Raw genomic sequence first — 72,089 nt, forward strand, 5'->3', positions numbered from 1 at the left:
CACTTGGACTAGTAAGCATGGCCAAGGGTGTTTCATCTCGCTGACTGGGCACTGGGTGACTCTGGTGGCTGTAGGGACAGTCACTGCTCCACAAGTCTTTGAATCCCCAAGGCTTGCAGGACAAACCTCTACATTTAACACTTCCTCCACTGCTTCTGTCTCTTCTATCTCCTCTAGGGCCTCCACCTGTACCCTCAACCTCTGCCTTAATGAGACACGCATTCCAACAGTGCAGAACGAACCCCCACCACCTCCGTACTGCCCAGCCAGGGCTCACTACAATCAGACAGTCTTAAAATTGATATGCCTTGGAGATCGCAGTCATACAGCTGAAGAGTTGTGGACAGCTCTCCAGGCTGAGTTTGATCAATGGCTGTCTCCGCTGTACCTGCATCCAGGAAAGGCTGTGTCCGATAAAGGTGCGAACCTGGTGGTGGCCATACAGTGAGGAAAGCTCACACACGTGCCTTGCATGGCTCACGTCCTCAACCTGGTGTACAGTGTTTTCTCTGCCACTATTCTGGCCTGGGTGAGCAGCTCCAGAAAGCATGTAAGCTGTGTGCTCGTTATTGCTGTTTGCACCCCTTTGCTCATCGACTTGCATCGATACAGAGGTCTTTGTCAATGCCAGTTAACAGGTTGATATGCTATGTGCCGACATGGTGGAATTCCACTCTGCACATGTTGCAGTGACTGTAGCAGCAGCAACGAGCCCTAATGCAGTATGTCATGCCATATAGCCTGGGACAATGCAGTACGGATATGGCGCATATCACATTTACAGAGTGGGCTCAGATTAAGGACCTCTGCACCCTTCTGCACAGTTTCGAAATGGCTACTAAGATGGTTAGCGCTGACGCCGCTGTCATCAGCATCACTATTCTGGTCATCTCTATGCTTGAGCAGACTTTGAATAGCCTGCGGGTGGAGGTGGTAATCCCAGAAGAAGAGGAGGAAGCAGAGGAGGATGCGGAAGGGATGACATTGTCTCAAAGTTCCAGACTGTCGTCACACAGGTCAGTGCCAAGGGAGGGTGGATTATTGTGATCAAGGGGGACTGGTGATAACAGACAACCTGCTATCAAAGGTGCAAGATCCGAGGAACAAATGGAGGAGGAAGAGGTGATGGGTGAGCAACTGTCAGATGAAGAGCATAATCTGCCCCAATCTGTTGTTCATGGTTGATGGGAGGGGATAGAGGAAATGTGCCTCATTGTTACCCAGCCACCAACACAGCATGGGTTTGGACCTCATGGTAGAGCCTGACATATGAGTGCCTTCTTGCTGCACTATCTGCAACATGATCCCTGTATAGTTATGATTAGGAATAAGGCTGACTACTGGTTTGCCACTTTATTTGATCCACGTTATAAAACCAAATTTTTCCATATGATTCCCACCCTAGAAAGGGGCCCGTGAATGCTGGAGTATCGAAACACGCTTTTACACAACCTTAAGAGAGCTTTTCACCAAGACAGCAGTAAAGCACCCAGTTCACATTGCAGCTGTAGACTTCCAACCGACTTCCAACCTCCAGCACGTCAGTTCATCAATGCCAAAACATTAGCAGCAGCATCAGCAGTGGTGGAAGTGGAAGAAGCTATTTCTGTGAGTCCTTTGACACTTTTTTAGACCAACTCGTGCACCAGCACAGCAGAGTCCAAGTCTTACATGTGGTGAACAAATGGAGAGGATGGTGCAGGAGTATCTAGAACTAAATATCAATACCATGAGGGAGGGTTTGGACCCTTTCACATTTTGGTCTTCCAAAATTGATGAGTGGCCTGAGCCTTGGGGGTTTTATTGTGCCCGACAGCCAGCATCTCATAACATGTCTTCAGCACAAGAAGCAATTTGAGCGGGCACCATCCACTAATATAGGAAAGGGGATCACCGGATGCATTAAATTTGAACAGACCAAAGGAGAAAAGTATATGTATCAAAAATTGGGATCACCACACTAATAGCTTTGGTGCAAATATAACAATTTTTATTGTAAACACCACACAAAAAACGTATTAAAAACATTTTAAAAACAAAGAAATACTCAAACAAAGCACTTCACAGTCAAATCTATTAATTCATATATAATGTGAACAAGACGTTAGAATAATACTAAATAGTCAGTATATGCATACTGTTATCCAATTCAAATAGAGATACAAATACACAGCAAACCTCATTGGAATAAGTAATATGTACACCTCGCACACTTCATTATCCTACATCTACACCAATGTAAGCAGCACTTGCGCAGTCTACTATGTGTCTGATCTAGGGGTGATTTACCTAGTAATATTTGGGGTAAGAAACAAAGACCTTTGGTATGGCTTCTTGAGAATCTCTATTTTCTATTTTCTGAGCATTTGGCTTTTTTTGTGCCCTGTCAATAGATTCCAGCTATTTTTTACTTGCTTACATTGGTGTAGGATATTCAAGTGTGCGAGGTGTACATATTACTTATCATTCCAATGAGGTTGCTGTGTATTTGTATCTCTATTTGAATTGGATAACAGCATGCATATACTGGCTATTTAGTATTAATCTAACATCTTGTTCACATGATATATGTATTAATAGATTTGACTGTGAAGTGCTTTTTTAAGTATTTACAGTAACTCATGTTTATTTGGACCTGAATCCTCCGCCCTGTTTGGGGTTTTTAAATGTTTTTAATATGTTTTTTTGTGTGGTGTTTACAATAAAAATTGTTATATTTGTACGAAAGCTATTAGTGTGGTGATCCCAATTTTTGATCCATATACTTTTCTCCTTTGGTCTGTTCATAACATGCCTTCAGCGCTGCTGGTGGTGTCCTGAAGGATAAGCGCAGCCGGCTGTCCCCTGAAAGTGTAGACTGCCTAATTTTCATCAAAATGGACAAGTCATGGATCTTCAAGAACTTTTGCACCCTAATCGCAGACTGTACAGACTAGGTGATATTGCATTTTTTAGTGTGATGCATTAACATCACGTAATTGCACTCTGTGATATCTTTAGTGTGGCTTCTGTGCCTGCTGCTGCTGATGTTAACACAAATTTGTGGAAATGTGAATAGTCATGGTTGGTCTACATATGCTGGGTTAGCTGTATTGGAAGATGTGTCGGTCCCAATTATACTATTTCTGTTCTCGTGACAGATATTCCACTTCAGTGGTGTGAGGCCCTCAATTCTTTAAATGTGAACACTCCTTGTTGGGTGTCCATCTGCTGGATTGGCTGTAGTTAAAGACCTGTCGGTCCCTATTATACTATTTCTACTATGGTGAAATTGACGCCACTTTGATGGTGTCTGCCAATAATTTTTGGAAATGTGAACACCCCTGGGTGGGTGTCCATCTGCTGGATTGGGTGTAGTGAAAGACTTGTCCGTCCCTATTACACTATTTCTACTGTAGTGAAATTGATGCCACTTTTGTGGTGTCTGCCAGTTATTTTTGGAAATGTGAACACTCCTTGTTGGGTGTCCATCTGCTGTATTGGGTGTAGTGGAAGAACTGTCGGTCCCTATTATACTATTTCTACTTTGGTGAAATTGATGCCACTTTGGTGGTGAAAGGCCCTCATTTATCTAAATGTGAACACTCCTTGTTGGGTGTCCATCTGCTGGATTGAGTGTAGTGGAAGAACTGTCAGTCCCTATTATACTATTTCTACTGTGGTGAAATTGATGCCACTTTGGTGGTGTCTGCCAATAATATTTGGAAATGTGAACACTCCTGGTTGGATGTCCATCTGCTGGATTGGGTGTAGTGGAGAACTGTCAGTCCCTATTATACTATTTCTACTGTGGTGAAATTGATGCCACTTCTGTGGTATAAGACCCTCATTTCTTTAAATGTGAACACTCCTTGTAGGGTGTTCATCTGCTGGATTGAGTATAGTGGAAGAACTGTCGGTCCCTTCTACACTATTTCTACTGTAGTGAAATTGATGCTACTTTGGTGGTGTCTGCCAATAATTTTTGGAAATGTAAACACCCATGGTTAGGTCTCCTTCATGCGTGTTGCCTGTAGCAATAGGCTTCCAAGACCGTCAGGTCTCGACTTCCAAGGACTCAACTACCGGTGTTACTATCCTTAAATTTTTCTGACAATGGTAGTCTTTAAAAATGATATTTGTGCCACCTGAGTGTGGCTCAGCATGAAAGCAGGTAGAGGTGTTGCATGTGGTATCAGGGCTCCCAGCAAAGGCGCCCTACACTGATCCTTCACCCACCTCGTCTTACCATGACATTCAATTGAAAGATGTAAATGCTGTCCCAGACCCTGATACCTCATGCATGGCTGATTTCTACAACGCCATGCTAAAATCTGTACGGTGGATGAATTGAGGCCACTTTCCTGGTGTCTGCCCCTCATTTGATTTGTTTTGGCAGCATTTGGGGCCGTTATAAGGTGTTGTGCATGCGTTTGATTTTGCCTCCCATTGACGTGAATGGCATTAGGTAATGTTCGGCAAATATTCGACAAATTAACCGAACCGAACATTGAAATATTCGCTCATCTCTAGTACAAACTCAGCTTTAATTTGAGGATATTTAAATCCTAATTGGAGTGAGGGTTTAGGAATTACAGCTCTTAAAGAGGCAGTTACATATTGAAGTGATCAAAAGCAAATTGAACATTTATCTCAAAAGATCCTAAAAGGGCTATTCCCTCATTAATCCATCATCATTTAAGCAGGTTAAAGGTCAGTAGCTGATTCCAGTTGTGGAATTTGCATTTGAAAGCTGTTGCTGTGAACCCACAACATGTGGTCAAAAGAGCACTCAATGGAAGAGAAACAGACCATCAAAAGGATGAAAAAAAGAAGAAATCCATCAGAGAAATAGCAGAAATGTTAGGGGTGGCCAAATTAACAGTTTGGGACATTCTAGAAAAAACATTGCACCAGTGAGCTTGGGAACTCAAAAAGGCCTAGATGTCCATGGAAGACAACAGTAGAGATGAGTGAACCTTTCAAGGTTCGGCGAACATCTCGATGTTCGCCAAATGGTTCGTTGAACATGCCCAAACAAAACTGAATTAAATGGGAGGAAAACCAAATGCATAGACAACACCTTAAGAGGGGCAAAAAAAAGAAAAGTGACATCAATTAACCAAGAGTAAAAATAGTATAATTACACAGCATGGATGCATGGGACAGTGCTTGGACCAGCATTTCTAGCTAAAACATTGATCAGTAGCAGGTAGATGAGAGACAGATGTAGGCCTGGTGCTCTGAGAGCAATGCGAAATTCAGGCAACACACATGAAGGAGACCCAACTTGGAGTCCACTCCCCCTGGTGGCCGGAGTGTGAAGTGTAATGTGTGTCTGTGATACCTGGTCAGGTGAACTTCTTTAGTGCCATCAGACATACCATCACTCCCCTTAGCGGCGGAGCGACAGTACTGCAATGACCAGGACTCTGGGGCGCTGCACTCCCCCCCGGTTAAATCCAGTACTCCCGGACTGGGAAAAGAAAAACAACAATACATGTTAACAACAAACATACCAAATTTTGGAAATGCAATAAACAAGTAATAATAACAGTGCTTCCCTTTATGGGAGGTGAGGACTCTTGAACATTGCGAAAGTTTGGTCATGCACAGTTTATGACTCTCAGTCCAGTGGTTGTAACTTTAAAACAGCGGGGACCCCGGGTAAACAAAGGGGTCCCTTTTGAAAGTTTTGGAGCAATTCACTGTCCATTGCACTGTTGTCCATTTTTTAAACTTGTAACAAAGATATTTACATAAACACAATTAGCAACTTTTGTTAATACCTCCAAGTTTTGTAGCGAAGGGGAGTTTGATTCTTGGTGCTACGTGTAGACCTCCGTAGTGCAGGGGTTGCTAATGGCCCAGCAGGGCTCGCTATGCTTGCTACCACTGGCGTAGTGCACTGCCTTCAAGCTACGCTTCTAGTGAGTCTGGGTAGCACTGGCAGGCTGGATCTCTCAGAGCTGCTGCTAGCAACAGTGGGTCAGGCAGATTCGCCGATAACAGAGGGAGGCTCCGCAGGTCCGACGGTGGGCATGGCATCGTCCGGCGGGGTCTGTGGTGATGGCGGGTCCGGGGAATCTGGCACCACATTCAGTTCAGGCGGGTTCGGTTGACGAAACGTTAATACACGTACCACGATGGCCTGATTTATCTGAGTCCACGACTGGGGGAAATCGCCAAGAACAGTGTGTATCATCTTCTCCTCTTCTACAGGTGGAGAGGTTCTTGGATCTGTTTCCTTCTCTCTCAACTTGTCAGGGCATACCTTAAGGTGGTCTCTGGATATTGCCGTCGAGGTTTCCCCCCCATCTTTGCTGATGAGACAGACTTTAGTATTGTCGAAATCGGACAGCAGGATGGTATACGGTTCCGCTTTCCATTGATCGTCAAGCTTGTGTAGCCTTCTCTTCTGCTTGAGTACTTGCTCACCAGGTGGCAAGGGAATCGCAGGAGCATGCTGGTTGTAGTCCCTTTCCTGTTTTTGCCTGGCCTGAGCGAGGCTTCTTTCCACGCACTCCTGTACTTTGCGGTACCTTTGCTGCCTCTCTGTATCCCAATCGGCATCCGGCGAGGTATCTTCGGGGGTTAGGACCCCCATGTCCAGATCAATGGGTAACTTGCTAGACCTTCTGTTATGACCCCAATGGCGAGGGTCTCAGAGGAACGTGGAAGTCTGCAGAATACAAAAATCCAGCTCATAGGGCAGTGGTAACTGGGTTGACCATATATCTACTCCTAACGCCAACACTAGAAGTAGCCGGGGATCATTCCTACGTTGATTCTAGATGACACGCGCCAGCCGGAGAATCTAGCTACCCCTAGTAGAGGAAAACAAAGACCTCCCTTGCCTCCAGAGAAGGGGACCCCAAAGCTGGATAGAAGCCCCCCACAAATAATGACGGTGAGGTAAGAGGAAATGACAAACACAGAAATGAACCAGGTTTAGCACAGAGAGGCCCGCTTACTGATAGCAGAATAAAGAAAGGTAACTTATATGGTCAACAAAAACCCTATCAAAATCCACACTGGAAATTCAAGAACCCCCGAACCGTCTAACGGTCCGGGGGGAGAACACCAGCCCCCCTAGAGCTTCCAGCAAAGGTCAGGATATAGATTTGGAACAAGCTGGACAAAAATACAAAACCAAAACAAATAGCAAAAAGCAAAAGGCAGACTTAGCTGATATAACTGGAACCAGGATCAGTAGACAAGAGCACAGCAGACTAGCTCTGATAACTACGTTGCCAGGCATAGAACTGAAGGTCCAGGGAGCTTATATAGCAACACCCCTAACTAACGACCCAGGTGCGGATAAAAGGAATGACAGAAAAACCAGAGTCAAAAAACTAGTAACCACTAGAGGGAGCAAAAAGCAAATTCACAACAGTACCCCCCCCTTAGTGAGGGGTCACCGAACCCTCACCACGACCACCAGGGCGATCAGGATGAGCAGCATGAAAGGCACGAACTAAATCGGCCGCATGAACATCAGAGGCGACCACCCAGGAATTATCCTCCTGACCATAGCCCTTCCACTTGACCAGGTACTGAAGCCTCCGCCTGGAGAGGCGAGAATCCAAGATCTTCTCCACCACGTACTCCAACTCGCCCTCAACCAACACCGGAGCAGGAGGCTCAGCAGAAGGAACTACAGGCACAATGTACCGCCGCAACAAGGACCTATGAAATACATTGTGAATAGCAAACGACACAGGAAGATCCAGACGAAAAGATACAGGATTAAGGATTTCCAATATCTTGTAAGGTCCAATAAAACGAGGTTTAAATTTGGGAGAGGAGACCTTCATAGGAACAAAGCGGGAAGAAAGCCATACCAAATCCCCAACGCGTAGTCGGGGACCCACACAGCGGCGGCGGTTGGCAAAGCGCTGAGCCTTCTCCTGTGACAACTTCAAGTTGTCCACCACTCGATGCTTAGCACCCTCGAGCCAATGACGCCACTCCTCAAATGCCCATTTCATGGCCAACAACTCCCGATTGCCCACATCATAATTTCGCTCGGCAGGCGAAAACTTCCTAGAGAAAAAGGCACAAGGTTTCATAACAGAGCAACCAGGGCCTCTCTGCGACAAAACGGCCCCGGCCCCAATCTCCGAAGCATCCACCTCAACCTGAAAGGGAAGTGAGACGTCAGGCTGGCACAAAACAGGCGCCGAAGTAAACCGGCGTTTCAACTCCTGGAAAGCCTCCACGGCAGCAGGAGCCCAGTTAGCTACATCGGAGCCCTTCTTGGTCATATCCGTCAAAGGTTTCACAATGCTAGAAAAATTAGCGATAAAACGACGGTAGAAGTTAGCGAAGCCCAAGAACTTCTGAAGACTCTTAACTGACGAGGGCTGAGTCCAATCAAGAATAGCTCGGACCTTGACTGGGTCCATCTCCACAGCAGAAGGGGAAAAAATGAACCCCAAAAAGGGAACCTTCTGTACACCAAAGAGACACTTTGAGCCCTTGACAAACAAAGAATTTTCACGCAAAATTTTAAAGACCAACCTGACCTGCTCCACATGCGAATCCCAATTATCAGAAAAAACCAAAATATCATCCAGATAAACAATCAAAAATTTATCCAGATACTTCCGGAAAATGTCATGCATAAAGGACTGAAAAACTGAAGGCGCATTGGAGAGCCCAAAAGGCATCACCAAGTACTCAAAATGACCTTCGGGCGTATTGAATGCGGTTTTCCATTCATCACCTTGCTTAATGCGCACAAGGTTGTACGCACCACGAAGGTCTATCTTGGTGAACCACTTGGCACCCTTAATCCGGGCAAACAAGTCAGACAACAGCGGTAAAGGATACTGAAATTTGACAGTGATCTTATTTAAAAGCCGATAATCAATACAAGGTCTCAAAGATCCGTCCTTTTTTGCCACAAAAAAGAATCCTGCACCAAGAGGGGAAGAAGACGGACGAATATGTCCTTTCTCCAAAGACTCCTTGATATATGAACGCATAGCGGTATGTTCAGGTACCGACAGATTAAACAGTCTTCCCTTAGGAAATTTACTGCCTGGGATCAAATCTATAGCACAGTCACAGTCCCTATGAGGAGGCAGTGCACTGGACTCAGACTCACTGAAGGCATCCTGATAATCAGACAAATACTCCGGAACTTCCGAAGGCGTAGAAGAAGCAATAGACACAGGCAGGGAATCCCCATGAATACCACGACAGCCCCAACTTGAGACTGACATAGCCTTCCAGTCCAGGACTGGATTATGGGTCTGTAACCATGGCAGCCCTAAAACAACCAAATCATGCATTTTATGTAAAACCAGGAAACGTATCACCTCGCGGTGTTCAGGAGTCATGCACATGGTAACCTGTGTCCAATACTGCGGTTTATTTGCTGCCAATGGTGTAGCATCAATACCCCTAAGAGGAATAGGATTTTCTAATGGTTCAAGAATAAAACCACAGCTCTTAGCAAAAGAGAGATCCATGAGACTCAGGGCAGCACCTGAATCTACAAACGCCATGACAGGATAAGATGACAGTGAGCAAATCAAAGTTACAGACAGAATAAATTTAGGTTGCAAATTACCAACGGTGACAGGACTAACAACCTTAGCTATACGTTTAGAGCATGCTGAGATAACATGTGTAGAATCACCACAGTAGTAGCACAAGCCATTCCGGCGTCTATGAATTTTCCGCTCATTTCTAGTCAGGATTCTATCACATTGCATTAAATCAGGTGTCTGTTCAGACAACACCATGAGGGAATTTGCGGTTTTTCTATCACATTGCACCGAATTAGGTGTCTGTTCAGACAACACCATGAGGGAATTTGCGGTTTTGCGCTCCCGCAACCGCCGGTCAATTTGAATAGCCAGTGCCATAGTATCATTCAGACCTGTGGGAATGGGAAAACCCACCATAACATTCTTAATGGCTTCAGAAAGGCCATTTCTAAAATTAGCGGCCAGTGCACACTCGTTCCAATGTGTCAGCACGGACCATTTCCGAAATTTTTGGCAATACACTTCAGCCTCGTCCTGCCCCTGAGACATAGCCAGCAAGGCCTTTTCTGCCTGAATCTCAAGATTGGGTTCCTCATAAAGTAAACCGAGCGCCAGAAAAAACGCATCAAGATCAGCCAATGCCGGATCTCCTGGCGCCAGCGAAAAAGCCCAATCCTGAGGGTCGCCCCGTAAGAACGAAATAACAATTTTTACTTGCTGAGCAGAATCTCCAGATGAACAGGGTCTCAGGGACAAAAACAATTTACAATTATTCACGAAATTCCTAAACTTAAACCTGTCTCCGGAAAACAGTTCAGGAATCGGTATTTTAGGTTCTGACCTAGGATTTCTGATAACATAGTCTTGTATGCCCTGCACACGAGTAGCCAGCTGGTCCACACTTGTAATCAAGGTCTGGACATTCATGTCTGCAGCAAGCATAGCCACTCTGAGGTAAAGGGGAAGAAGAAAAAAAAAAAAAAACTCAGAATCTTCTTTCTTATAATCCCTCTTCTGCAATGCATTAAACATTTAATACGGGCCTGGCAAACTGTTATGACCCCAATGGCGAGGGTCTCAGAGGAACGTGGAAGTCTGCAGAATACAAAAATCCAGCTCATAGGGCAGTGGTAACTGGGTTGACCATATATCTACTCCTAACGCCAACACTAGAAGTAGCCGGGGATCATTCCTACGTTGATTCTAGATGACACGCGCCAGCCGGAGAATCTAGCTACCCCTAGTAGAGGAAAACAAAGACCTCCCTTGCCTCCAGAGAAGGGGACCCCAAAGCTGGATAGAAGCCCCCCACAAATAATGACGGTGAGGTAAGAGGAAATGACAAACACAGAAATGAACCAGGTTTAGCACAGAGAGGCCCGCTTACTGATAGCAGAATAAAGAAAGGTAACTTATATGGTCAACAAAAACCCTATCAAAATCCACACTGGAAATTCAAGAACCCCCGAACCGTCTAACGGTCCGGGGGGAGAACACCAGCCCCCCTAGAGCTTCCAGCAAAGGTCAGGATATAGATTTGGAACAAGCTGGACAAAAATACAAAACCAAAACAAATAGCAAAAAGCAAAAGGCAGACTTAGCTGATATAACTGGAACCAGGATCAGTAGACAAGAGCACAGCAGACTAGCTCTGATAACTACGTTGCCAGGCATAGAACTGAAGGTCCAGGGAGCTTATATAGCAACACCCCTAACTAACGACCCAGGTGCGGATAAAAGGAATGACAGAAAAACCAGAGTCAAAAAACTAGTAACCACTAGAGGGAGCAAAAAGCAAATTCACAACAACCTTCCTCGCATCAGGTACACTGGAGTGCAGTTGGTGGAATTTACTGGGATGTGATTGTATATGTCCACCAAGTCAGGCAACTTTGTTGGCCACAGGTTCCGTTCCTCTATGGGCAAGGTCTTCAGTAAGTCGATCACCACTTGGTTCATCTTTTCACACATCCCGTTGGTTTGGGGATGGTATGGTGTGGTTCTGGTCTTCTTACACCCGTACAGATGGCAGAACTCTTGGAACACTTCGGCTTTGAATGCTGGTCCCTGATCGGTCAGTACCTTTTCCGGGTACCCATGGGGCCTACAAAAGTACTGCTGGAAGGCCTTGGCGGCCGTCCTGGCCATTAGATCCTTGACAGGTACAACCACCAAAAATCTGGAGTAGTGATCTACGATGGTAAGAGCGTAGATATACCCTGACCGGCTAGGTGTCAGCTTCACATGATCCAGCGCGACCAGTTCGAGCGGCCGTTTGGTGATGATGGACTGCAAGGGAGCCCGTTGGCTGTCACGGTCCTTCCTGCATAGGCTACATGGACCGCACTCCCGACACCACTTCTCAATGGCTCTCTTCGTGCCAATCCAATAGAACCTCCCTCGGAGCAGCCTCTCCAGCTTCCTCCATCCGAAGTGTCCGGCTCCATCGTGGTAGGCTCTCAGAACCATGGGCGCATCTCGCCTTGGCACCACTATCTGCCATACCAATTCATGAGTACGTGGGTCGATGCTCCTCTGGCACAGCTTGCCATCGTGAATAAACAGTTTGCTTCTCCCCTTCCACAGCTGTCGTGTCTCCTGTGGATCATCTGGGCCGGGGTGCAACCCTGCCTGCGTCAAGAGCTCTTTCACCCGACGGACCACGGGGTCACCATCCTGGGTCTCCGCCCATCCGTGATGGGGCAGGGGATTCCGTGTGGCATCCTGTTGGTTCTTGTGCCTGTTCTTCACATGATGGGAGTACTGAGCGGCTTTGGGGCGATGGAATGCGGGCAGCTCTACCTCTTCAAGTGCATCCGGGTCCTCCCCCGTTTCTGGCAAATTGGGCATCCTGGACAAGGCATCGGCATTCGCATTCTTGCGTCCTGCCCGGTACTTGATGGTGAAGTCGTAGTTGGACAGCCGGGCCATCCACCGCTGTTCCAAGGCCCCGAGTTTGGCTGTATCCAAGTGTGTCAGCGGATGGCAAGGAATTCCAGCTTAAAAGAACTGTAGTTGTCAGGGTTCCTTTCCGTGGGACGAAGCTTCCTGCTGGCGTAAGCGATTACCCACTCCTTGCCTTTCTGGACCTGGGACAGCACGGCCCCCAATCCTACATTGCTGGCATCCGTATACAGCACAAACAGTTGGTCGTATTCAGGGTAGGCCAGTACCTCTTCTCCCTTCAGTGCCGACTTCAAGCAAGTGAAGGATCCTTCCAGCCCCTCGTTCCAATCAAATGGGGCGTTCTTCCCCTTGGTCTTCTTTGATTGGCCCACCAAAAGGTCTTGCAAGGGCGCGGCCTTCTTGGTGAAGTCCTTAATGAACCTCCGGTAATAGCCTTCCAGCCCGAGGAACTGCCGGACTTCGTGGAGGTTGCTGGGCTTCAGCCAGTCCTGGATCACCGTGACCTTGTCGGGGTCTGGGGCCACTCCTTCAGCACTCACCACATGGCCCAGGTACTGCACTTTGGGTTTCAGCAGATGGCATTTGGACCGTTTCACCTTTAAGCCAAAGTTGGACAGGGATTCAAACACCTCAGCCAGGTGCTTCAGATGGTCTTCGTAGGTCTTAGAGAAGACAATGACATCATCCAAATACAGTAGTACGGTTTCAAAGTTCTTGTGCCCCAGACAGCACTCCATCATCCTCTGGAACGTCCCCGGGGCATTGCACAATCCGAAGGGCATGTAGTTGAATTCGCAGAGACCCATCGGTGTCGTGAAGGCCGTCTTCTCTTTGTCCGCCTCCGCCATGGGAACCTGCCAGTACCCACTGGTGAGATCTAAGGTAGAGAAGTAGTTAGCAGATTTTAAGGCAGCCAGAGACTCCTCTATCCTGGGCAGTGGGTATGCATCCTTATGTGTAATGCGATTCAACTGCCTGTAATCAACACACATCCTCATTGTGCCATCTTTCTTTTTAACAAGGACTAATGGAGCTGCCCAGGGGCTACAACTGTCTCTCACCACCCCAGCCTCCTTCATTTCTTGCAACATGTCCTTGGCACACTGGTAATGAGCTGGGGGTACAGGGCGGTATCTCTCTTTTATGGGCCGATGATCTCCTGTGGCGATATGATGCTGGATCCCTTTCACCTTTCCAAAATCGAAGGGGTGTTTGCTAAATACCTGCTCGTACTCGTGAACCACCCTGTAGGCCCCCTGTTTCTGGTGGGATGGGGTAGAGTCAGTGCCCACATGTAATTCCCGACACCAATCTTTCGAGTGCCCTGCAGAACCGTTGTCCTCCGCCAGGTTAGACGGGACCAAGGGTCCAGGTGTCTGTATCACACTATTATTGACAGCAAACAGTTTGGCAAGCGTGGCATACTTGGTGAGGTGGACCTCTTCCTCTTCCTCCCCACAATTAAGGACACGTACTGGCACCCTCCCCTGGTGGACGTCGACCACTCCCCTGGCTGTTAGGAGAGTAGGCCTATTGTCTGAATATACGGGTTCTACCAGGGCCTGGTAGTCCTTACCCCTGAGGCCTATGGCTGCCCGACACCATATTAACATCTCACTCCTGGGGGGTATCGCGATAGGGTTTGAATCACTCACAGTGACACGACCAATTTCACCACCAGTCAGCTCTACCTGCTGTCTCTGCATCAGAGCTCTGATTTCTTTTTGCAGGGCGCGTTGTTCACTGTAGCCAGCGGTTTCTGCTACCTGTTGTAACAAGACAATAACTTCTGCAAGACAATTTTCTATAACATTGGTACCGATAGTCATCATGGGATTACATTCACGGCGGTCAATATCAACAATTACAATCCCTTGGGCCTTCAATTCCACCCGCCCCACCTTGATGGTGACCTCTTTATACCCCACTTGTGGCAGTGGCTGACCATTACTGGCTATTATGGTGAAATCGTCATCGGGGCCACGAGTAATATCGGTGTCCTCCCAATACCATTTATAAAGCACGTAAGGCATAGTCGTCACCTGAGAACTGGTGTCCAGCAGAGCGTTCATGGGGATACCGTTGATCACAACAGGAAGAACTGGTCGCCCTCCAACATATTTGGCTCTCAAATGCTGCGGGCCTGATCGTCCTACTCCTGGGGGTTGGCCCTTTGCCCCAGGGGTTGCTCGTTTAAAGGACAGTACCTTGCAAGGTGGCCCACCTGGTGACAGCGGCGGCAGATAGGTCGTCCGTCCCGATGGAAGCGATCGTCGTCATGGCCTCTGGTTGGCGGAGTCCTCCTCTGTCACATCCAGGGGACATCCTCTGGTCTGGAGGCCAGCTGGATCTTCTCCTTGGGGGCCTCCTGTAGGGACTGCACAGTCTGGGCTAGGGCAGCAACGCTCTTGGTCAGCTCCTGCATCTGGAGGCGGAGTCCTGCGGGGGAGTCGTCCTCTAAGCTCTGGGCATCGGCCTCGGCGGCGACTGGAGCATCTGGCGCCACCTCCTGGTGGTACGTGAGGGCTTGACGCCTGGGGGGTACCGCACGGCTGGACTGTCGCTCCTGCAGCGCCTGGATGGCTTTATCCTTGAATTGCGCAAAAGTCAGGTCCGGATTTTGCATGGCCAGGAAGTGCAATTGGCCCCTTTGGTGACTGCACAGGAGCCCCTCAATGAACCGCTCTTTCAGGAGTTTATCCTCATCTTGCATGCTGCTGGGGTCACTCTGCTTAATGGCCCGCAGCGCCTCCTGGAGATTAAGGGCATAGTCCCGTAAGCTATCCTGCAGTCTCTGTTTACATCCATAGAAAGTCAATTTAATTTCTGTAGCAGTACGGGTATCGAAGGTGGCTTTAAGCTTTGCAAAAACCTGCTGTGCAGTTCCCTTATCCGCGGCGGGCCAGGACTTCACTTCTCTCAGAGCCGCCCCAAAGAGTTGGCCGGTTATCATATGAACTTTCTGAGGCTCTGTCAGGGGATAGAACTCAAGCAGGCTGCAGATCCCCTCTTTAAAGTCAGTTAATTTATGCGACTCCCCGGAGTATCGCGGGAGCCAGGTCGCTCCGGGCAGGTACGGCATAGAGAAGGGCATTATGGCCGTTGTGGTGGTGGCAGTCTCCGACTGGCTGATGGGGGCAGCGGGCTCTGCGGCAACCGGTGGTGGTATTAGGGCCGCGGCTACGTCCGCTGCGGGGACCGGAGCTGCCCCTGTGTCCACGGCTGCGACCGCCGCCTCCGCTCCTCCCGGCTCAGACATGGCCGTCCTTTCCTCCTACTAACCTGCTGGAGGTCGGAGTTCCTCTTCCGGGGTTGGCACTTTACCGCGCTTTCTCGTTCCGCGCTCCTTTTGACCGGTTCCGCCCACGAAGCTAAGGCTCCTTCCTCCATGCGCGGTGATGGCGAATTGTGGCGGGAACTCTTGGTGGCAATAGCAATGCACAGTCTTTGCAATAAGTCACAGTCCAAGCACAATAAATCACAGTTCCAAGGCACACATGACCTGATCCTTCAGGCTTAAGTAGATCCTGTTCGTGACGCCAAGTTGGAGCGCCCCCACAGTCGCAGGGCCGAGGGGTACCCGGTACCAGGCCTCTCTGTCTCGGTTCTGGGATTGTCACGGTGGCTAGACCCGGTCCGTGACCCTGCTAAGGGGCGTCCAGTAAAAGTTGTGAGTGATGATGTGTGGTGCAGGGTGCGATGAATAACGAGGACACAGGGTTGCAGTCTCTTTACCTCTTTACTGAAGGCTTCAGGATCCTCAGTCCAGAGTACGGCTAACAGGGCTGTCTGAGACCGGCCAGTCCAAAGGCACATCCGGAGTTCCATTAGCAGGTGGGAATCAGTGTCTACCTTCTAGCGCCTGTGTGTTGTAGTCCTTCCCTGCTGAGCACCCCGGGATAGTCCTCACAACTGTTGTGTCTGCCTCTGATGTTCGTTCTCTCCGTCCCCCAGATGATATGGTTAGGACACACCCGTATGACGGGGTAGGCCTGGAGTTCTTCCGGGACCCTAGAGTCACCCCTCTCCCACAGCTGCCTCCGTTGTCTGCTTAGGTGTTTAAGTGAGACAGCCAACCTATAATTGGCTGTCCTGCCGTGGTTTGAAGTAATGCTTAGAGTCTCTTACTTTCTCTGCGTTCCGGCCACCGACTTTGTGCCTCAGAAGGATGTTGCCTCGATTTTACAGCACGACTCCTTCTGGTCCTATCACCTCTGCGCTGTATTCCCGTTTCTCACTCCTTCACAATACACCTCGCTTCTTGTCCTTTCTTAGGAGTCTGCCGCTGTAAGGCACAGGCACAACTCCGTAACGATCTTGTCTCTTTTCAGGACACTGCCAGGTTCCCCCCCCCTGACAGGTCCTCTCTCTAGCTCTTCCCAGCTCCTTTTTCTCTAACTTCCTGTCCAACCCCCAGTTTTACCAAAGTGTGAGGAGTGGCCTACTAGATAGAACCACTCCCCCTGGTGGCTGGAGTGTGAAGTGTAATGTGTGTCTGTGATACCTGGTCAGGTGAACTCCTTTAGTGCCATCAGACATACCATCACTCCCCTTAGCGGCGAAGCGACAGTACTGCAACGACCAGGACTCTGGGGCGCTGCAGAATAGTATAATGGGCCTCTGACACCCCTTCCAATACAGGCAGCTTACCAGTTGGAGACCCAAGTCTGAGACTCCAGATTTCCAAAAATTATTGTCACACACCACTAAAGTGGCATCATTCCCACAGTGTAGAAATAGTATAATAGGCCTCTGACACGCCTTCCATTACAGGAAAACCATCAGACGGAGACCCATCTTTGAGTTTCCTCATTTCCAAAATTTGTGTGTAACATTAGCAGCAATAACAACAGCAGGCACAGAAGCCAGGACAACTGTGTCAAAGACTGCAATAACGCAAGATTAATGCAGAACACACAAAATGACACCATCGCCTAGTCTGCCTAGTCTGCGACTGGGGTGCAAAAGTCATTGGAAATCCATGATTTGTTCATCTTGATGAAAGTTAGCGGGTCTACACTTTTCAAGGGACAGCTGGATGCATTTATCAGTCAGGACTCTGCCAGCAGTGCTGAAGACACCTTCTGAGAGTTCGCTGGCTGCTGGGCATGACAAAACTTCCAAGGCGTAACAGGTGAGCTCAGTTCACGCTTCCATTTTTGAAGACCAAAATGCAAAAAAGTCCAAATTCCCCTGATGGCATTGATGTTGAGCTTGAGATACTCCTGCATCAACCTCTCCAGTCATTCACAACGTGTCAGACTTGTACTCTGTGCTGTTGGTACACGGGCTGGTGTAAAAAAAAAAGTGTGAAATAACTCACAGAAATTGCTTATGCCACTTACTGCTGCTGCTAAAGTTTTTGCATTGACGACTCAACATTCCCAGGGTTGTAAGTCTATAACTGCGAAGCACACTGTATGCCTCATTGTTGACTTGGGGAAACCCACACTTAAGGTTGTCTACAAGTGTGCTTCGATACTCCAGCATGCACGCATCCCTTTCCAAGGGGGAAGCATCCGGAAAAATGTACTCTTGTACCGTGGATCTAACAAAGGGGAAACCAAGTAGTCAGCACTATTTCTAATCCTATCAATACGAGTATCATGTTGCAGATAGTGCAGAAAGAAGGTGCTCATGTGTTGCCTGCTTCCATGAGGTCCAAGTCCATGCTGTGTTGGTGGCGGGGTAACACTCAAGCTTGCTTCCTCTCTCCCCTCCTGCCAACCATGGACAACAGAGAGGTAATCATTATCCACTTTATCTGCTGAACATTGTGCGCCCATCACCTCTTCCTCGTTGTCCTCCTCCATTTGTTCTTCGTCTCCTGCACCTTTACTAAAAGTTTGTCTGATACCATGAACCTCCATTGAGGTTGCTGTAATCCACCTTCCCATGGCACCCACCTATGCAACGATAGTCCGAAACTAAAAGATATTGGTATCCCTTCTGCATCCTCCTCTGCTTCTATCTCTTCCTCTGGGAACATCACCTCCTCCCGTAGACTATTCAAAGTGTGCTCCAACATGTAGATGATCGTAATAGTGATGCTATTGACAGCATCATCAGTGCTAACCATCTTAGTAGCCATTTTGAAACTGTGCAGAAGGATGCAGAAGGCTTTCATCTGTGCCCACTCTGCAAGTGTGATTTGCACCACGCCCGTACTGCGTTGGCCCAGGTTATGCAAAAGGACATACTGTACCAGAACTCATTACTGCTGCCACAGTTGTGCAACATGGGCAGAGTGGAAATCCATCGTGTCAGCACATCACATATCAAACGTTTAACCAGTAGGTCGAAAGACCTCTGTATCTATGCACGTCGATGACCTGCAGGACGCATATGGCGGAAGTGAGCATACAGCAACCGTGCTTTCTGCAGCAATGCATCCAGGCTGGGATATTGGTGGAAAAATTGATGTACCACCAGGTTGAGGACATGAGCCATCAAGGCACTTGTATGAGGCTCGCCGGCATAGGGCCGCCACCAGGCTCACACCATTATCGCACACGGCCTTCGCTGGCTCCAGGTTCAATGGAGACAGCCATTACTCAAACTCGACCTGGATAGTTATCCTCAACTCTTGAGCTGTGTGACTGCAATCTCAAAGGCACTGTTGGAATGCATGTCTCATCGAGGGAAAGGTTGAGGGCACAGGTGGAGGCCCTAGAAGAGGTGGAGGAGACAGAAGCAGTGGAACTATTAGATACAGAGGTTTGTCCTGCAAGCCTTGGGGATTCCAAGACTTGTGGAGCAGCCCCTCGCCTGCCTTCCCGCAAAGCTAAACTGAACCACAAAAGAACACAACCCTAAAATATCTTTATTTATAAATATTTAAAAAGACCAAATGATCAACACTAAGCAAATGAATAAATTACCATCAAGGAACTGAAGCTGGGTATTGGTACAGGGGTACTGATCTGGAAGATACCAGATCAAAAAAATGGTACACAAACCTAATGTGGCCCTAATAGAGTCCTACAAAAGCTGTACCTTCCTGACAGTGGAGGTTGGCACCCTAAGTTCGACCCGGCGCCCCCACTCCGCGACGGCTGTCCCTTCTACCCCTGAAGGCCCTGTCAGCTACTCACACCCAACACCCACCACCATGCACACAAATAGCTTGTTTCCTTGGCTATAGAGATATCCAGATTGGCCTAACCTGATATAGGGGTAAAGTCCTGTAGTGATTAGTGTTGAGCATTCCGATACTGCAAATATCGGGTATCGGCCGATATTCGCTGTATCGGAATTCCGATACCGAGTTCCGATATTTTTGCGATATCGGGAATCGGGATCCATATTCATGTAAAAAATAAAGAATAAAAAAAAAAAATATGGATATACTCACCCACCGACAGCCCCTGGCTCTCACCGGTGCAAGCGTCTGCCTCCGTTCCTAAGAATGCAGTGAGTGTAGAACCTGCAATTACGTCGCGGTCTTGTGATTGGTCACGTGACCGCTCATGTGACCGGTCACGTGACTGCGACGTCATCGAAGGTCCTTCACTTTCTGCATTCTTAGGAACGGAGGCAGACGCTTGCAGCGGTGACAGCCAGGGCTCGTCCGAGGGTGAGTATATCCATATTTTTTATTTTATTCTTTTTTTTTTACATGAATATGGATCCCAGGGCCTGAAGGAGAGTTTCCTCTCCTTCAGACCCTGGGAACGATCCAGGATCACTTCCGATATTTGTGTCCCAATTTGTATTGGTATCGGGTATCGGTATCGGCGATATCCGATATTTTTTGGATATCGGCCGATCCAATCCGATACCGATACTTTCAAATATTGGAAGGTATCGCTCAACACTAGTAGTGATGACTAGAATTTATAAAGAGTTGCGAGATGTTGTCCACTCAGAACATAGGGGACTTCAAATTGCCCTCATATTTCTAACTCATTCTGTATTCATGTATTGCCATGAATGTTTGTGGCCAGCAAGCTAACGAAACAAGAACAAGTTACTTATCTGAGTCACGTAAATTGTTTCATAGTCCACGTCCCTACGCGTTTCTCCCCCTCCTGATATAGGGGCTCGTCAGGGGACCATCAATAGAGGCAAAGCTATCAGAGTCACCCAGTGCCCAGTGAGTAAGATGTCACCCCTGCCCATGTTTGCTCATCTAGGTTTCAGTGGTGAAATGCACCCTGGTAGACACAGATTATTTCAGGGAGCGGATGATGCTATTTGCGACATGCTTGTGCAGCGCAGGCTCAGCTTTCTTAGAGAATTTATGGCGACTGGGCAATTGGTATATGGGGACTGCGTTAGCCATCAGCTTTTGGAAACCGTCTGTATCCACCAGGCAGAAAGGCAGCATTTCAGTGGCCAACAAAATGCTCGGGAATCAGAACATGAATCCGAAAGAGCTATGTTCTTGCCAAATTTTATATTGGCAAACGTTTTCCGAACAAGTTCGCTCATCTTTAGACAACAGTGGTAAATTATTGCAGAATCTTTTCCATTTTGAAGAAAAACCGCTCCATAACATCCACCCAAGTGAAGAGCACTCTCCTAAAAGTCGGTGTTTTTGTATACCTACAGTAAATCTGCTATAAAGAGACTTCATGAAAGCAAATATAAAGGCTTCATTTTGAAATTCAGCCCTGGCATTTGAAGTCACACAGGCCCATGTTGTCCCTGTCCCCATTAACCAGATGGGATATATTACTAATATTACCCTGGATGGAGGAAAGGAAGATTTACTAAAAGGCCAATATTTCTAATGATATCTGTGGCCTTCTAGGGTAAGTGACGGAGTCAGCGACTTTGTGCTCCGTCACAATTCTTAACAGTATGTCTTGAGAGTGCAAACTTTTCTAACAACGTAGCAGACAAGGCAGTCCACAACCAGACAGGCCCTTCTGGCACTTGCCAGAATAGCCAAATGGCCAGTCCGGCCCTGAAAGTGAATGCCATTAATCAGCCTTAAAAATAGAAAGGCCATATTAGACTTGGCCAAAAAACATCTAAAAGAAGCCAGCCCAGTTCATTCGGGTCCTGCAGGGAAGGTGGTTTCCCAGTGCCTGCAGAGAGCAGGACCTGAGAAGCCTCCTTCCCTGCCTGTCAAATGCCACTCCAATGTTCTGCAGTGCAGATGCATTGCAGAACATCAGATCAGCTATCTGATGTTATACAGTAATGTCCCATACTGGGACAATGTAAAAAAAAGTAAAAAAATATATATATTAGAAAGTGTAAAAATATTTTTTTTAAAAATCCCCAAGTAAAGAAAAAAAAATCTAATATTTTTCCAATAAATATATTTATTTATGTAAATAAATAAATAAAAATATACATATTTGGTATCACTGCGTCCTTAACGACCCGCTCTATAAAACTGTCCCACTAGTTAACCCCTTCAGTGAACATCGTAAAAAAAAAACAAAAAACGAGGCAGCAAACAATGCTTTATCATCTTACCGCCGAACAAACAGAGCAATAAAATGTGATCAAAATAACAAATGTAAATAAAAATGGTACCACTGAAAATCTCATCTTGTCCCGCACAAAACAAGCTACCATACAGCTCTATCACTAAAAAATAAAATAGTTATAGCTCTCAGAATAAAGCGACGCAAAAAACATATTTTTTCTATAAAATAGTTTTTATTGTGTAAAAGCGCCAAAACATAAAAAAAATATAAATTATGTATCACTGAAATCGTACTGACCCAAAGCATAAAGCTGCCTTACCGATTTTACCACACGCAGAACAGTATAATAAAAACAAAAACAAAAAGCAATTCCTGAATTGCTGGTTTTTGTTCAATCTGTCTCCAAAAAAATCGGAATAGAAAGCAATCAAAAAATATAATGTGCTCGAAAACGGTACCAATAAAAATGTCAGTTTGTCCTGCAAACAACAAGCCATAACATGACTGTTGGCCGAAATATGGAAAAATTATAGCTTTTAAAATATGGTGACACAAAAACTAGTTTTCACAATAAAAAGCGTTTTTTAGTGTGTGACAGCAGTCAAACATGAAAACCCAATATAAATCTGATATCACTGTAATCGCACCGACCCGAAGAAAAAAGTCGCCTTAAAGCTTATACTGCAAGAGGAACAGCATAAAAAATAAATAAAGCTAATTCTTCACATGCTGTTGATTTTTTCATTCTGCCTCCCAAAGATCGCAGTAAGGCTTGGCGCACATTTATCCTGCGCTGAGCGCTTACATTGAAGTTTCTGTGTTTTTCATTCTACCTCCCAAAGATCGCAGTAAGACTTGGCGCACATTTATCCTGCGCTGAACGCTTACATTGAAGTTTCTGTGTAAATCTATGGAAATAGGTGATAGAGACAGAACCCCCGGCAGAAGATTCCCTATAATAAGGCACATGGAGGCACTGTGGGCGCCATAGGATCTGTGATCTGGTGGTGTCCGTCTTTTTAGGATTGCATAAAAGAGTCGTCAGCCACAGTTTTGTGCACTTCTGTAAAGGACACCGCTGAACAGAGGCAGACGGAGTCCAGAGTAACTCTGCTGCCTCATTATAGTGAATGGATCCATCTGGGGTTTCATCTGTCACGTCACTCGGAGATTTAGATGGAAACCACAATGTAAGTGCTCAGCATAGAGCGCCGGATAAATGTGATCATAAATGTTATGTAATATGTTCTCAATAAAATCTTCAACTCAATCCACAAAAAAACAAACCCCCACTCAGGTCTGCCATCTGTTAACGGAAATATAGGGGTTCCACGTTACTGGTAGCACAAAGGCTCTGGAAAAGCGAAATGGCTCCTCACAACCCAAAAGAAATTCAGCAAATTCTCTGCTCCCAAATCCAAATGTCCACCCCACCTTCTGAGCCCCAGTGTGTCTAAACAACATTTAGCGCCCACATGTTTGGCATTTCTGTAGTGATGAGATCTCGCCTAATTTACAGGTGCCTGTCTCCAGAAGTATGACCTGGGCATAATGTACTGGTCACTAGAGTTGAGCGACTTTTACTTTTTTAGGATCGAGTCGGGTTTCGCGAAACCTGACTTTCTCAAAAGTCGGGTTGGGTGAAATCGTCCGATTATTGCGAAAAGTCTGGGGCCGACCGAAACACGAAACCCAATGCAAGTCAATGGGGAATCAAAGTCGGCAGTGAGTGGAGGATAGGAAAACACCTACGGTGCCCATTTTAATGCCAAAAACATCAATTCTTGTTACTTAAGCTTGTCAATCTTAATTTACCTTATAATAATAGTTAGGCATTGAAAATTGGGGGTCATTTGGCTAAAGTTGTGGGGGGGTAGGGCTGGTTCAAGTTTTTTGTGGGCCCAGGAAATGTGGACTACGTCACGGCAGTGGAGCAGGGAGAGGTAAGTATTTCAACTTTACAAGTGCTGTGATCCTGAGAAAGCAGGTGGGGCCCACTCGTTCGCATTGGCACTTGCACAGGGCCCCTCAAAGTACGGCGGTGTGTTTGATGGCGGTGGCGCCTCCCACCGGCAGAGACACTTTTGCATACTATGAGGGGCCCTGTGCCAGTGACGTCGCCAGCGAGTATGCCCCCCCACCTGATAAAGGAACCTGCACTTTCATCTGCACCTTCCTCTTTGTCCCCATGTAAGGTGGTATAGTATGCGGGAAGGGGAACCTGACTTTCAGCAGGGTCAGACTCTGGCTGTGTAGAGTGCAAGGGGAATGTAGTGGTCTGGGTCAATGTACCAGCAGACTCATCTAGCAGTGGCTGGGCAATGGGCAGGATGAAGAGGAAACACAGATATAGGCCCAAATAATAAAGTGGGCTAAATGCAGTTCAAATGTGGTAACAGGACTAAACTGGCGGCGTTGCTTTGTTCAGGGGAGGAAAACTGTAATGAGTTGCAGACACAGTTAGTAGGCCCAAGTAATAAAGTGGGCCAAATGCAGTTCAAAATTGGTAACAGGAGTAAACAGGCGGCATTGCTTTGTTCAGTGGAGGAGAACAACAAACAGCGGCAGACACCGTTAGTAGGCCCAACCAAACAAGTAGGCCAAATGCAGTTTAATATTCGACACAGGATGAAAATTGAGTCTCAGCTTTGTTCAGTGGAGGAGAAAAGCAAGGAGCGGCAGACACCGTTAGTAGGCCCAACCAAACAAGTAGGCCAAATGCAGTTTAATATTCAAAACAGGATAAAAATTGAGGCTCAGCTTTGTTCAGTGGAGGAGAAAAGCAAGGAGCGGCAGACACCATTAGTAGGCCCAAGTAATAAAGTGGGCCAAATGCAGTTTAATATTCGACACAGGATGAAAATTGAGGCTCTGCTTTGTTCAGTGGAGGAGAAAAGCAAGGAGCGGCAGACACCGTTAGTAGGCCCAACCAAACAAGTAGGCCAAATGCAGTTTAATATTCGAAACAGGATGAAAATTGAGGCTCTGCTTTGTTCAGTGGAGGAGAAAAGCAAGGAGCGGCAGACACCATTAGTAGGCCCAACCAAACAAGTAGGCCAAATGCAGTTTAATATTCGAAACAGGATGAAAATTGAGGCTCAGCTTTGTTCAGTGGAGGAGAAAAGCAAGGAGCGGCAGACACCGTTAGTAGGCCCAACCAAACAGGTAGGCCAAATGCAGTTTAATATTCGAAACAGGATGAAAATTGAGACTCAGCTTTGTTCAGTGGAGGAGAAAAGCAAGGAGCGGCAGACACCGTTAGTAGGCCCAACCAAACAAGTAGGCCAAATGCAGTTTAATATTCGAAACAGGATGAAAATTGAGGCTCAGCTTTGTTCAGTGGAGGAGAAAAGCAAGGAGCGGCAGACACTGTTAGTAGGCCCAACCAAACAAGTAGGCCAAATGCAGTTTAATATTCGACACAGGATGAAAATTGAGGCTCAGCTTTGTTCAGTGGAGGAGAAAAGCAAGGAGCGGCAGACACCGTTAGTAGGCCCAACCAAACAAGTAGGCCAAATGCAGTTTAATATTCAAAACAGGATGAAAATTGAGGCTCATCTTTGTTCAGTGGAGGAGAAAAGCAAGGAGCGGCAGACACCGGTAGTAGGCCCAACCAAACAAGTAGGCCAAATGCAGTTTAATATTCGAAAACGATGAAAATTGAGGCTCAGCTTTGTTCAGTGGAGGAGAAAAGCAAGGAGCGGCAGACACCGTTAGTAGGCCCAACCAAACAAGTAGGCCAAATGCAGTTTAATATTCGAAACAGGATGAAAATTGAGGCTCAGCTTTGTTCAGTGGAGAAGAAAAGCAAGGAGCGGCAGACACCATTAGCAGGCCCAACCAAACAAGTAGGCCAAATGCAGTTTAATATTCGAGGACAATTGTAAGGAGTGTCGCAGACAGACTTTAGTAGGCCTAAAATAAAAAAGTAGGCTCAATGCAGTTCAAAATTGGTTACAAGAGTACACAGGCGGCATAGCTTTGTTTAACGGAGGACAATTGTAAGGAGTGGCGCAGACAGACTTAGTAGGCCTAAAATAAAAAAGTAGGTTCGATGCAGTTCAAAATTGGTTACAGGAGTACACAGGCGGCATAGCTTTGTTCAGCGGAGGACAATTGTAAGGAGTGGCGCAGACGGACTTAGTAGGCCTAAAATAAAAAAGTAGGCTCAATGCAGTTCAAAATTGGTTACAGGAGTACACAGGCGGCATAGCTTTGTTCAGCGGAGGACAATTGTAAGTTGTGGCGCAGACAGACTTAGTAGGACTAAAATAAAAAAGTAGGCTCAATGTAGTTCAAAATTGGTTACAGGAGTACACAGGCGGCATAGCTTTGTTCAGTGGAGGACAATTGTAAGGAGTGGCGCAGACAGACTTAGTAGGCCTAAAATGAAAAAGTAGGCTCAATGCAGTTCAAAATTGGTTACAAGAGTACACAGGCGGCATAGCTTTGTTCAGCGGAGGACAATTGTAAGGAGTGTCGCAGACAGACTTAGTAGGCCTAAAATAAAAAAGTAGGCTTGATGCAGTTCAAAATTGGTTACAATAGTACACAGGCGGCATAGCTTTGTTCAGCAGAGGACAATTATGAGGAGTGGCGCAGACAGACTTAGTAGGCCAAAAATAAAAAAGTAGGCTCGATGCAGTTCAAAATTGGTTACAGGAGTACACAGGCGGCATAGCTTTGTTCAGCGGAGGACAATTGTAAGTTGTGGCGCAGACAGACTTAGTAGGACTAAAATAAAAAAGTAGGCTCAATGCAGTTCAAAATTGGTTACAGGAGTACACAGGCGGCATAGCTTTGTTCAGTGGAGGACAATTGTAAGGAGTGGCGCAGACAGACTTAGTAGGCCTAAAATGAAAAAGTAGGCTCAATGCAGTTCAAAATTGGTTACAAGAGTACACAGGCGGCATAGCTTTGTTCAGCGGAGGACAATTATAAGGAGTGGCGCAGACAGACTTAGTAGGCCAAAAATAAAAAAGTAGGCTCGATGCAGTTCAAAATTGGTTTCAATAGTACACAGGCGGCATAGCTTTGTTCAGCGGAGGACAATTATAAGGAAAGGCGCAGACAGACTTAGTAGGCCAAAAATAAAAAAGTAGGCTCGATGCAGTTCAAAATTGGTTTCAATAGTACACAGGCGGCATAGCTTTGTTCAGCGGAGGACAGTTGTAAGGAGTGGCGCAGACAGACTTAGTAGGCCTAAAATAAAAAAGTAGGCTCAATGCAGTTCAAAATTGGTTACAGGAGTACACAAGCGGCATAGCTTTGTTCAGCGGAGGACAATTGTAAGGAGTGGCACAGACAGACTTAGTAGGCCTAAAATAAAAAAGTAGGCTCAATGCAGTTCAAAATTGGTTACAGGAGTACACAGGTGGCATAGCTTTGTTCAGCGGAGGACAATTGTAAGGAGTGGCGCAGACAGACTTAGTAGGCCTAAAATAAAAAAGTAGGCTCAATGCAGTTCAAAATTGGTTACAGGAGTACACAGGCTGCATAGCTTTGTTCAGTGGAGGACAATTGTAAGGAGTGGCACAGACAGACTTAGTAGGCCTAAAATAAAAAAGTAGGCTCAATGCAGTTCAAAATTGGTTGCAGGAGTACACAGGCGGCATAGCTTTGTTCAGTGGAGGACAATTGTAAGGAGTGGCGCAGACAGACTTAGTAGGCCTAAAATAAAAAAGTAGGCTCAATGCAGTTCAAAATTGGTTACAGGAGTACAGAGGCGGCATAGCTTTGTTCAGCGGAGGACAATTGTAAGGAGTGTCGCAGACAGACTTAGTAGGCCTAAAATAAAAAAGTAGGCTCAATGCAGTTCAAAATTGGTTACAGGAGTACACAGGCGGCATTGCTTTGTTCAGCGGAGGACAATTGTAAGGAGTGGCGCAGACAGACTTAGTAGGCGTAAAATAAAAAAGTAGGCTCAATGCAGTTCAAAATTGGTTACAGGAATACACAGGCGGCATAGCTTTGTTCAGTGGAGGACAATTGTAAGGAGTGGCGCAGAAAGACTTAGTAGGCCTAAAATAAAAAAGTAGGCTCAATGCAGTTCAAAATTGGTTACAGGAGTACAGAGGCGGCATAGCTTTGTTCAGCGGAGGACAATTGTAAGGAGTGTCGCAGACAGACTTAGTAGGCCTAAAATAAAAAAGTAGGCTCAATGCAGTTCAAAATTGGTTACAGGAGTACACAGGCGGCATAGCTTTGTTCAGCGGAGGACAATTGTAATTAGTGTCGCAGACAGACTTAGTAGGCCTAAAATAAAAAAGTAGGCTCAATGCAGTTCAAAATTGGTTACAGGAGTACAGAGGCGGCATAGCTTTGTTCAGCGGAGGACAATTGTAAGGAGTGTCGCAGACAGACTTAGTAGGCCTAAAATAAAAAAGTAGGCTCAATGCAGTTCAAAATTGGTTACAAGAGTACACAGGCGGCATAGCTTTGTTTAACGGAGGACAATTGTAAGGAGTGGCGCAGACAGACTTAGTAGGCCTAAAATAAAAAAGTAGGCTCGATGCAGTTCAAAATTGGTTACAGGAGTACACAGGCGGCATAGCTTTGTTCAGCGGAGGACAATTGTAAGGAGTGGCGCAGACAGACTTAGTAGGCCTAAAATAAAAAAGTAGGCTCAATGCAGTTCAAAATTGGTTACAGGAGTACACAGGCGGCATAGCTTTGTTCAGCGGAGGATAATTGTAAGGAGTGGCGCAGACAGACTTAGTAGGCCTAAAATAAAAAAGTAGGCTCAATGCAGTTCAAAATTGGTTACAGGAGTACACAGGTGGCATAGCTTTGTTCAGTGGAGGACAATTGTAAGGAGTGTCGCAGACAGACTTAGTAGGCCTAAAATGAAAAAGTAGGCTCAATGCAGTTCAAAATTGGTTACAAGAGTACACAGGCGGCATAGCATTGTTCAGCGGAGGACAATTGTAAGGAGTGGCGCAGACAGACTTAGTAGGCCAAAAATAAAAAAGTAGGCTCGATGCAGTTCAAAATTGGTTACAGGAGTACACAGGCGGCATAGCTTTGTTTTGCGGAGGACAATTGTAAGGAGTGTCGCAGACAGACTTAGTAGGCCTAAAATAAAAAAGTAGGCTCAATGCAGTCCAAAATGTGTTACAGGAGTACACAGGCGGCATAGCTTTGTTCAGCGGAGGACAATTGTAAGGAGTGGCACAGACAGACTTAGTAGGCCTAAAATAAAAAAGTAGGCTCAATGCAGTTCAAAATTGGTTACAGGAGTACACAGGCGGCATAGCTTTGTTCAGCAGAGGACAATTGTAAGGAGTGGTGCAGACAGACTTAGTAGGCCTAAAATAAAAAGTAGGCTCAATGAAGTTCAAAATTGGTAACTGGAATAAACTGGCGGCATTGCTTTGTTCAGTGTTGGAAAATTGTAATGAGTAGCAGACAAAGATAGTAGGCCCAAATAATAAAGTGGGCTAAATGTCTGTCAAAAAATTGATCATAAGTAAAATGGTGGCATAGCTAGGTGCAGGGGTAGGCTCCTCTGCTGAGTAGCAGACAGTGGTAGTAGGCGCAAAGTATTAACTGGTCTAAATGGAGGCCAGGGCCCCTGTATATTTTAACTATCATCTATCATTTCAACAAATTTGTATTGGCAGTGCCATTGAAGGATTTAACAGCACAGACTACACAGTGGTGGAGCAGGGAGAGGTAAGTATTGCAAGTGGTAGAGCACTGTTTGAGCAGGGGGGAACACTCTCTCGTGGGCGGTGGTACTGGCACAGGGCCACTCATATTACGACGGTGTGTCTGACGTTGGTTGGTTGTCACTTCTTTGTACTATGAGGGACCCTGTGCCAGTGCCATCGCCCAAGAGTGGGCACACCCACCTGTCCAGACAAATGGCACTCACATGGGTGCTTGCGCCAAGTGGTGACCATGGCCCTGTGGGGGGAGTCAGCCCATTTAGGGAGGTATAAAAATGGCCTATGGTGGACATTCAGCAGCTGCAAATGGAGGAATTGGAGCAGTCAGTAAGAGGAGGCCAAAAGCAAGACATTTTTCAGGCAAGCTACGTGTCAGCAGGGGAAGGTGGGGCAAAATAATTTGAAATCCATGATTGGTTCATTTTAATGAAGGTTAGATCATCAACATTTTGGGTAACCAGACGAGTCCTTTTTTCGGTCAGTATTGAACCAGCAGCACTGAAGACTCTTTCTGATAGCACACTAGCAGCAGGGCAAGCGAGCTCCTGTAATGCATATTCAGCCTATTCAGGCCAGGTGTCTATTTTAGATGCCCAGTAATCAAAGGGGAATGACCTGTGAGGAAGAACATCGATAAGGGAGGAAAAATAGTTCATAACCATACTGGACAAATGCAGTCTCCTGTCGCTTTGAATTGATGCAGCAGTACCTGTCGTGTCTGCAGTCATTGCGAAATCACTCCACAACCTGGTCATAAATCCCCTCTGTCCAACGCCACTTCGGATTTGTGCATCTCTAACACCTCTGCCATGTTGCCCCCTACAGCTCGTGTGAGAACCATCACCGCCGCTGTGTGCTGGGGATGCCTGAACCAAACGGTCTACAAGAGTTGCTTGTTAGGTAGCCAATATTTGCTCAAGGTTCTCATGTGGCATGATATTTTGTAATTTTCCTTTATATCGTGGATCCAGGAGGCAGGCCAACCAGTAATCGTCATCGGTCATCATTTTGATAATGCGGGGGTCCCTTTTTAGGATACGCAAGGCATACTCAGCCATGTGGGCCAATGTTCCAGGTGTCAATTCACTGCTTGTGCTGGGTTGAGGAGCACTGTCTTGCAAATCAACATCACTTGTCTCCCGCAAAAAACCTGTACATGACCTTGCAACACCACCAGTTTCTATTGCCCCCTGAGAAGCATCCTCCTCCCATAAATAATCATCCCCATCATCCTCCTCCTCCTCCTCTTCGTCCACCACCTCGTCCAGGAGAGTTCCCTGAGCAGACAATGGCTGACTGTCATAAAGGTTTCCCTCTTCCTCGGTTGCAGACGCCTGCTCCTTAATGTGCGTCAAACTTTGCATCAGCAGACGCATTAGTGGGATGCTCATGCTTATGATGGCGTCGTCTGCACTTACCAGCCATGTGCATTCCTCAAAACACTGAAGGACTTGACAGAGGTCCTGTAGCTTTGACCACTGCACACTTGACAACTCCATGTCTGCCATCCAACTGCCTGCCCGTGTATGTGTATCCTCCCACAAATACATTACAGCACGCCTCTGTTAGCAAAGCCTCTGAAGCATGTGCAGTGTGGAGTTCCACCTTGTTGCAACGTCGATTATTAGGCGGTGCTGGGGAAGATTCAGCGATCACTGATGGTTCAGCATACGGCTGGAGTGTACGGGTGACCGGCGGATGTGTGAGCAAAGTCTTCGCACCTTCAGGAGCAGGGCTGGTAACCCCGGATAATTTTTCAGGAAGCACTGCACCACCAGGTTCAAGGTGTGAGCCATGCAAGGTATGTGTTTCAGTTCTGAAAGGGCTATGGCAGCCATAAAATTCCTTCGGTTATCACTGACTACCTTGCCTGCCTCAAGATGTACACTGCACAGCCATGACTGAGTTTCTTGCTGCAAGAACTCGGCCAGAACTTCCACGGTGTGTCTGTTGTGTCGTCCAAACACTTCATTTCCAATACAGCCTGCTGACGCTTACCACTAGCTGTTCCATAATGGGACACCTCGTGTGCAACACTGGCAGCTGCGGATGGAGTGGTCGTGCGACTGCGCTCTGTGGACAAGCTTTCGATTCTGCTGGAGGAGGAGGAGGAGGAGGGGTGGCGAACGCCTACAGCCAACTGTTTCCTAGACCGTGGGCTAGGCAGAACTGTCCCACTATGGCTGTCCCCTGTGGACCCTGCATCCACCACATTAACCCAGTGGTGGAACTAGCGGTGGTGGTGGTGGTGGACATGGCGGATTGAGAGAGGGTTGGTGAGGCTATTCTTGATGTTGACCTACATACAGTGTTTCCTACCAAAAACCTTGTGATTCCCTGACTGCTTTGGCCTTGCGACGATACCTCCACATTTGCTGCTGGTGGTGTCCTAACTGGTGGGCTTACAGTGAGGGAAGCAATGTAGCGTTGCTGACTACCTTCATTCTGAGCAGGAGCACCAACGGTACGGGACGTTTGGTAGTTAGTCCAGGCTTGCAAGTGCATGCTGGTTAAATGTCTACGCATGCACGTTGCATTTAAATTTAGGGGATTCTTCCCTCTGCTAAAGGTCTTTGAGCATTTCTTACAGATAATTTTGCACTGATCATTCGGATCTTGGTTAAAAAATTGCCACACTCCACTCTTCCTACTATGCAATACCTTTTCAGGTATTGCATGCTGTGCTACATTACTGGATGACCACGCTGTCCTAAAACTGTTTTTTTTTGTTGACAAGCGTTTTTGGCCTGAGATGGGCCTGCCAGATGAAAGCTGTTGTGATGTTGATGGCTGTTGCGGATCATCCTCCTCCGCTTCTGAGCTACTGTCAGCGGCAACCACTTCCCCCAATGGCTGCCAATCTGGGTCAACAACTGGGTCATCTATCACCTCCTCTTCAATGTCATGTGCACCTTTCTCTGTGTCACCGTGTAAAGTGCTATAGCGTTTGGGACAGGGCACCATAGTCTCATCAGGGTCAGTTTCTGGCTCAGTACACTGCGAGGGCAATGTAGTGATCTGAGACAATGGAACAGCATAATAATCTAGCTGTGGCTGTGCATCAGTGCACTCCATGTCCGATTCATCTTGTAATGGGCTGTTAACAATTTCCCTTTCTAAGCCAGGCACGGTATGTGTAAAGAGCTCCATGGAGTAACCTGTAGTGTCGCCTGACGCATCCTTCACTTTTAGTTTGGGTGAAGGACACAAGGAAGCGACTTGTTCCTGACCGGGAGCATCCACTGACGACTCGCTGCTTTTATATTTGGAACTTTCTGAAGAGGAGGTGAAAGAGCTAGAGGCTGAGTCAGCAAGGAAAGCCAAAACTTTTTCCTGCTGCTCCGGCTTTAAAAGCGGTTTTCCTACTCCCAGATAAGGGAGCCTTCGAGGTCTTGTGTAGCCAGACGATGACGCTGGCTCAACAACTCCAGCCTTAGCTGCTATTTTGCTTTTCCCACTACCACCAGATGCTCCACCACCACCACCACCACCATCATTACCAGCTGCCAACAACCGCCCATGGCCTCTTCCACCAGACTTCCTTATTTTTGGGAAAATGTAACTAAAATAACAACCGTTATATGGTACTGTAAAACAAGGTAGAAGGTGTATCTAAACTTGTTGAGAATTTAAATCTCCCTTTTTTGGGGGTGAGACTGCACTCAAACTTAGGCCCAGTGTATTACACTACACAATGTAAGTGGCAGAACATGGCTGGCAGATATACGACAAACAGAACTGACTTAGATCCACTCAGTGGCAATTTAAATCTCCCTTTTTTGGGGGTGAGACTGCACCCAAACTCAGGCCCAGTGTATTACACTACACAATGTAAGTGGCAGAATGTGGCTGGCAGATATACGACAATAAGAACTGACGTAGATCCACTTAGTGGCAATTTAAATCTCCCTTTTTTGGGGGTGAGACTGCACCCAAACTCAGGCCCAGTGTATTACACTACACAATGTAAGTGGCAGAACGTGGCTGGCAGATATATGCAGCGCCAGAGAGACCTGGTCGTTGCAGTAACATCGCTCCGCCGCTAAGGGGGGTGATGGTACGTCTGATGGCACTGAAGGAGTTCACCTGACCAGATATCACAGACACCAATACACTTCACAGTCTGGCCTCCAGGGGGAGCAAAGGGCACTATGTATTAGGCCACTCCTCACAATCTGGTAAAACTGGGGGTTAGATAGGAAGTTAGACAGAAAGCTGACTGTGGCATCCTGTGGCAGAGGGTGTTGCAGGGGAAGATTCAGGGGGTCCCTGTCAGGGGTGGGATCCTGACAGAGGCCTAGCGAACAGAAAGAACGTTACGGGAGCGCGCCTGCACTTCATTGCGGCGGTACCCCAAGAAAGGACAAGTAGCGAGGTTTATTGTGAAGAGTGAGAAACGAGATCGACGCAACAAGGAGAAAACACCAGTAGGAGTCGTGCTGTAAGATCGAGGCAACATCCTACTGAGGCGCGTAGCCGGTGGCCGGAAACGCAGAGGAAGTACTGGCTCCAAGCCTTACTTCAAACCAATGGCAGGACAGTCAGTTATAGGCGGGCTGTCTCACCTAAACCACCTAAGCAGACATAGGGGGCAACAGTGGGAGAGGGGCGACTCTAGGGTCCCGGAAGAACTCCAGGCCTACCCGTCATACGGGTGCGTCCTAGCCATATCATCTGGGGGACGGAGAAGAACATCAGAATCAGTTGTGAGGGAACATCAGAAACAGACACAACAGTTGTGAGGACTATCCTGTGGTGCTCAGCAGGGAAGGACTACAACACACAAGCGCTAGAAGGAAGGCACAGATTTCCACCTGCAAAGGGAACTCTGGAGGTGCCATCGGACCGGCTGGTCTCAGATAGCCCTGTTAACCGTACTCTGGACTGAGGATCCTGAAGCCTTCAGTAAAGAGGTAAAGAGACTGCAACCCTGTGTCCTCGTTATTCATCGCACCCTGCACCACACATCATCACTCTCAACTTTTACTGGACGCCCCTTAGCAGGGTCACGGACCGGGTCTAGCCACCGTGACAATCCCAGAACCGAGACAGAGAGGCCCGGTACAGGGTACCCCTCGGCCCTGCGACTGTGAGGGCGCTCCAACTACGACAAACAGAACTGACGTAGATCCTCTTAGTGGCAATTTAAATCTCCCTTTTTTGGGGGTGAGACTGCACCCAAACTCAGGCCCAGTTTATTTTACAACGCAATGTGAGTGGCAGAAAGTGGCTGGCTGATATACGACAAACTAACAGAACTGACGTATATCCACTTTGTGAGAATTTCAATCTCACTTTTTTTGGGGGGGACACAGAACCCAAACTCAGGCTCAGTGTATTTTACAACGCAATGTGAGTGGCAGCAAGTGGCTGGCTGATACACCACAAACTAAGAGGACTGAGGTATATCCACTTTGTGAGAATTTCAATCTCACTTTTTTTTTGGGACACAGAACCCAAACTCAGGCTCAGTGTATTTTACAACGCAATGTGAGTGGCAGCAAGTGGCTGGCTGATACACCACAAACTAAGAGGACTGAGGTATATCCACTTTGTGAGAATTTCAATCTCACTTTTTTTGGGTGGGGGAGACACAGAACCCAAACTCAGGCTCAGTGTATTTTACAACGCAATTTGAGTGGCAGCAAGTGGCTGGCTGATACATCACAAACTAAGAGGACTGAGGTATATCCACTTTGTGAGAATTTCAATCTCACTTTTTTTTTTTGGACACAGAACCCAAACTGTGGCTCAGTGTATTATACAACACAATGTGAGTGGCAGCAAGTGGCTGGCTGATACACCTCAAACTAACAGAACTGACGTATATCCACTTTGTGAGAATTTCAATCTCACTTTTTTTGGGGGGGAGACAGCACCATAACTCAGGCCCAATGTGTAACACAACGCAATGTAAGTGGCAGCAAGTGGCTGGAAGATATCTGAAAAAATACAAAAACTGTAGTACAATCTCTATCTCCCTACAATGATGTCAGGATAAGTATGGCAGCAACAAAAAGGACTGCTGCACACAAAAGTGTGGACAAATACACAAGATAACTGCAGAAAGAAGCAACAGGATTTTTGCTTTTAAAAAAGCAGTTGGTTTGCACAGCAGCGTGCAAACAGCAATGCGGTTATCAGGGAGCCTTATAAGGCAGCCTAATAAGCTACAGAGCTGATGCACAAAGATATAGCCTCCACTGTCCCTGCAAAACAAAGGTGGTGTTGGACAGTGGAAATCGCTACAGCACAAGCGGTTTGGGGGTTAATCTTCCCTCCCTAACTATTTCCCTGCTTCTGACGAAGCTGCAGCAACCTCCACCTATGCTGAGATCGGCAGAAGTAAGATGGCGGTCGGCGTACATGCCCCTTTATAGCCCCTGTGATGCCGCAGAAAGCAAGCCAATCACTGTCATGCCCTTCTCTAAGATGGTGGGGACCGAGACCTATGTCATCACGCTGCCCACACTCTGCGTCCTCCTTCATTGGCTGAAAAATGGCGGTGAAAGCATCATACGAAACGCGACTTTGGCGCGCAGATCGCCGACCGCATTGCTGATCCCACAGTGGGATCAGGTCGGGTTTCACAAAACCCCGACTTTGCCGAAAGTCGGCGATTTTTGAATTTGTCCGATCCGTTTCACTCAACCCTACTGGTCACTACAACGGCAGTTTGCAATTTCCACTCAGCAACATCCACTGCTGCTTGTTTCTGGAAAACGCCCATGGAGTCAAAATCGCCACTACATCTGTAGATAAATTCCCAGAGAGTTATAATTTCCAAAATGGGGTCACTTGAGGGGGATTCTTCTTTTCTAGCACTTAGAGGCTCTTTATATTTAATCTGCAAACTATTCTAGGAAAATCTGCATTCCTGGAGGCAAATAGCGCTCCGTCCCTCCCGAATCTCTCCATATGGCTAAGTAGTACTGCACAGCCACATATGGAGTCTTGCCACGTTCTGTAGAAATGGTGGGAGAAAATTTTGTGCCATTTTTACCCATTTCCCAGTATTAAAATGTAAAACTGGGGGCTAGCACACAATCTTGGTGGTAAAAATGTAAATAATTTTATCTTTACTGCTCAATGGTATAAAGTCTGTGACACACCTGTGGTATCAATACAATCGCTGCACCCTTAGATGAATTCATTGTGAGGTTTAGTTTGTAAAATGGGGTCACATATGGGGGTTCTGTTGTGTTGGCATCTCAGGGGCTCTGCCTAGGTAACATGGCATCCTCAAACAAGTGCAGCAAAATTTGCACTGTAACATGGCGTTTCTTCCCTTCTGTGCCTCAAAAGTGGTTTTCGATGACATATCGGCTATCAGTGAACACAGGAGAAATTGCACAACAAATTTTGTGGTCCATTTTCTCCTGTTACCCTTGTGAAAATACAAAATTTGGAGCTAAAAAAGATTTTTGCTGAAAATATGTAATTTTTCTATTTTCACGGCTTACCGTTATAAAATTCTGTGGGTTCAAAGTGCTCAATGATCATCTAGATAAGTTCCCTAAAGGGTCTAGTTTCCAAAATGTTGTCACTAGTTGGGGGTTTCCACTGTTTATGCACATCAGGGGCTCTGCAAACGCGACATGGCATCCGCTAATTACTCCAGCAAATTTTCCATTCAAAAAGTCAAATGGCACTCCTTCCCTTCCAAGCCCTGCCGTGCGCTCAAACAGTAGTTTTCACCCACATATGGGGTATCTGCGTACTCAATAGAAATTGTACAACAAATTGTATGGAGCAATTTCTCCTTTTACAGTTATGAAAATGCCAAATTTAAAGCTAAAAATGATTTATCTGTGAAAAATGTGAATTTTTTATTTTCACGGCTTAACGTTATAAACTTCTGTGAAGTTCCTGGGGGTTCAAGGTGTTCAATACACATCTAGATAAGTTTCCAAAGGTCTCTAGTTTCCAAAATGGTGTCACTTGTGGGGTGTTTCCACTGTTTAGGCACATCAGTGGCTCTCCAAATGGAGCGCCCCAACGCAAGGGCAATGGGGTACTCGGTACCGGGTCTTTCTCTCTTGGTTCTGGGGATGTCACGGTGGCCCGACCCAGTCTGTGGCCCTTCTGAGGGGCGCCCAATTAAAGGTGTAGTTTGTCTGGTGTTTGTGACGCCACCTGTGGTATTCGGTCAGGGTGACCGACGCTGCTAGGGGTCCGCTGGGGTGATGGAATGGCAGCTAGATGGTATACCTTCCCACAGCTGAAGTATATCCCCAGGGCTTCCCAGATGTGTAGGTGGTGATGGTGGACGTTGTAAGGCACAATGAATAACGAGGCACAAAGGTTGCAGCCTCTTTACCTTTTACTGAAGACTTCAGGGTCCACAGTCCAGAGTACCGTTCACCGGGCAAGCAGAGTCCAGCCGGTCCGAAGGCAAATCCAGAGTTCCCTTATCCAGGTGGGTATCAGTAGCCTTCCTACTAGCGCCTGTGTGTTGTAGTACCTCCCTGCTGAGCACCACGGGATAGTCCTCACAACTTTCGTGGATGTTTCTGATCTTTTCTCTCTCTGTCCCCCAGATGGTATGGATAGGACAACCTGTATGATGGGGTAGGCCTGGAGCTTATTTATAGGGACCCTAGTGACGCCCCTCTCCCACAATTTGCCTCCGTGTCTTCTTAGGTATTAAGGTCAGGCAGCCAACTTGGAATTGACTGTCCTGCCGGTCTCTGAAGTAATACGTAGAGTCAATTACTCCCTCGGTGTTCCGGCCACCGGCTACGCGCCTCAGAAGGAGGCTGCCGATCTTGGGGCAGAACTCCTCCCGGTATTATCTCCTTGTGCTGTGACTTCGTTTCTCACTCTCCACAATACACTTCTCTTCGTGTCCTTTTTTAGGACGCTGCCGCAATGGGTGCAGGCGCAGCTCCGTAACGTTCTATCTCGTGCTTGGCTTCTGTCAGGATCCCACCCCTGACTGGGACCCTCTGTCTGCAGCTCAGATGTTCCTCCTTCTCCCCCTGTCTACCTGACAGTTCCTCTCTGGGTCAAACCCAGGCAGCTCCTGACTGACTTCCTATCCAACCCTCCAGTTTTACCCGTGTGTGAGGAGTGCCCTAATAGATAGAAGCAAGGCTCCCCCTGGTGGACTGGAGTGTGAAGTGTGGTGTGTGACTTGTGATACCTGGCAAGGTGAACTCCTTTAGTACCATCAGACGTAATAACACTCCCCCTGGTGGAAGAGCGACATTACTGCAACGACCAGGACTCTGGGGCGCTGCACAAACATGACATGGCATCCGCTAATTATTCCAGCAAAATTTACATTCAAAAAGTCAAATGGTGTTCCTTCCCTTCTGAGCTCTGCCGTGGGCCCAAACAGTAGATTTCCCCCAAATATGGGGTATCAGCGTACTCAGGAAACAATTGCACAACAAATTGTATGGTCTATTTTCCTTGCAAAATTAAAAAAATAGGTTTAAAGGAACATTTTTGCAAAAGAAAAGTAAATGTTTATCTTTTCTTTCCACATTCCAAAAATTCCTGTGAAGCACCTGAAGGGTTAATAAACTTCTTGAATGTGGTTTTGAGTACCTTGAGGGGTACAGTTTTTAGAATGGTGGCAGAGATGAGTGCTTAGGATATGGTCTGATGAAGGAGATGAGTGCTGAGGAGACTGCCTGAGGAAAGAGGAGCGCTGAGGAGATGGCCTGAGTGTAAGGAGGTGGCAGCAACACTCATCTGCCCCCTCTCCCTTGTCTCATGTGGTGCCTGGATGGTCTACCTGTATGTGCTTATATTGCCCTGTAATTCCCTGTAATGTATTAAGTCTGTTATTGTATTGCTGTTTTATTAATGTGCCTATGTGTATATAAGGGGCAGAAGTGGTTAACTAAAGGGGGCTGGGTCAGCAGCCTCAAAGGGACAGGAAGTTCCTGTCCCCGGAGCAGTGTCTGGGCAGGCTTGCCCACGGCAGGAGGTGCTCCCCTGTTGGAAGCGTGCTATACCCCTGGAGGGGAACAGAGCTGCCAATGGACTGCAGGGCAGCAAGAACGGGCACAAGGACTGGGAGAGTACCCTTTCAGGGACTGTTAGCTCCCAAGAGCTGCTGCTTATGCTGCTGCAGCAGATGAGGATGAAGCAGCATCTGTACCTAGGGACAGCTCAGGAATCACTAGTTCTCCCTTTTCATTGTTAATAAGGTTCTTTATACTGTTGGACCCAAAGAGTGATGTGTGCTGCATCAGGGGGACACCATTCCAGCATGGGGAGCAGCCGTGTGACAGAGGTAACCAACTGTGACCTAGGGCTGGGACTAGAACTGTCTTTTCATATGCAAGGGACTGTGGTGCTCACTGACTGTGACCTAGTGGACACGCCCATGACTACCACCCCATGCCCCCTTGTTACATGAGGACTGAGAGGTGCACTAATGAGACAACCTGAGCAGAGAGAGAAGTGCCTAGGATATGGTCTGATGAAGGAGAGGAGCTCTGAGAAGACTACCTGAGGACAGAGGAGCGCCAAGTAGATGGCCTAAGCACAGAGAGGAGAGCCAACAAGACAGACTGAGGGCATATGGGAGACTTGACGAGATGGCCTGATGGCACCAAGGAGACAGCCTATGGGCAGAGAGGAGCACCAAAAAGACGGCTAAGGGCAGAGAGCATCAACAAGGAGACAACCTAAGGGCAAAGAGGGTCAATGAGGAGATGGTTTCAGGGCAGAGAGGAGTAATGAGGAGGTGGCCTAAGGGCAGAGAGGAGCAATGAGGAGATGGCCTAAGGGCAGAGAGGAGCACAGAGAAGGTAACCTGAGGGCAAAGAGCTGCATCAATGAGATAGCGTGAAGTCAGCCTTGAAGAGATGGCCTGAAGGCAAACATCAACACTAAGGAGAATGTCTGAGGGCAGGAAGGGACACTGAATAGATGGCCTGAGGGCAGAGAAGAGTGCCAACGAGACAGTCTGAGGTCATATGAGAGCCTTGAGAAGACAGCCTAAGGGCAGAGAACAACACTGAGGAGACAACCTGATGGCAGAGAGCAGCAAACACTGAGGAGATGGCCTGAGAGCAAAGAGAAGCACCGGGGAGACTGCCAAGGGACAGAGAGGAGCACCAATGAGACAACTAGAGGACATATGTGAGCCCTGAGGAGGCAACCTGATGGCAGAGAGCAACACTGAGAATGCTTGAGGGTAGCAAGGAATGCTGAAGAGATGACCTGAGGGCTAAGAAAAGTGTTGAGGAGACAACTTAAGGGTAGAGAACAACTTTGATGAGTCGGCTTGAGAGCAGAGTGCAACCATTATCGAGGAAACAGCCTGAGGGCTGAAACGAATGCTGAGGAGACAACCTGAGTGTGGACCGATAGGAACAAGAACTTAAGGTACCTTCACACGAAACGACTTTGTAACGATATCGCTAGCGATCCGTGACGTTGCAGCGTCCTCGCTAGCGATATCGTTTCGTTTGACACGCAGCAGTGATCAGGATCCTGCTGTGATGTCGCTGGTCGCTGAATAAAGTCCAGAACTTTATTTGGTCGTCCGATCGCCGTGTATCGTTGTGTTTGAAAGCAAAAGCAACGATACCAGCGATATTTTACACTGGTAACCAGCGTCTGCTTCCTGCACTGACTGAGCCCGGCCCTAAAGTGAAAGTGAAAGCACAGCGGTGCTGTTAGGGCCGGAGCTCAGTCAGTGTCAGGAAGCAGACGCTGGGGGACGCGCAGGTGAGCATGTACTGTTTGTTTTTTTTACTTTTACGCTGGTAACCAGGGTAAACATCGGGTTACTAAGCGCGGCCATGCGCTTAGCAACCCGATGTTTACCCTGGTTACCCGGGGACCTCGGCATCGTTGGTCGCTGGAGAGCGGTCTGTGTGACAGCTCCCCAGCGATCAAACAGCGACGCTGCAGCGATCGGCATCGTTGTCGCTATCGCTGCAGCGTCGCTTCGTGTGAAGGTACCTTTAGGTTTTAAATGTGATGGACACCTGGACAGAAAGCTGAGGAAGTTCATTATAGTCAGTGCTGATATTAGGTTCTACTGTGCATATGATGACAAATCTGTTCCCAGCTACTTTCCGTTACAATGGAAAAGGATAACAAAAGGGTTTTATAGAACTTTGTAACTTTTCTTAAAGTAGGCAAGTGAGAATTAAATGGAAAATGGGTGTGGTTAAGGGCATGGCCTAAATTTTTGTGGCGGCATGCTAGGCATATTCTGTCCCTCTTTCTCACTTCAAAAGTTAGGAGGTACAATGTTTACCTCTTTTCAAATTATATTGTTTTATTATGTGGGACTGCTTAAAAAAATCAAGTTGATTGCCTAACTGTAAGGCTACGTGCACACGATCAGGATTTCTTGCAGAAATTTCCTGAGCAAAACCGGACATTTTCAGCAAGAAATCCGCATGTGGTTTTTTCGCGTTTTTGATGCGTTTTTTTGCGCGTTTTTTGTGCGCTTTTGACGCATTTTTTCTGGTGCTTCCCAATGCATTAATAAGCGGGAAAAACGCGAAAAATCAGAAAAATTAATGAACATACTTATATTTACATATACATATATTTTTACCGCAATGCGTTTTTTTCTCAGAAAAAAACGCATCATGTGCACAAAAATTGCGAAATGTACTCTAAATGATGGGATGCATAATGTATGCATTTTTAATGCGTTTTTATAGCGAAAAAGCAGGAAAAAGACGCGAAAAATCCGCAAAGTGTGCACACAGCCTAAGAGGTGTTTAAATGTGTTTGCCATCCTCTCACAAACATTAAAGGGAACCTGTCACCTGAATTTGGCGGGACCAGTTTTGGGTCATATGGGCAGGGTTTTCGGGTGTTTGATTCACCCTTTCCTTACCCGCTGGCTGCATGCTGGCTGCAATATTGGATTGAAGTTCATTCTCTGTCCTCCGGAGTACACGCCTGCGCAAGGCAATATTGTTTTCTAAGACTCATAGCGTCTCCATTTTTTGGGATCTTGGGTTACGTGAGGGCTTATATTTTGCACACCAAAGCTGATGTTTTAATGATATAATTTCAATGCAGATACATTCTTTTGATCGCCCGTTATTGCATTTTAATGCAATGTCGCGGCGACCAAAAAAACATAAGTCTGGCGTTTTGAATTTTTTTCGCTACTCCGTTTAGCAATCAGGTTAATTCTTTTTTTAATTGATAGATCAGGCGATTCTGAACACGGCGTTACCAAATATGTGTATGTTTTATTTTTTTTATTTTTTTTTTAATGGTTTTTTTTGAATGGGGCGAAAGGGGGATGATTTAAACTTTTATTTTTTTTAATTTTTTTTTTCATATTTTTTAAGACATTTATTTTTTACTTTTGCCATTCTTCAATAGCCTCCATGGTAGGCTAGAAGCTGGGATACCCTGATCGGCTCTGCTACATAGGAGCGATGCTCAGATCGCTCCTATGTAGCAGAATTACTGCATTGCTATGTGCACTGACCACAGGGTAGCGCTCACAGCAATCTGGCATCAACAACCATAGAGGTCTTCAGGTTGTTATGACAACTCACCGATGACCGCTGATCATAGAATATATGGAGATTGATAGTAGAAATTTGACCATTGCACAAGAGCATGAGGGGAACTCATAATACATTTTGCAGTTATTAAAATTGCTAGAGATCGGGAGTACAAGTTTCCCCATTGCACAATGTACAAAGTTTTCCAAATATTGCCCAAGGGTCTGTATCGTACACTCTGGAAGAGAGCGTGATGGGGATCTCAAAATGCATTTTGCAGTTATTATAATTGCTAGAGATAGGGATTACAAGTTTCACGATTGCACAATGTGCAAAGTTTTGAAAAAAAATTATCCCAAGGGGTCTGTATCATACACGCTAAAAGAGGCCGTGATGGGGACCTCACAATACATTTAGCAGTTATTACAAGAGGTAGAGATAGGGAGTACAAGTTTCACCATTGCATAATGTGCAAAGTTTTCCCAAAATTTTCCAAGGGGTCTCTATTAGGCCACCTGAAAGATGCCGTGATGGGGTCATCACAATACACTTTGCAGTTATTACAAGAGGTAGAGATAGGGAGTACAAGTTTCAACACTGCTCAATGTGCAAAGCTTTCAAAAAGTAAAAAGCATTACCCGCATGGGGTATACATAGATGACCACTAAGCACTTGCAGCAGAAGCAGGAGGATGATGAGTAGCGTTGAGCATTCCGATACTGCAAATATCGGGTATCGGCCGATATTTGCTGTATCGGAATTCCGATACCGAGTTCCGATATTTTTGCGATATCGGAAATCGGAATCGGAAGTGTGCGGTGCGTATGGTTCCCAGGGTCTGGAGGAGAGGAGACTCTCCTTCAGGCCCTGGGATCCATATTCATGTAAAAAATAAATAATAAAAATAAAAAATATTGATATACTCACCCCTCCGGCGGATCCTGGCTGTTAGCGGTGCCTTGGTTCCTAAGAATGCAGGGAGTGAAGGACCTTCGATGACGTCGCGGCTTGTGATTGGTCGCGTGAGCGGTCACATGAGCGGTCACGCGACCAATCACAAGCCGCGACGTTATCGAAGGTCCTTCCCTGCATTCTTAGGAACGGAGGCAGACGCTTGAACCGGTGAGAGCCGGGGCCGTCGGAGGTGTGAGTATATCAATATTTTTTATTTGTATTCTTTATTTTATACATGAATATGGATCCCAGGGCCTGAAGGAGAGTTTCCTCTCCTTCAGACCCTGGGAACCATTCCGATATTTTGTGTCCCATTGATATGCATTGGTATCGGGTATCGGTATCGGCGATATCCGATATTTTTTGGATATCGGCCGATCCAATCCGATACCGATACCTTTGCATATCGGAAGGTATCGCTCAACACTAATGATGAGGTGATTTCCTGAACAAAATTGGTTTTGATGGTAAGGGATGGATGTTAACACAACTTTAAAAAAAAAAACATTTAGGCTGCATTTACATTACGTTGCTGTCATCCGTAGGGCTTACAGTTGGAGGAAATCCAGCCCTTGTTCAATTTTAGAAGAGTCAGCCTGTCTGCATTTTCTGATGACAGCCATATGCGCCAATCCATTGTGATTGCACCAGCCAAACTAAAAACTCACTCAGACAACACACTTGCGGCAAGGCATTTTACCACCTCCAAGGTGTACAAGGAGAGTTTGGGCCAAGTGTGCGGCTTGGATAACCAGTAGTTAAATGGCACTGAAAAATCAGGAAGTATGGTCACTTAAGTAGTCCTTCACCATCTTGGTCAACTTCTCCCTCCTCGTCATAGTTACACCCATAGATAGCCCTTGCTGATGTGATGGTTTCATGAAAATGACCCAGTTGATGGACATCTCCTCCCCTTCCCTGAGCTGCAGTTGGTGTCTGTGGCCCAATGGCATGCATGTACTGAAAATGGCACATCTGCCTCTGACATGAGAGAAGCAAATTTCTCCTTGTACCGTGGGTCAAGAAGGGTGCACAGCCAGTATTTCATGTTGGACAAAATGTGTTTCACATGGGGGTCTTGGGAAATGCATCTGGACATGAACTGTGCCATGTGTGACAGACTACAAGGAGTCAAACATTCAGTGTCCTCACCAGGAAGAACACTAACCATCCTCTCCTCCTCACGATGCACAGCCTCCTCCTCTTCAGGCCATCCATGCTGGACAGGCATGAAGCTGAGATTAGGAGTTCCCTCTGTAGCGCAGACCAAAAACTCCTGTTCCTCCTTATCCTCCTAATCATCACCCAATGTGGCTTGAGAATATTGTGTGAGGCTAGGCTGTGTGGTATCAGCCACTGTAAAATCTTGCTCCATGGCCAGCTGCTCTGCATTCAAAGCTTCCTCTTTGAGATTCTGCAGTGAACGTTTTAATATACAGAGCAGCAGGATGGTTGCGCTGATAATAGCGTCATCAGTGCTCACCATTGCTCTCTGCTGCTCACTAAGCCTCACCAACATATAAACCGCCTACCACCTCAACACATTTATCTAACTATCCCTGTGTTGCCCATTCAAAATTTCATTCAGAACCAGGATCATTGTATAATGTTCTCATATGCTTTATGCATTTAATAGCCCTCTGTTTCTGTACCTTTACACACACTGGTTGGTAACCGGTTCATGCAGCCTTACACGAACACCCTATTTATTACATTATGGCTGGTCAGAACAATGAAAGCAATTGTTACCATTCCACTTTGTCTCCCCTATTTCCTCATAGATTGTAAGCTTGCGAACAGGGCCCTCATTCCTCTTGGTATCTGTTGTTTATGTGATTATTGTTATTTTTTAATGTCTTTTATTGTTTGTACAAGTCCCCTCTAAAATGTAAAATGCTGCGGGATATGTTGGCGCTATTGAAATAAAATTATTATTATTTTACTATTATTATGAAAGGTTGAATTAGAGCGTGTGGGCAGATCACAAATTAGTCGGTGACAAGGCAAATTAAAGTGCTGCTGCAGCAAAGCTAGTCTGGTGAAAGCCTGAGATGACTTTTGGAAATATGCGCTGACACCCTGTACCTAGGCAAGTAAGTCTGGCAAGTCAAGTTATGTTTTCAAAAAATGCTGAACAACCAAGATCAGCACGTGGGCCATGCATGGAACGTGTTTACCAGCTTGCCGAGCTTTAAAGCCGCCACCAAGTTACACCCATTATCGCACACAACCAGACCTGGTTAGAGGTTCAGTAGGGTGAGCCACTGATCAGTCTGTTCTTTTATCCCATTCAACAGCTCGACTGTGTTGAGCCACTGATTGGTCTGTTCTTTGATCCCATTCAACAGCTCGGCTGCGTTGTGAGCTTTATCACCTAAACAGATGAGCTTCAGCAGAGCGTGCTGCCAAGGCAGAGCTGCAGACCTCCCAGCTGGGGAGTGATGGGGAGGCTAGTTCCGCTGAGGATAATGATGAGGAGGAGAGACAGGAACTGTGATACGAGGAGACTGAAACCCAGATGGAGGTTGGGACCACTATTCTCGGTGTGGGTATGATGTGTGATGTCCGAGCCTCTGACTCTGTCCCAGACTCAACCAGGTTCACCCAGTGTGGCATACAGGGGAACAATGCATCCTTGGTCTTTTATCTAGCCAACTGCGGGGGGCTCTGTGAAACAGTTGACCGAGTTCTCCCTCTGGTCAAACCACTACTTTTTCTCGCCTGTTTTCGTGCTACGGATCCATCCCTGTCTGCACTGCTGTGCTCACTAGGTGTGCCACCTTGACAGGTTGGATCAGTGGCCTCATCATCGAGCACGTTGTCTTCCAATTCCTCAAGCTGATCCTCCTTCTGAGTTGTGATTTTAGGCTGACTTAATGGCAACTGTGCATCATGATTATCCTCCACCTCTTCAGACGTGAATTAACCTTTCCCAACATGGCTTTCTCCTGACCGTGGGTGCTTAAATTTTTGGGCATCACTGCACTCCACCTCCTCATGACCCTCTTTAATGGTGCACATTGAGAGGCCTGACAAATTACAAAGGAACATAAACAGTTCCTCGGAGTGGCCAGCATTGGGTTCATATGTCTCCTGGGACTCTTGGTGGTAGGAGGAAGGAGGACTAGGTTGAGGATTCAGAGGTCCAGACTCTTGGGAGGAAGACTTTGTGGTGCTGCTTGTCAACACCCTGGAGCCTTTGTCTGCCAGCCACCCACAACATCCTGGCAATTGTCTGGGTTCATCAGTGGTGTAGCTCACTGACCACATTTTGACAGGAAGCTAGAATAAGATCCAGTCACCATATGATCTGTAACACGGCCTTGGCGGGCACCACCACATCCATGTCCCTTAACGTCACCCTTTCTCATATGGAATGTTTTATGCTTATGAAAAAAATAAATTTCTGGCTTTATTTTTGACAAGTACCCTCAGAGAGGTGTTATGTACAAATTCACTATATCTAGCAATGTGTGGCAATCATTTTTTAAGATATCAGCTTTATTACACACGGCAACAGCAGACTCAAGAAAATTAGAGGTAAATAGTCATGTTTGCGTATCTCTGCAGGCTTTGCGCCAGTCATATTAATGCTAGATGAAGATTGGCTATTTATTAAACCAATGAAAAATTTTTTTTATATACCTCTTATAATAACTGCAAAGTGTATTGTGATGTCACCATCACGGCATTTTTTTTACATTGTGCAATGGTGAAACTTGTACTCCCGATTTCTAGAAATTGTAATAACTGCAAAATGTATTATGAGTTCCCCTCATGCTCTCTTTCAGCGTGTATGATACAGACCCCTTGGGTTAATTTTTTGAAACCTTTGTACATTGTGCAAAGGTCAAATTTCTACTCTCAATCTCTATATATTCTATTATTATAATTTTTTTTATTGTGTTGTCCTTCTCAGGGCTCTTTAAGCGTGTATCTGGTAGCCTGATGCTTATTTTTGGTTGTGCACTTGAACATTTTGGTACATAAATGCATTAATATGCTCCACACAATTCCTCAGGTTTCATCCTTACACAGAATAATAATTTGTGTAATGAAACATGTTCTATATATATGCTGCTAGTTAGAAAATTTTACCCACACATCCCTTTATAATGGGAAATTCGACATAATGTAAGGGGTGTACTAGGACTGACTTGTACCCCTCCCTTTTTTCAAGTTAATGCGATGTATAAATGTCAATTGTCATGCATGTTTTACTCTATTTATATGCTGTCTTTTGTACAGATAGGGAAAGTGCAGTAAGGAAGTTAGTCCACTAGATGGGGACACATTAGGATACAGGGTAGAGTAAATAGTTAATGTAGGAGGGGCCAACTATGGGATAAGATAGAAAGCTTCCCGCTTTTAGTCAGTGGAGCCAGGGAGTTCAGATAGGCCAGGAGGGCCAGAGAGCCCAGGCAGTCCCACAGGGCTCTAGAGCCCGGGGCAACACAGCGGACCCCGCACCGTTGAAGGTACCCTGCCATCCAGGGCCAGTAGGTCAAAAGTGCAGCAGTGATAGTGGCAGAGAAAGAAGCAGTGACAGCGGTAGTGAGAGCAAGAGCTACAGCAAGGACAGTAATGCAGGTTGCTCCCCAAAATATGGCAGCTTGCTACTTGGGCAGACGCCCTTATGTCTAGTGCGAAATGAACAGGGGAACTCCTAAGAGTAGACAAGCTGGGCAGGGAGGACCCTGTGGTACCATGCGGGATGGGACATCCTGGATATGAAGTGAAGGACATATGAAAGAGCACAGGGAAAGTGAAGGATATAAACTGTGTGGAACCCTGTGTTGATGCTGCAAAAGACATGGATGTGCTGAGAGAAGAAACCAGTAAAGTTATCTGCTTTAAGTTGAATGTGACCTCTGTCTCTATTTGTGCAACATCAGCAGCAGAACTTTTTGCCGCTCAGATGGGACCCTGACAGTGCAGATGATGTAGCTGAAGGTATGCTTTAATAATTCCACAGCAATGGCCCTCTGGTACTGCACCATTTTAGTACACCTGTCTGCCTCTGGAACAAGAGATTGAAAGTTCTCCTTGTAGAGTGGGTCTAAAAGTATCACTACCCAGTAATGACTGTCACCCCAAATTTTTATAATACGAGGGTCATGGGAAAGGTAGCACAACATAAAGTCAGCCATGCCTGCTAGACTGTTAACAGGAAAGCCTTCCATGTCCTCAACAACAGGACAAGTGACCAAGGTGTACTCCTCCTCCTCCCTATACTCAGGCCATCCAAGCTGAAGAGACGGTATGACAGTTGTGCTTGTAGTACCGTCTGTACTGCATGAAGGTAGCTTCTGTTCTTCCTCCTCCTCTTCCTCATTGTCAACCAATCCACGTTGGGATGACATGAGGCTGGGCTGTGTGTAATCACCCTGCATGGCTCTTTGCTCCATGTCCTCGTACTCCCCCTGCAATGCATCCTCTTTCATTGTGAGCAGAGATCTTTTCAGAATGCAGAGAAGCGGGATGGTGATGCTAATTATGGCGTCACCGCTGCTCACCATCTTGGTGGACTCCTCAAAGTTTTGAAGGATGGTTCAGATATCTGACATCCATGTCCACTCCTGAGGTCTTATGTGTGGAATTTGAACTGAATAACGACAGCCTTGTTGATGCTGGTAGTCAGCAACTGCCCTCTTCTCCTCACAAATTCTTTCCAACATATTCAGTGTAGAGTTCCAACACGTGGGGACATCACACACCAGTCGGTGAGCCGGAAGCTGCAAACGCTGCTGAAGCACGGCAAGGGCGTCTGAAGCTGTAGTTGACTTTCTAAAATAGGCACACAGTCAGCGTACTTTCATAAGCAGATCCAGCAGCTCCGGGTAGGTTTTGAGAAACCATGAGGTTTAGCACATGGGCCATGCAAGGCACGTGTGTGAGCTTGCCTCGCCTCAGAGCCACCACCAGGTTCCGGCCATTGTCACACACGACCATGCCTGGCTGTAGGTTCAGGGGTGTCAGCCACAGATCTGACTGCTCATTCAGAGCTGTCCATAACTCTTCAGCATTGTGCGGTTTGTCACCTAAGCAGATTAGCTTCAGCAAGGCCTGTTAGTGCTTGGCTGAGGCAGTGCTGCAGTGCTTCTAGCTTGTGACTGATGTGCTACTTTCAGAGATGGAGGCTGAAGAGGAGGTGGAAAAGGAGGTGCAGGAGCTGTAAACTGTGGGGGAAACCCAGATTGATGTAGGGCCTGCAATCATCGGGGTTGGGAGGACATACTCCATCCCATCCCAAGGTCCAACTGGGTCCCGGCTTCTACTATGTTAACCCAGTGTGCCATCAGCGAGATGTACTGTCCCTGCCCACAAGCACTTGTCCACGTGTCTGTGGCTAGGTGGACTTTCCCAGTAACAGTATTGCTGAGGGCACAGCTAATGTTGTGGGACACGTGCTTGTGTAATGCCGGGATGGCACACCGGGAGAAATAGTGGTGGCTGGGGACCGAATACCTTGGGACAGCCGCCATCAGGTTGAGGAAAGCTTCTGTCTCCACGAGCCTAAAAAGCTTCATTTCAAGCGCAAGCAGGCGAGAAATTTGTGAATTTAGTACTGTAGCCTGTGGGGCGTTGGAAGCATACTTCCACTTGCTTTCCAATGACTGTGGTATGGACAACTGAAGGCTGCGCTGGGGCAAGGACGTGAACATGCTCGTTGATGGTGCCAGTTGAGTCTGGGTAATGGCAGGTGCAGGGCAGGAGGCATCTTCACATGCACCGTGGACAGGGGATTGGCTTTCACGCACAGCAGTGGAAGAAGGAGTGGTGTTACCCGCAGACACTGTTCCTGGTGCCTGTGGTTTGGCCCACAAAGTCGTGTACTTTGCTGCCATGTGCCTGATCATGTTGGTGGTGGTCATGCTGGTAGTTTTGCTACCCCTGCTGATGCGGGCATGGCAGGTGTTGCAAATGGCCTTTTTGGGGTTATCGGCAGAGTCTTTAAAAAACAACGAGACTCGGGAAGACCTTACAGTTGGACTGGCAACTTCTGTTATGTTGGTGTTGAGTGGAAAGGTTGCCCGCCTTCTATCTGCTCTGCGGACACCACACTTCGTCTTCCTGCCTGTTGGGGTGCTATGCCTTCATCCCCCTTTGTGCTGCAGTCCTCGTTCTGCATGTCCTCCTGCCAGGTTGGGTCAGTTACTATATCATCCACCACCTCTTCTTCCACTTCCGCACCCTGATAGAGGCACGAATCGATAAATGGAAAAGAGAACAACTCTTCGGAGTGTCCAAGTGTTGGATCAGTTATCTCAGGGCACTCAGCATGGTGGGAGGAAGGAGCATCAGGGTGAGGAATTTGCGGTCCAGAGTTACGACTACTCAGACTTGACCTTGTGGAAGACAGGGTGCTGGTGGCAAAGTGGATGGAAGCATTATCCGCCATCCAACCAACTACCTTTTTACGGACCGTATTTTTATACATTAGGTCTGACCCCAGCCTAACATGAACTTCCTGGAGAAGTCCGTGATCGGAGTCTGTGCTCAAACACTAGGTATTCGATATGGACCCCGAACTTTACTGTTTGGGCTTTCCCATCTCTACTCATCATTTCTCAAAATGTAACCATCTCCGCCTGGTGGTATGGCAGTGACAGCACCAGAAACTTGACAAGGTAAGAGATTTGTTGACACACTAGAGTTTGAATAAGAGCATATTCCCGTTTTTTCAACACACAATCAGGGATGGATATCTGGCAGTGCAATGGAGTAGAAAAAAACTGCAGTGTCTAAGGCTAAGTGCACACATTGCAGAATTGCCGCGGAAATTTCTGCGGCAATTCTGCAACTCCTGTCGCGGGGTATATTGCATACGGAATTGGCATGCATATTCCCGCTAAACAGTAGCATTTTAGCTTGCAGAATGCTAGTGTTTTCCAAGCGATCTGTAGCATCAGTTGGAAAACTGATTGACAGGTTGGTCACACTTGTCAAACATAGTGTTTGACAAGTGTGACTAACTTTTTACTATTGATGCTGCCTATGCAGCATCAATAGTAAAAAGATCTAATGTTAAAAATAATAAAAAAAATGGTTATTTTCACCTTCCGAAGGCCCCCGATCTCCTCAGCGGTGCACGCGGCGGCTTCTGTTCCCAGGAATGCTGTGTGCGAAGGACCTGGGATGACGTCATGGTCACGTGACCACAATGACATCCCAGGTCCTTTGCACACAGCATTCCTGGGAATGGAAGGCGCCCCGTGCACCGCTGAGAGGCGGGAGGACTCCGGGGGCCATCAGAAGGTGAGCATATCACTATTTTTTATTTTAATTCTATTTTTTAACAGTGATATGGTGCCCAGTCCGTGGAGGAGAGTCTCCTCTCCTCCACCCTGGGTACTATCTGCACATGATCTGCTTACTTCCCGCATGGTGGGCATAGCCACATGTGGGAAGTAAGCGGATCAATGCATTCCTAAGTGTGCGGAATCCCCGCGATTCCGCAAATTAATGAACATGCTGCTTTTTTTATGGAATGCGTTTCCGCTCAGGAAAAAAACACAGCATGTGCGTACAAAATGCGGATTGTATTATTTTAATAGGATGCTTAATGTGAGTGTTTTTTTGCAGTTTTATCGCGTTTTTATAGCGAAAAATCCAGAATGTGTGCACACAGCCTTACAGTTCCAGCAAAGTGAATGGGATTTATAGAAATCTCATGACCACTGTGCTTTTTTTTTTTCGCGGTCACATAAACTGATCTGCGTTGAACTTTATGAAATCCTCAACATGTCAATTTCTCTTGCAATAAATCAGCATTTTATTTGTGGATTTTCCCATAGACTTGAATGACATGAGAATGATTCACAGGTAAAAAGCATCTATTTTTTGTGCATTTCTGTAGCAGAAACACACTAAAACACATGCAATCTGTACATGAATTTAATCAATAAATTTTTATCAAAGTTATTTATAAGATGTATCCAAAATACTGCTGTTTTATTTAATACATTACATACCAAGGAAGAGACACAAACTGCATCAGAAAAAAAGATATGTAAAGAACGCACTCAAAAATCCAATTAAAATACGCATTTAACCTAATAGGTGCATTAAATCTGCAACATCAAAAACTCAGCAAACACTTTCTTTTAGAACGTAGCCTAATAAATATCAATGCTATTATTATTTACTATTGCTTCCATATTTGGCCATTTTATGACATTTCAGTGTTCTAAATTCTTTCAAAGAATGATGCTGCCATCTGGTGGACAATATAGAAATTACCCAAACCACAATAGATGAATTTGGACCTCAGCGCTTTCATATAACGGCACATTATAATTTTAATTACTGTAAATAGGTTGTCTTGTAATTACATCAATAATACTTATTTAGGGGCCCTTTATACAAGACAATGATCATCCGAACAAATGTTTATAAGGATGTTTATTCCTGGCCATTTTCCAATGTAAGCTATCAAGCTAAAAAAAAAAATAAAAAAAATCTTTAAACCTGTTTGTATATTTAATGGGGGCATAAAAATTATCAATGGTCGGCAGCAGATCCCCCTGTGTAAACAGGGATGTGCTGCTGACAATAATGTAGTACTTGAAAGGAGAGAAAACAAATGATTGTCCAAATAAATATTCTTAAAACCCCCCTCGCTGGTAGGTCCATGTTCACACGTCAGTATGTTACCTCAGTATTTGTAAGCCAAAACCAGGAGTGGCACAATCAGAGGGAAAGTATAATAGAAACACGTCACCACTTCTGTATTTATCACCCACTCCTGGTTATGGCTTACAGACACTGATGTAAAATACTGACCAAATACTGAACGAGTTTTTGACGTTGCAGATTTTCTGCACCTATTATTTAAATTACGTCCCTTGCATTTTTTTCATTGCATTTGTTTTTAACATATGTTTTTATAAGCACAAAGTTTATTTGTAAACTGACCTGCGGTGCGTATTTAAAATCCGTAATATGTCAGTTTCCCGTGCTGAATTTTCTGTATAGATTTTCCCTATAGACTTGCGTTAGATATGGAAAATAAGCAGGAAAAAAAACGCATGTTGGTTTTAGTGAGTTTTCCGCTGTGGAAAGTCACTAAACAAACATGCAATCTGTACATGACTGTATCAAGAAAGTGTTGTCAAGACCAAGTGCCAGGAAGTATAAAAAACAAAGACAAGAAGCGCAGCATCAAAAAATACACTTAAAAACACAATAAAGCATACCTCCCAACTTTTGAAGATGGGAAAGAGGGACAAAGTTTGCGTCGCGCAACACGCGCCGCGGCAAATTTTAGGCCACACCTCTGACCACACCCATTCATAATTAGCCACACCCATATGCACTTCCCAACCACACCCATTTAGCACTGCTGATCACACTGTTTCACATACAATAATTATAAACAAAAAAATATGGCCACACTCCATACTGTATAATGGCCACACATGATGCTCCATACTGTATAATGGCCACACATGATGCTCCATACAGTATAATGGCCACACATGATGCTCCATACTGTATAATGGCCACACATGATGCTCCATACTGTATAATGGCCGCACATGATGCTCCATACTGTATAATGACCGCACATGAAGCTCCATACTGTATAATGACCACACATGATGCTCCATACTGTATAATGACCGCACATGATGCTGCATACTGTATAATGACCGCACATGATACTTTGTACCATATAATGGCCACACATAGCTACTCCTACACACGCTCCGTACACTTTGCACACACAGCTCCGCTCCGTACACACGCGCTCCGCTCCATACACCTCGTACACATTCAGCTCCGCTCCGTACACCTCGTACACATTTAGCTCCGCTCCATACACCTCGTACACATTCAGCTCCGCTCCGTACACCTCGTACACATTTAGCTCCGCTCCGTACACCTCGCACACACGGCTCCGCTCCATACACCTCGCACACACACGGCTCCGCACACCTCGTACACACACGGCTCCGCACACCTCGTACACACACGGCTCCGTACACCTCGTACACACACGGCTCCGCACACCTCGTACACACACGGCTCCGTACACATCATACACACACGACTCCGTACACCTCGTACACACACGGCTCCGTACACCTCGTACACATACGGCTCCGCACAACTTGCACACACACGGCTCTGCTACATCCACACTGTACACCTCCTGACCCCACACAAAGCATTACTTACCTCATCCTGCAGCTCCAAGTTGGCAACCAGCACAACTTCGGAGGTCCCGACTCCCGATCATGTGACCTCTGACTCCTCCCCTCCTGTGACCTCATCACAGGTCCTGTGTGCAGAAAGCAGGTAGCTATACGGAAGGGTAAGGGCCCGGGGCATGGCTTGAGACAAGGGGGCGTGTCGGTCCTGCTGTCTGCGGGTGCGGGATCAGCGCGTCCTGCGCTGGACAGCGGGGCACAGGCTCCAAACCAGGACAGTCCCGCACAATGCGGGACGGTTGGGAGCTATGATAAAGGAAAAATAAACACAAGAAAACTAATTGACATAGTAGGTGAAGAAAATCTGTAACATCGGAAACCAAAAAAATCATCGTGGGTCATAGAATTATTCAAATACTGAGGTAAAATACTGACCAAGTACTGAACGTGTGACCGTGGCCTTTCAGATACTGAGGTAAAATACTGACCAAATACTAAACGTGTGACCGTGGCCTTCAAATACTGAGGTAAAATACTGACCAAATACTGAACGTATGAACATGCCCTTCAGATACTAAGGTAAAATACTGACCAAATATTGAATGTGTGACCGTGGCCTTCAGACACTGAGGTAAAATACTGACCAAATACTGAACGTGTGAACATGCCCTTCAGATACTGAGGTAAAATACTGACCAAATACTGAACGTGTGAACATGCCCTTCAGATACTGAGGTAAAATACTGACCAAATACTGAAAATGTGAATGTGGCCTTCTAATACTGTGGTAAAATACTGACCAAATACTGAACGTGTGAACATGACCATACAGGGAACCTATCATCATGTTTCTCATTATTGAACTGCTGACATTACATTCGGTTCTTTCTTTTTGGACCCTCCAATCTGCCCCGTGCACCCCTGTACACTTCTAAAACTTCCCTGCTTCCCCTCTCAGTCCTTGTGAATGCACCAACCTCACGGTCCATCTCGCTTCCAAGACCTCTTTGCCGTTGATTGACACGAGAAGGAAATCTGCAGCAGACCATAACAACAGCAAAGTAAATAAGATCTGCCAACTTGGAGTAAATCTGTGATTTTCTTTATTTTTTTTTGGCAAAATTATCCCATTGAAATTCATTTAAAAGTCATTTGATTTTGATGCAGATTTTCTGCTAATCTGCAGCAAGCTCTGCTGAGGGTTAATGTACGGTACCCTAAAAAACCTGGAACATACCTGATCTGAGACTAAATACTGTATATACCAGATACCTTAGTTCCTGAAATTTTATAAATATTTTTGCAAGAATTAATAAAAATGTGTGTTTTATAAGAATTTTGTGGTCACTTCAATTCATTTTTTGTACCCAGATTTGATGGAATGTGCAAAAAATAAGGTGGTATATTGGTTCATGAAGTGTTGCTCGCATTTGATGGGCTATCTCTATATGTAAGGACTTTTTTTTGTTTTGATATACCTAGACAGGTTGTTTTGTGTTCACATTGTCTGATCTTGTGTCTCGTTGTGGTAGGAGGTTGGGGCTTGGTAGGAGCCATATTCGCACAAGAGCTGGGGAATCATGGGTTGGACTATCTAATGTCAACTTATGTTAAACTTTGCCTGTAACAACTTCTTCAAACAGCAGGTGGCAACATAGCTATTAGAAAGAGCACTGCAAACTCCAAAGCAGAACATTCGGAGACATTACAGGTCTGGTAAAACAGGATATCAGTGAGCTGTTATAGGAAATGCAGATCAGAGTATGCGTTTTAGGCCAAGTTCACACGTTTAGTATTTGGTCAGTATTTTACCTCAGTATTTGTAAGCCAAAACCAGGAGAGGAACAGTCAGAGGGAAAGTATAATAGAATCACGTCACCACTTCTGTATTTATCACCCACTCCTGGTTTTGGCTTACAAATACTGAGGTAAATTACTGACCAAATACTGCTAGTGTGAATGTGGCCTTAGATTATGGTCTTTTACAAAAGAGATCAGAAAATATAATCTGGACTGATGCAGCAGAACTGGATTAATTTCACTTTTTTAAATTGCATCGCTGTTTGCAGTAATTTACCTGCAATTATATGTGAGAAAAAGATAATATCCTTATGTATGTAAGTGCACACAGAGTTTTCGAGTTTCTTGAAACCTGAAAAATTGCAAAAGATAAATTCTTGAAAGAATCTTCCTATCCATTTCTATTTTAAAACCTCCTTGCTGTTCATCTTTTTTTCAATCTTTTAAAACATTTTTTTTATCCATTTCAGATTTTAAAAAACACCTGGTGGGAGAAAAGAAAAAATGTTTTTTTTTTTTTTTTAAAGCAGCTCCAAACTAGTCATTGTCCATTCACAAGTCTGCAAAACACGCTTTGGGAGGAAGAAATCTTCCAAAACTCTTCCAAACTGCATATGGAAAAAATTCTCCAAAAACTCCTGAAATGAAGAGATTTCTGAAGCAGTTTCCCTAAAAAAAAATTGTCATTTTTTTACTGTCTTGAAAAAAACCCTGTGTGCACATGCCCTCTGAGTTTGTTCCACGTTTTGTTAACATTTTTCTTTGGTATTTTAAGAAAACCTTTTTTACGTTTTTTAAGCTTCACAGGGGCGATGTTCATATGTTTTTGAAATACATTAAGCAATGACTAAAATGCTAGCCGTTTTATAAGGCAAAAATGATTACAAAACACTCAAAAAGACACCTAGTAGACACAAAGCATAAGCCGCTGTGTTTTCCTGAAGCAGGTTCCATTTTGTGTGCACATATCCTAAAATTGAAACCTTGTGCTATAGCCATCCTCTAAGGCCGGGGTCACACTTACGAGTGCAATGCGAGAAATTTGCGCGAGTCTCTCGCATCAATACCCGGCAGTGCCGCCAGCACTCGGGACCAGAGCATTCTGCTGCATAAGGGTATGTGCACACACTGCAGATTTCGCTGCGGAACCGCAGCGTTTCTGCAGCTGCGGGTCCACAGCGGTTTCCCATAAGTTTACAGTACAATGTAAACCTATGGGAAATGAAATCCGCAGTGCACATGCTACAGAAAAAAACGTGCGGAAATGCAACGGTTTATTTTCCGCAGCATGTCAATTGTTTGTGCGGATTCGGCTGCGGGTTTCCACCTGCTCCAATAGAAATCTGCAGGTGAAATCCCGCAGAGAAAACCGCACTAGAAACCGCAATAAATCCGCAGTAAAAACCGCAGCGGTTTTTCACTGCGGATATATCAAATGCGCTGCGGAAAATTCCGCAGCGGAATCCGCAGCATGGGCACATAGCCTAAAAATACATGCAGCCGTACGCTCTGGTCCTGAGTACAGGCGGCAGTGCAGGGTATTGATGCAAGAGACTCGCGCAAATTTCTTGCATTGCACTCGCAAGTGTGACCCTTGCCTAATACAAAGAAACTGTGCAAGCACTGTACAATTAGGAAAGCAGAGGGCGCTACATAACAAAAAATAGTAATATCCTTAAATTTATAAGACTTTTCATAATTTGGGCTTGTTTGTAAGTCACTCTTTTTTAGGTTGTGGTATTCACTGAAGTTTAGAGTTTATTTTTGGTGCGCTGGTGTCATGTAGTGGCAGTTTTTGTTCCTTGTATGTGGTGTTATTTGATCACTGTGATAGTAATATGTGGTCTGGTTATGGTGTGGTGGTATTTGTTCCTTGTATGTGGTATTATTCGGTCACTGTGGTGGTAATATGTGGTCTGGTCATGGTGCAGTGGTATTTGTTCCTTGTTTGTGATATTATTGGTCAATTTAAAAATCGAAAAAGAAATAAAAATATGCCTAACACAAAGTCAAAAATGATATTTTAGCCTTAAAACCTTTTTTGCAATATCTTACTGTAAAAGTCGCGTGTTTGAGACAATGGTAGAAAACTAGCATAAAGTTTTGCCATACATAAAATTTCTCCAGGGGGTCCAGAGTACATTTACAGCAAATTTTGCAACTTTTTAAAATGTTTTCCAGATTTCTAATGTAAAACGCTTTAAAAATCCTAAAACGTTTGACTTTTGCTGTTTTAACGCCAGTTCAGATCAGATCCTCCAAAGTTGGCAAAGTATGGAAACTATATGACAAAGCCCGCCTGACAGTCTTGAAACATTACGCATAACTTGTGTAGGTTGCTAGCAGGTGCGTAGGGTGCAGTGACACACAGGAGGCAGAGCAAGGGTTAACAAGTTCTTTATAGATATAAACAGTAATGGTACAAGCACGGGGGTAGAGGATGTGAACTTGAGGATGGGGGCAAGTCAAATGCAGAAGAAAGTAACAGGTTAACCCCTTCACCCCCGGAGCTTTTTCCGTTTTTCCGTTTTCGTTTTTCGCTCCCCTCCTTCCCAGAGCCATAACTTTTTTATTTTTCCGTCAATATGGCCATGTGAGGGCTTATTTTTTGCGGGACGAGTTGTACTTTTCAACGACATCATTGGTTTTAGCATGTCGTGTACTAGAAAACGGGAAAAAAATTCCAAGTGCAGTGAAATTGCAAAAAAAGTGCAATCGCACACTTGTTTTTTGCTTGCCTATTTTGCTAGGTTCACTAAATGCTAAAACTGACCTGCCATTATGATTCTCCAGGTCAGTACGAGTTCATAGACACCTAACATGACTAGGTTATTTTTCACCTAAGTGGTGAAAAAAAATTCCAAACTTTGCAAAAAACAAAACAAAACAAAATTGCGCCATTTTCCGATACTCGTAGCGTCTCCATTTTTCGTGATCTGGGGTCAGGTGAGGGCTTATTTTTTGCATGCCGAGCTGGCGTTTTTAATGATAGCATTTTGGTGCAGACACGTTCTTTTGATCGCCCGTTATTGCATTTTAATGCAATGCCGTGGCGACCAAAAAAACGTAATTCTGGCGTTCCGATTTTTTTTCTCGTTACGCCGTTTTGCGATCAGGTTAATGCTTTTTTTTTATTGATAGATCGGGCGATTCTGAACGCGGCGATACCAAATATGTGTAGGTTGGGCGCTTTTTTTATTGATTTATTTTGATTGGGGCGAAAGGGGGGTGATTTAAACTTTTATGTTTTTTTTTTTTTTTTCACATTTTTAAAAACTTTTTTTTTTTACTTTTGCCATGCTTCAATAGCCTCCATGGGAGGCTAGAAGCAGGCACAGCCCGATCGGCTCTGCTATGCAGCACCGATCATAAGATCGCTGCTACACAGCAGAATTGCAGGTGTGCTGTGAGCGCCGACCACAGGGGGGCGCTCACAGCCACCGGCAATCAGTAACCATAGAGGTCTCAAGGACCTCTATGGTTACTGTCCTGATGCATCGCCGACCCCCGATCATGTGACGGGGGTCGGCGATGCGCTCATATCCGGCCGCACGGCCGGATGCGGTAGTTAAATGCCGCTGTCTGTGTTTGACAGCGGCATTTAACTAGTTAATAGCGGCGGGTGATCGCGATTTCACCCGCCGCTATTGCGCGCACATGTCAGCTGTAAGAAACAGCTGACATGTCGCGACTTTGATGTGCGCTCACCGCCGGAGCGCACATCAAAGCGGGGGTCCCGACATGTGACGTACTATACCGTCACATGTCGGGAAGGGGTTAATTTATCAGTTTTTGTGCGCTGGAGGAAGGTGGCTGGAAGATCCCTCGGCGGCGCCACAGGTGGAGAGAGATGTCTCTGATCTTGTCCCACAGAAGGGCGATGCACTGTCTCCTGGCAACGACGAATCCTCTGGGTTCTTCGGCACGTGATCTCCTGATCCAGGCACAAGGTGGGGTAGAGATGATAGTCGATGACACAGTGGAAGAAGCGGAAAGTTCAGTAGGCAAGGCCGCAGTTGAAGTGCACAGTCCAGCAGACACAGCCACAGGCCGGTCCTTAGCAGGCAACACAAGGATTGGACTAAGTGGTGAGCAGAGCCAAGGTATACACTCTATCCTGGTCACTACCCGGTGCGGTTTTGCAGCGCCCCCACTGCCGCAGGGCCGAGGGGTACCCGGTACCGGGCCTCTGAGTCTCTGCTCTGGGGTTGTCACGGTGGCTAGACCCGGTCCGTGACCCTGCTGAGGGGCGCCCAATGAAAGGTGTGGATGGTGGTAGTGGTGGTAGTGGTGCGGTGCAGTAAATAATGAGGACACCAGGTTGCAGTCTCTTTACCTCTTTACTGAAGGCTTCTGGGTCCTCAGTCCGGAATACGGTTAACCGGGCTGCGCAAGTCCGGCCGGTCCAATGGCACCTCCAGAGTTCCCGTTGCAGGTGGAAATCTGTGCCTTCCTTCTAGCGTTTGTGTGTTGTGGTCCTCCCCTGCTGTGCTTACGGGATAGTACCCCACAACTGTTGTGTCTGTTCCTCGTGTTCCCTCACAACAACTCGATTCTGATGTTCTTCTTCTTCTCGCCCCCCCAGGTCTTATGGTAGGACGCACCCGTATGACGGGAAGGCTCGGAGCTCTTCTGGGACCCTAGAGTCGCCCCTCTCCAAAGGTTGCCCCCTATGTCTGCGTAGGTGATGTAGGTGAGACAGCCAGCCTATAGCTCTCTGCCCTCACGTTGGTTTGAAGTAATGCTTAGAGCTCTGTACTTCCTCGGCGTTCCGGCCACCGGTTATTTACGCCTCAGTAGGATGTTGCCTCGGTCTAACAGCATGACTCCTACTGGTATTTCTCCCTGATGCGTTGATCTCGTTTCTCACTCAGCACAATAAATCTCGCTTCTTGTCCTTTCTTAGGGCACCGCCGCTATGAAGTGCAGGCACGGTCCCGTAGCTTTCTCTCTGATTGCCAGGCCTCTGTCAGGATCCCACCCCTGACAGGGACCCTACCGAATCTTCCCCTACAACACCCTCTGCCTCTAGGTGTTGCCTGGTTCCAACCCAGTCAGCGTTCTCTCTAACTTCCTGCCTAACCCCCAGTTTTACCAGACTGTGAGGAGTGGCCTAATGAATAGTACCCTTAGCTCCCCCTGGAGGCCAGACTGTGAAATGTATTGGTGTATGTGATACCTGGTCAGATGAACTCCTTCAGTGCCATCAGACGTACCATAGCCCCCCTTAGCGGCGGAGCCACAGTACTGCAACGACCAGGACTCTGGGGCGCTGCACTCCCCCCCGGTTAATTCCAGTACTCCTGGACTGGGAAGAAAACAACAATACATGTCAGCAAAAAGACATACAATTTTGAAAATGCAAGTACAAGTCAACTTTTTTAACAGAGCTTCCCTTTATGGGAGGTGAGGACACTTGAACGTTACAAACATGGTTAAATACTTTTAAATAACTTTACTATAAATAACTTTTCTTACCCAACCGGGTATTCTACTAAGTGCAAAATTTTGAACACTAATCCAACTTTGCCTTTAAGGACGTACCTGCTGAATCCACTAAAGACCTTCTTATAATCACATTATAAGGTTACTGAACATTTTTACATTCTCCTACTTTAAGTCTGCAGGACCGCCTGTCCTAACCGCTCCAGGCCTACTGCCTCTCCTTTCTATTACAGGGCCGCCCCTTTCCGCCCGGGCCTACTGTCCTTCCACTACTATACACAGTATAGAACATATAATTTTTCTTTCAGTTTAAGATCACTGAGCCATCTCTGTATGGCTCCTAGGAGGACTCACTAACTAACCCCGTACGGGTTTTAGCAGCAAAATAGCAGAGAAAAACAATGAACTATTTACAATCATTAAAGCATTTTTGCTTACTCTGATGGTGGCTGTGCAGGGGGTGGTCTACTGTCCGATGCAATGTCTGTGCTGGTGGTTGGTCTCTCAGGTGCCATCAGATCAGCCGGTGTCTGGATTTGGAGGCTAACCCTGCTTGCAAGCTCGGTGGCTGCTACAAGGCGGACGGTGGTGATAGTAACGAGATCTGTCAAATCTGGATCAATCGGGGTCGCGGCAACAGGTGACGCTCCCTCAGGCTCACACCGGTGGACGTTCCGAGCGCACCATCCTTGTGCATTCCGGCGGCGAGTGTAGGTCAACTGATCCCCCTTTGCAATGGGTCACCATCTCGACTGCAGCAGGGAGTTTTTACGTTGTAACTAGTAACGAAGACATCAGTTGGTAGTCCCGGTTCCTGTATGGAGCCCCAACCCCTCTTCGGGTGGAAGGCTAGCACGGTCCCCCGCTTTACCATGTCTTTCCTGTTGTGCGCAGGCTTCCTGCTTTGCGTTTTCGGCATATCAGATTGTTCTGTTTCGTCTCGGTTTTTCCAGTGTTGGATCAGACATTGTTTATACTGTTCCCAAGTGAGCACAGCAAGGGTGAGGCTCTCCCCTGGAGCTCCATCCAGCTCGTTCCAGGGGGTGTCCCACCGGAGGATCACCCCGTCTGGGCCCACATCTATGGGTTCTCCCATCTTGGTCGGTAGGGGAGGTACCAGCTTCCCCATCACTTCGGGGGTGAGGACCACCCGTTCTACCGTAAAGGCGCAGTTATTGTTGCTGGGGTGAGGAGCGGTCACAGGAGCGGGATCGGTCAGGGGAACCGGATCGGTCGGGAGAGCAGAATCGGCCGGGGGAGTAGGGGTGCCGTCCATACCTGCGCCTGATGTGATTCCACCGATGTCGATCTGTTCCGTTGACGAGGACACTGGAATCGGCTGCAGCCCGGACCGCAGCTCTTCCGGAGTGGCCTCTTGATGTGGCTCCGCCCTCCATGGCTCCGTGGCTGGGATAGGTAGGCTCGGCTCCTCCACTGGCGGCTACAAGGAGTTCAGGTCCTTCACCGGCGGTGGACGCGAGTCCGCCTCTGATGGGTGAGGGCAAGCCGGGATCACCTCGCCGTTGCTCGGGCACTTGCTGCTCATCGTCGCTGTCTGGCATTCGGCGGCAACGCATGCACCTGGCTCCGCCATTTCTCCGAGGTCGAGCTCCCTCTTCACCTCGTTCCCGCCGTTGCAAATCAGGGGGCGGTTCTCCTCTGTTGCTGGGTAGGTCGTCCTCTCGCAGCAGGAGTTGGAGGGGGCGGTCGCTACTTCTGGCGCCGCTTTGGTAGTCTCCTCCCATGGCACGCCCTTCTTCTTCCTCTGCGCTCCCTGTGGCGCTGCAATGGCGGCGACTTTTGGCGGGAACTTTTGGCGGTAAATGGCAGCACACAGTCTTTGCAATAAAGTACAGTCCAAGCACAGTAAATCACAGTTCCAAGGCACACATGACCCGATTCTTCAGGATTAAGTAGATCCTGTTCGTGACGCCAAGTTTTGCAGCGCCCCCACTGCCGCAGGGCCGAGGGGTACCCGGTACCGGGCCTCTGAGTCTCTGCTCTGGGGTTCACGATAAATATTGAAAGAGGACAGCGCCACATCAGGAAGTGATAGACAGCAATATACTTTATTCTGCCTCCTGCGGCAACGTTTCGGTCCGAAGACCTTTTTCAAGCACAGTACAAGCATGTTTCAACCACCATTATATACCAATAGGTCCACCCCCATGGTTAACAAACAGCCAATGAGGGTGTCATAAACAAATAGAAAAAAACAGCGATATTCCAAACACCATAAAAGTACATAAAAACAGTACAAAATATCCAACAAACAATACTCAACCCCCTTACATATAGGAAAACACCTCTTGATCGATCCTTTTAATGTATCCCACCTCATAAATCCAGCGTACATGTTCCCAGCTTCCCTCATGTAAACATACATCATCGTCCTATTGGGGCAATGCATCAGTGGTTACCATGGTTCCGTGGGTGTGTACAAAACGGGCGCAGCCAAATCAGGCCACAGCGCTGGTCCCATGTGACCGCACTGTGTTCAATACACAGCGCCCATCACCCCACAGAAAACACCACTACTGCGCATGCCCCAACAGAAGATCCGCCCACTGGAGTCCTATTTATCAGGCTGTAGGGAATCTCACACGGCCGATACTCTACAGCACAGATCAAAAGGACCACTGCGCATGCCCCAGCAGAAGATCCACCCACTGGAGTCCCAATACAGGGCTTTTATTTGCCGTGCTGCAAAGAATCCCACAAACCCCATATCATACAGCACAAATTAAGAGGCAGTCCATCAATGTGCATGTCCTTAAAAAGCATCCCAAATCCGGAACGATATCAAAATGTGCACGTCCTTAATACATCAGTTGCCCATCCGAATCCAGGGCCGATAATAAAATGCACAAGTCCAAAATATCATGGTCTCAATTCCATTCCATATGGTTCCAGTTTCATGGGAAGTTCCAATGCGCATGGTATATAGCATTTAGCATTCATATGGCTTTTACTTCGTGTATATATTCCAGGAGCCGGGACCACCAGGTATATTTAAATCATCCACTTTCAAAAGATAGGCAGGTATGGATAACATACCAAATCCATCCTATATTGTGTGCAGTGTCCATAATTCAACAGCAACCTCAAACATCTTCTTAATCCCAGAGCCTTATTCAGACCCTATAATAATACATCAAAGGAAGAAGAAAAAAGAAAAAAGGGAGAGGGAGGCGGTTCCGATCACACAATATACAGAGCCATATACATTGGGAAAAGCAACCTAACAAGGACATCTAAATATTTTGCCATAATAGCGGACATACTATCTGATGAGGATGGATACATAATATCTGATGAGGATGGATACATAATACATCAAGATCATATTTTGGGATACACTATACCATCTCCATAAAAATACAGACATATTCAAACCCACATAACACATATAACAGGGGGAGATAGAGATACCTAATCATAGGGGGTATCACTTCTTTAAAAGCAAAACAAAAACACAAATACGGTTAAAAACAATACACTAATGAGGACCCACATTCAGTCTCATGGGCGCTAAAGAGGACAGCCCTATAGTAGGCAACTCTGTTGGTACTCAATGTTCATACCTCTTGGGGAGAGTGTATCGAGCTCTGGGGTTGTCACGGTGGCTAGACCCGGTCCGTGACCCTGCTGAGGGGCGCCCAATGAAAGGTGTGGATGGTGGTAGTGGTGGTAGTGGTGCGGTGCAGTAAATAACGAGGACACCAGGTTGCAGTCTCTTTACCTCTTTACTGAAGGCTTCTGGGTCCTCAGTCCGGAATATGGTTAACCGGGCTGCGCAAGTCCGGCCGGTCCAATGGCACCTCCAGAGTTCCCGTTGCAGGTGGAAATCTGTGCCTTCCTTCTAGCATTTGTGTGTTGTGGTCCTCCCCTGCTGTGCTTACGGGATAGTACCCCACAACTGTTGTGCCTGTTCCTCATGTTCCCTCACAACAACTCGATTCTGATGTTCTTCTTCTTCTCGCCCCCCAGGTCTTATGGTAGGACGCACCCGTGTGATGGGAAGGCTCGGAGCTCTTCCGGGACCCTAGAGTCGCCCCTCTCCAAAGGTTGCCCCCTATGTCTGCATAGGTGATGTAGGTGAGACAGCCAGCCTATAGCTCTCTGCCCTCACGTTGGTTTGAAGTAATGCTTAGAGCTCTGTACTTCCTCGGCGTTCCGGCCACCGGTTATTTACGCCTCAGTAGGATGTTGCCTCGGTCTAACAGCACGACTCCTACTGGTATTTCTCCCTGATGCGTTGATCTCGTTTCTCACTCAGCACAATAAATCTCGCTTCTTGTCCTTTCTTAGGGCACCGCCGCTATGAAGTGCAGGCGCGGTCCCGTAGCTTTCTCTCTGATTGCCAGGCCTCTGTCAGGATCCCACCCCTGACAGGGACCCTACCGAATCTTCCCCTACAACACCCTCTGCCACAAGGTGTTGCCTGGTTCCAACCCAGTCAGCGTTCTCTTTAACTTCCTGCCTAACCCCCAGTTTTACCAGACTGTGAGGAGTGGCCTAATGAATAGTACCCTTAGCTCCCCCTGGAGGCCAGACTGTGAAATGTATTGGTGTATGTGATACCTGGTCAGATGAACTCCTTCAGTGCCATCAGACGTACCATAGCCCCCTTAGTGGCGGAGCCACAGTACTGCAACGACCAGGACTCTGGGGCGCTGCAGATGTCTCTCTGGGCTGGGGTAGTATGTGTCGGCAGTATTGCTAGCCAGGGATACAGGGACAGCTAGCTGGCGTGGGTCTGTCGAGAGGGAGTCAACCGTCTCACTACTCACAAGCTCATTCCCCGCCAAGTGTCTAGTCTTCTGGCTCAGACTGCTATTTATGTTGGACCTGGTCAGTCAGGTGTCCTGAACTGCTCTGGTCCAAAATCTCTTCCCCCTGAAACACTGGTGACAGTCTCGACAGTTACGGCCCAGAAACACAAGAGAGACCGCAAGTTTGGCTCTCCTCCCTACACTTGCACTAGAAAATAAATATACTCCAATCCCTGACTGTAGTATGACTTGTGGTGGGGTGTATGGAGGTACATGCCAGTTTTCAGGTACACCTCCATTAAAAAGAACCTGTCAGCAGGATTGTGCACAGTAACCTACAGACACTGTCAAGTTGGCGCCGTTATACTGATTAAAATGATACCTTGGTTGATGAAATCTGTCTTGTGGTTGTTGTTTAATCTTTATTTGCAGTTTTCAGTTAATGATATGCCCGTGCGCTATGGGCGGCCTCAGGGGGGGCTTTATGTGGTGCTCTGCTTACATATTCATCTGTATGGCTTATGACAGGTCACTGATTCCTCAGTGACCTGCCCCCTGTTTTACATATTGTGTATCTTATTGTTTGGAAAAAAAATCATCATGCAGGCGGCACCTGTCCTGTAGCATGATTGCATCTATAATATCCATATTTTTATTTTATTTAGTGATATAAATTGCTTGAGAAAAAAAATCGTCCTCAAAATGGCTGCACCTGCGCAGTAGCATAATTCTGAATGTGATAGATGCTACTGCGCTGGTGCCATTTTGCTAGAGGAAGAAAAAATTGTCTTCACCAAGATGGCAATATAATAATAATAAATAATAATAATAATAGTAATAGTTGTATGGTAAATAAAGACACAGCCAAAATAAAGCCTTTTATTTGAAATAAAACAAAACACACTTTTAATTTTTTATTTAAAAATAACAAACACAGTCATACTCACCTATCACCAAATTCCACTGAAACCCTCATCTCCTGTAGGAAAACAAAAATAAAAAACAACAATATCCTTCCCTCACCTATCCGTCGTTCTGTCCCACACTGTAATACATATATCTTGGGGATAAACAGTTTTCAACCTGGGCAGTGCTAAGATCCAGGCTGAAAACCACTGCTGAATGAGCTGCTGCAGCCTCAGTGACTAGCGGTGATCTCATTGTGGTTACCACTGGTCACTGCGTTCCCAGCCGGACAGAACTGCGGTGACCTCAGTGAGATCCCCTAGCACCGTGAGGCAAGTTGTCTCCAGTTCAAATTCAAAGCAGTGAAATTCGGTGAACTACGGTGAACTTTCCTCTGCATCGTGACACTTTTCTCACAGTGCTAGCGGGGATCTTATTCTGCTGCAGAGAATTTCTTCTGCCACCTATCACACCTAAAATAAACTGATAACAGTGTGTCAAGCTGCTGGGACCCCAATGGTAGAGAAGGCTTGAACTGTTCAGCTGTGGAGAGCACTCTCATTGATTCTAGAGTGGCAACACGCATGCTGAGTGCTGAACCAGTGACCACTACTCCACTAAAACTTAGAAGGGACCTCTGATTCCCCATTCAAGTGTTTGGGGATTTTGTTTACAACCATTTAAGGCTACAGTATGTTCTCAGGGTGAGAATCCACAATGGAAAATTACACTATATCTAATGAGAAAAATACCACAGTATGCCGAATGCCGAATTTTTCTTGTCAAAATGATGGATACTACAGCATATGGACTCCAATATAAGCCATTGGGGGCCATCATCAGGGGCATAACAATCACGGTCGCAGAGGTCGCAATTGTGACTGGGCACATGTGGGTGTGACACCAGCAGAAACTTCAACTGGATGTGCGTCCTCGGATCTATTGCATAAGGTCACCCAAAAGTAATGTGAAGACTGGTGGAAAGCATGCCAAGACACATGAAAGCTGTAATTAAAAATCATAGTTATTCCACAAAATATTGATTTGTAAACTCTTCCTGAGTTAAAACATTAGTATTGTTGTTTCTTAATTATTATGATTTTTTTGCATTATTTGAGGTCTGCAAGCCATGCATTGTTTTGTTATTTTGACCATTTCTGATTTTCATAAAATAAGTACAAAATGTATTGCTTGGAACTTCGGAGACATGTTAAAAGAACAATTTACATGTTACTCAAAAACATACCTATAAAGAGAAAATTCAGAAGCAGAAAATTTTGCAGAGGTCTCTTAATTTTTGCCAGAGCTGTATATACTGTATATACAGTACAGAGCAAAAGTTTGGACACACCTTCTCATTTAAAGATTTTTCTGTATTTTCATGACTATGAAAATTGTAAATTCACACTGAAGGCATCAAAACTATGAATTAACACATGTGGAATTATATACTTAACAAAAAAAGTGTGAAACAACTGAAAATATGTCTTATATTCTGGGTTCTTCAAAGTAGCCACCTTTTGCTTTGATGACTGCTTTGCACACTCTTGGCATTCTCTTGATGATCTTCAAGAGGTAGTCACCGGAAATGGTCTTCCAACAATCTTGAAGGAGTTCCCAAAGATGCTTAGCACTTGTTGGCCCTTTTGCCTTCACTCTGCGGTCCAGCTCACCCCAAACCATCTCGATTGGGTTCAGGTCTGGTGACTGTGGAGGCCAGGTCACCTGGTGTAGCACCCCATCACTCTCCTTCTTGGTCAAATAGCCCTTACACAGCCTGGAAGTGTGTTTGGGGTCATTGTCCTGTTGATAAAGAAATGATGGTCCAGTTAAACGCAAACCGGATGGAATAGCATGGTGCTGCAAGATGCTGTGGTAGCCATGCTGGTTCAATATGCCTTCACTTTTGAATAAATCCCCAACAGTGTCACCAACAAAGCACCCCCACACCATCACACCTCCTCCTCCATGCTTCACGGTGGGAACCAGGCATGTAGAGTCCATCCGTTCACCTTTTCTGCGTCGCACAAAGACATAGTGGTTGGAACCAAAGATCTCAAATTTGGACTCATCAGTAGTGTTGAGCATTCCGATACCGCAAGTATCGGGTATCGGCCGATACTTGCGGTATCGGAATTCCGATACTGAGTTCCGATATTTTTGTGGTATCGGAAATCGGAATAGGAAGTTCCCAGTGTATGGTTCCCAGGGTCTGGAGGAGAGGAGACTCTCCTTCAGGCCCTGGGATCCATATTCATGTAAAAAATAAAGAATTAAAATAAAAAATATGGATATACTCACCAGTTTGGCGGCCCCTGGACCTTACCGATTGTAACCGGCAGCCTCCATTCCTAAGAATGAGGAGTTTAGGACCCTCGATGACGTCGCGGCTTGTGATTGGTCGCGTGCCGCTCATGTGACCGCTCACGTGACCAATCACAAGCCGCGACGTCATCGCAGGTCCTAAACTCCTCATTGAAGTCTCTTCTGCTTGTTGCCTGTCCTTAGCAGTGGTTTCCTATCAGCTATTTAACCATGAAGGCCTGCTGCACAAAGTCTCCTCTTAACAGTTGTTGTAGAGATGTGACTGCTGCTAGAACTCTGTGTGGCATTGACCTTGTCTCTAATCTGAGTAGCTGTTAACCTGCGATTTCTGAGGCTTGTGACTCGGATAAACTTATCCTCAGAAGCAGAGGTGACTCTTGGTCTTCCTTTCCTGGTGCGGTCCTCATGTGAGCCAGTTTCTTTGTAGCTCTTGATGGTTGTTGCCACTGCACTTGGGGACACTTTCAAAGTTTCCCCCATTTTTCAGACTGACTGACCTTCATTTCTTAAAGTAATGATGGCCACTTGTTTTTCTTTACTTAGCTGGTTTTTTTCTTGCAATAATACAAATTCTAACAGTCTATTCAGAAGGACTATCAGCTGTGTATCCACCAGACTTCTGCATAACACAACTGATGGTCCCAACCCAATTTATAAGGCTAGAAATCCCACTTATTAAACCTGACAGGGCACACCTGTGAAGTGAAAACCATTTCCAGTGACTACCTCTTGAAGCTCATCAATAGAATGCCAAGAGTGTGCAAAGCAGTCTTCAAAGCAAAAGGTGGCTACTTTGAAGAACCTAGAATATAAAATATATTTTCAGTTGTTTCACACTTTTTTATTAAATATATAATTCCACATGTGTTGATTCATAGTTTTGATGCCTTTACAATTTTCATAGTCATGAAAATACAGAAAAATCTTTAAATGAGAAGGTGTGTCCAAACTTTTGCTCTGTACTGTGTGTATATACACTCACCGGCCACTTTATTAGGTACACCATGCTAGTAACGGGTTGGACCCCCTTTTGCCTTCAGAACTGCCTCAATTCTTCGTGGCATAGATTCAACAAGGTGCTGGAAGCATTCCTCAGAGATTTTGGTCCATATTGACATGATGGCATCACACAGTTGCCGCAGATTTGTCGGCTGCACATCCCAAAGATGCTCCATACAAGGCAGGATGGATCCATGCTTTCATGTTGTTTACGCCAAATTCTGACCCTACCATCCGAATGTCGCAGCAGAAATCGAGACTCATCAGACCAAGCAACGTTTTTCCAATCTTCTACTGTCCAATTTCGATGAGCTTGTACAAATTGTAGCCTCAGTTTCCTGTTCTTAGCTGAAAGGAGTGGTACCCGGTGTGGTCTTCTGCTGCTGTAGCCCATCTGCCTCAAAGTTCGACGCACTGTGCGTTCAGAGATGCTCTTAGGCCTACCTTGGTTGTAACGGGTGGCGATTTGAGTCACTGTTGCCTTTCTATCAGCTCGAACCAGTCTGCCCATTCTCCTCTGACCTCTGGCATCAACAAGGCATTTCCGCCCACAGAACTGCCGCTCACTGGATTTTTTTTCTTTTTCGGACCATTCTCTGTAAACCCTAGAGATGGTTGTGCGTGAAAATCCCAGTAGATCAGCAGTTTCTGAAATACTCAGACCAGCCCTTCTGGCACCAACAACCATGCCACGTTCAAAGGCACTCAAATCACCTTTCTTCCCCATACTGATGCTCGGTTTGAACTGCAGGAGATTGTCTTGACCATGTCTACATGCCTAAATGCACTGAGTTGCCGCCATGTGATTGGCTGATTAGAAATTAAGTGTTAAC

This window comes from Ranitomeya variabilis, chromosome 4, assembly GCF_051348905.1.
Source record: "Ranitomeya variabilis isolate aRanVar5 chromosome 4, aRanVar5.hap1, whole genome shotgun sequence".
Lineage (NCBI taxonomy): Eukaryota > Metazoa > Chordata > Amphibia > Anura > Dendrobatidae > Ranitomeya > Ranitomeya variabilis.